This window comes from Lepidochelys kempii, chromosome 6, assembly GCF_965140265.1.
Source record: "Lepidochelys kempii isolate rLepKem1 chromosome 6, rLepKem1.hap2, whole genome shotgun sequence".
Classification (NCBI taxonomy): Eukaryota; Metazoa; Chordata; order Testudines; family Cheloniidae; genus Lepidochelys; species Lepidochelys kempii.
In genome coordinates, this window is record NC_133261.1 from 3641792 (window position 1) to 3713880 (window position 72089).

Here is a 72089-nt window from a genome sequence, read left to right on the forward strand (position 1 = left end):
ATCCAAGGGCTGCCCATTACCTTGTACATGTTGGTTTGATTAAAACATCTCTATCCATCATGCTGTCATCCTGACCTTATCCTTAAGATGGGACAGCGCGCTCCTGTTATCTCTGGGGCATGTGTTTGGTATCGAGGTGTTCTGGTACCGCCTTTCTGGAATGTGCTGGCGCATATATACTTGTGCCTAAGCACTACTTAAGCACGTGTGATTCTGCAATATCAGCCCTGTTCTTGCCAGATTCTGTGAACAAGGCCTGTCTCTTGCTCACAGCTTGGCTTTGCTTTAGATCTGCAAAGTTTTGGTTACTTTAGCTCAGGCTTTAGGCCTCACACCAGGACTCTGAAACATGGCCTTATGTTTCAGGCTGTCTTCTTAATACACCATCCTGAAGATCCACTGAAACCTTTCTGTACTTTTGCCTCTCACCTGACAGCTGTCACTACCTTCTACAGTACTCTGATTTTATGTATTTATGACCCAGTTCTGGCTACACCTTGGACCAAGACAACGTCATCTCTGTGTTCCCTATGCTGAACCCTCTGATCTACAGCCTTAGAAACATGGAGTGAAGGACGCCTTTAGAAGAATGATATACAAGAAGATATTTTGTCAATAAATGTAGTTACTGATTTTTTAAAAAAATCAATAGACAGCTGTCAGAGAGGTGGCAAGTTCTCTGGGTTACCATCCTGAATTTTCGGGTTGCACTGTTTCTTTGAATTGCACAAAAATAATTGTGCATCATGCAGGCTCATTAATATTGGCAATCCCAAGAGCAACATAGGACAGGAAGTGACCCCCCGAGGTCATTGAGTCCAGTCTACTGCTGTTGCAGGCAGCAATATGATATAATCCCATTCATAAACTTATTCAGCTCCACTTTAAATTGTTGTATAACTCCACTAATTCTAGTGGGAGGCTGTTCCTGAACCTCCCTCCTCTGATGGTTAGAAACTTTCTTCCACTTTCCAGACTAACTTTAGTCATAGACATTTTATACCCATAAACAATAAACAGGCCAGGGCTAGCTGACCCTGGTTTCAATCCACTGACCACTGGGTTATTATGGGAGTAGCACACTTCCAGCATTCTACTTAGAGGGCGTCTGCAGTTTGTTGTACTCAGTAAGGCTAGACCTCAAGAGATTCTGTTTGTAAATCACAGGCCTCTTATTCTTGATTTAAAGGTGAATTGCAGTTACCATTAGTGCTTTGGGTTGGATGCCCTCTGTAGATTAAAACTCAGGTAAAAGGATGCTGAAATCATACAAATACCTGAGCTGTTCTGAAATTGCATCTCACTAGAGGACGCTGTTAAATATACAGGTCCATCTCTTTTATATTCTCTTTTGTTAGACTGTGCTCAACTCCTGGTGTGCTAAGATCACACAATCTCAATTCTAGCACTACTGTGACAGAATTGTAAGGAGGCCAGGACTGCAGAGAACAGTACATGTCAATCCTGTGGGATCAGAGAGAGAACTCAGGGCCTGGTATGTGGAAAATATTTCCATCAAACTCATAGATCATGTGAAGTTCACTCTGATCCCAGTGCAGACTCAGATATGGACCTATACAAAGTCAGGGAGGGTTGTGGACAAAGCTGACAAAGCAGACGATTCTTAGGGAGAACAGATTAAGGCTAATGTAGTGCCAATCTTTAAAAAAGGGAAGAAGGAGGATCCTGGGAACTACAGGCCAGTCAGCCTCACCTCAGTCCCTGGAAAAATCATGGAGCAGGTCCTCAAAGAATCAATCCTGAAGCACTTGCATGAGAGGAAAGTGATCAGGAACAGCCAGCATGGATTCACCAAGGGAAGGTCATGCCTGACTAATCTAATCACCTTTTATGATGAGATTACTGGTTCTGTGGATGAAGGGAAAACAATGGATGTATTGTTTCTTCACTTTAGCAAAGCTTTTTACACGGTCTCCCACAGTATTCTTGTCAGCAAGTTAAGGAAGTATGGGCTGGATGAATGCACTATAAGGTGGGTAGAAAGCTGGCTAGATTGTCGGGCTCAACGGGTAGTGATCAATGGCTCCATGTCTAGTTGGCAGCCGGTATCAAGTGGAGTGCCCCAAGGGTCGGTCCTGGGGCCGGTTTTGTTCAATATCTTCATAAATGATCTGGAGGATAGTGTGGATTGCACTCTCAGCAAATTTGTGGATGATACTAAACTGGGAGGAGTGGTAGATACGCTGGAGGGGAGGGATAGGATACAGAAGGACCTAGACAAATTGGAGGATTGGGCCAAAAGAAATCTGATGAGGTTCAATAAGGATAAGTGCAGGGTCCTGCACTTAGGACGGAAGAACCCAATGCACAGCTACAGACTAGGGACCGAATGGCAGGGCAGCAGTTCTGCGGAAAAGGACCTAGGGGTGACAGTGGACGAGAAGCTGGATATGAGTCAGCAGTGTGCCCTTGTTGCCAAGAAGGCCAATGGCATTTTGGGATGTATAAGTAGGGGCATAGCGAGCAGATCGAGGGACGTGATCGTTCCCCTCTATTCGACATTGGTGAGACCTCATCTGGAGTACTGTGTCCAGTTTTGGGCCCCACACTACAAGAAGGATGTGGATCAATTGGAAAGAGTCCAGCGAAGGGCAACAAAAATGATTAGGGGTCTGGAACACATGAGTTATGAGGAGAGGCTGAGGGAGCTGGGATTGTTTAGCCTGCAGAAGAGAAGAATGAGGGGGGATTTGATAGCTGCTTTCAACTACCTGAAAGGGGGTTCCAAAGAGGATGGCTCTAGACTGTTCTCAATGGTAGCAGATGACAGAACGAGGAGTAATGGTCTCAAGTTGCAGTGGGGGAGGTTTAGATTGGATATTAGGAAAAACTTTTTCACTAAGAGGGTGGTGAAACACTGGAATGCGTTACCTAGGGAGGTGGTAGAATCTCCTTCCTTCGAGGTTTTTAAGGTCAGGCTTGACAAAGCCCTGGCTGGGATGATTTAACTGGGAATTGGTCCTGCTTCGAGCAGGGGGTTGGACTAGATGACCTTCAGGGGTCCCTTACAACCCTGATATTCTATGATTCTATGATTCTATGATTAAACAACGTCAGAATAACAACTGCATGGGCTTCTGACAAAATGCCAAGATGGAAACAGACCATCACCTAATATACCACTATTTTCATTCTCCAGTGACCTAATGTTGGGGGAAGATTATCCCATATCTGCCTAGTATGAGATTCTTCCACTTTCCTTAGAAGAATCTGGTATAAGCTACAGTCATAGACAGGCTATTGGACTAGATACACCTTGTGTCTGATCCTGTCTGGCAATCCCCATGTTTCTATGAGACCGAGGGGAACTGGTAGCTTCTACAGGTTAGTTCAGTCATGGAACAAGAGTGTGTCCCAGAACTTCCCCAAACTCTGCAGGGGTATGGTTAGGATTAAGGTTAATGTTGGGAAGCTATGAACATCAGACAATTCACACTTGTCCCTGTGGGTGGATAATTTGATGTGCATCTGTAACACCGACAGGCCCCAGTCTTCGGCGGTCAGGATTGAATTTGGGACCTCTGCAGCTTAGTACATGAGTCTCTACCACATGAGCTAAAAGCCACATGGCTCTTGACTAAGGATGTAGGGTAGACTCATTAAACTCTCTCTGAGTGGTCTCAGTGCCAGCAGATGGGACAGAGCACCACACCCAGGCGGTGTGTGGGTTACATATCTACACCAGGTTACAAGTTAAGGAGATGGTCTGCCAACTGGATAGAACAAGCCAGACTGCTGCCCCAATAAGGGGCTTTTGCCCATAAGTCATTTATGTGCCTTGGAAAATCCTATGGTCATAAGGGCCAGATCTTCTTCTTGTATAAATGTGTGTAGCTCCACTGACTTCAATGGAATGACACCAATTTTGACTAGTTATGGTTCTGGCCCAATGCGTTCAGTAGCGCTCCACCTATTTACTTTGGGGTCTCACGCATTAGCACCAATGGAGCTAATGCTGATTTTCACCTGCTGGGGATCTGGCCCCATTGATTGCAATGTAGTGACGCTAGCTTACACCAACTGGAGCTGGAGCGCCATTGGTTTCAGTCTGTATCTGTGAGTTTTTTGTTGAGGTTGGTGGATTTCCACTCACTTTAGCCATATGGAATTGATTTCAATGGGGCAAAGATGATTTACACCCACTGGCGATATAGCCACATTAATTTTAGTGGCACTCCATCAAGTTACATTACATTAGTTGGGCTTTCTGCCTCTTTGGCATCAATGTGGTGATGCTGATTTACACTAGCTTAGAATCTGGCCAAGTGTGTTTCACTTCACCATCAGTTTCAATACTGATTTGTATTAATGTTGCATTGACATAAAACACTCTGAGGATTGCACTGTTTCTTCCAGATTAAATAAGAGATTCTGCTTATTTCCCTAACATAGTTTCGTGGCTTTTTAATGGCAGATTTTTATGCCCTTACCCACACTTTTTCAGCAGGTGGAAGTCCATGAGACCACTCTCACAGTAAGGGGCTATTCAGTGTAAGGACAACAGAATCGAGCCTATAGTTTCGAGATGCCCTAACATGTTGTTATGTATGGGATAAAGCCCCTTCTTGTCTGTCTTGTGCACATTACAATTTTTAGCTTATTTGGAAGCTAAGCTGATCTTGCTTTACTTGCACTGAGTTGAACTTGATCTCATTGGGGCTCCTGCTATGAGTAAGTGCAAGTCAATGTGAGCAAGGATCATAAACTCACGTCTGCAGTGACCTGGTTTGATTTGTCATGGCTTTGGACACAATGGGCCAAATATAGCCCTGGCATAAAAGAATGATGCCAGAGATGAATTTGGCCCGACAGTGAAGATATTGAAAGGGGAAAAAAAGGGAAAGAGTAAATGCTATTGTCCAGCACTGGTTATGCCAGTAATGTTTATATTGACATAATTCTCCAAAGTTTGGAGAACTATGTAGATGGCATCCATTATTATGGATTATAATAAGCTGATGTGGGCCTCATTAAAACATTGTTTTTTGAGCAATTCTGTCATTATCTAATTAGGCATGAAAACCTATTGGGAATGGTTAGGAAAACAATATAAGACTCATGATACAGAAATAATGTCAATATTAACACTTGCTCTGCCAGAGTAATGAAGAAGTAAACCTATTTGTAGTGTAACTGAAGTTAAGACAATTTGCCAAGACAATTTGTACAGTGGCACCTTCTCCCAGAGAAAAGCTGTGTATAAAAAAAAATAGCTGCCCCTTCTCATTCAAATCAATCTGAAAAAACTATACCAGCCCCTTGTCATTCATTAAGGACCAGAGCCATTGACCATTGGGCTCAATGGAGTCTCTCCAGTGCACATTAGTTCAGCACCATAGGTCTCAGTCCTGGACATTTTTATGGGAGTGCTTCAATTTACTTCTTTATCTTCTCTCCAACCCATGAAAGAGTTTCTCTGGTGATCATGAAATTATGTCAAAGATCTGCTTTGTTTGGCTTTCTTTGAACTTTGTAAACCCTGAGACAGATTCATCCCAGAAGTAACTCCACTGACTTGCGAGTATGATGTGGGGACAGATAAAGGATACATGTAGTCCAATCAATTTATAAAGATGTACGATTGTGATGTACCAGTACCCGTTATGAAGTACTGGTGAGATGGCGCTATCAATATTCATAGCACTAGCAAGCTTGCTCACACACTGACATTTGTATATTCATCTGCTCTGGTTAGTCCAGGGAAGTTTTCTCTGAATCATCAATCACTTAAATCCACTTCTTGTGCTCCTAGGAATACTACTTATGATTTTTCCATATATGTGCAAAATGGAATGAAGCTATACTGCCATAACTAAAAAGACATCAGAGTTACTCTAATGATTAACATCATGATGTTCTTAAACTGGCAATATGTGTGTGGGCCAAACTCATTTGGCTGCCAATGCTATTTTCCTTTCAACACTTTAATACCGGTCCAGGTTTGGAAACCCCATAGTGCAATCAACAACTGCCTGTGAGCAAATGCACATTTTCAATGAGCAGTTAGACATCCAGTTCCCTGGACAACTCCCTGGAATGGGAGTTTGGTGCCTTTTGAATATCCCCACTTAAACTCCTGCAGACTGAGCCAAATATTGACTGAAGTCAATCGGAGTCTTTTCATTGGCTTCAATGAGCTTTGGATCTGTTCCTGGCTGGGGGTGGTTGAAAATTTTCCATCTAAACTTTCTGTTGATGCGGGCAGGAGGCAGGAGGGGGAAGCAGTGGTTGCCTGGTAGGGGTATCTGGCCATCCGCAGTGGCTGATCATGAGGTCACCTGACAGAGAGTAAGATGGTCATAAAAGGGCAAAAGCTGCTCAATTTGGGCTCTACCTGGCCATGTTTGACCAGCTCAAACTGAGAGGAGCTGCGTGTAGGAGCTCGATGAGGAGGGAGAGGAGCAGTCTTTCTGAACATAGATGAATACACAAGGGGACTCTCAAGAAAAGGATGAGCTAGTGAGGCCCATTGAAGTTAGGATGTGTGTCCTTTTCTAAATGAACTTGTGCTTTACTGGTGAAGTGTTCGCTCTGCCGTGTTAGATTCCTGTTCAGAGTGTCTCTCTCTGTGTGTTATATTCTTTACACATGCTGTGTGGCCCTATGGGAGAGTTCAGCTGTAATCTAGAAGGCTCACACTGTTTGGTGGCATTGTAGGACAAGGGTTGTTTAAGCTATGGCAGAGTCCGAAAAGTCATCCCTGAGCCCAGGGACTAGGCAGCTAGATAGCAGGTTCTAGCTCTCCAGAAAGGGCGCTAGGCAGAGGGCCTGCACCCTATTGTGTGCCTAGGAACCCCAAGACTGCAGCAGTGACTGGCTCCATTCAATCTCTGGCACCTTAAAACAACTGGGGATCCAAGATGGGATTCCCCTCAACACAAGTCGGTGCATATTCAGCAAAGGGAGTCAGAGCGGAACTGTGACAAATGCTCCCTTACAATAGTGCACAGACTCTCCCCGAGTTACGAAAATCCGAGATTACGGAAAAAGTTCCGTAAACTAGAAATAGGAGTTTCTTAGGGTTTTTTTTTTTGCGCGTAATGGTCAGAGATACGTTTCCGACTTATGCAAAACTCGAGGTACACGAGGCATTCTGGAACGGAATGCTTGCATAAGTCGGGGAGCGTCTGTATTCTTTGCAGCCTCGCAGTCATTCCTGAACATGGGAAACTGAATTTCCAAGATTAACAGTCTTGGATTCCTTTTTTTTTTTCGAACAAGCCACAGAATACAGTTAAAACAAAGAAATCAGAGCTATGACACAGAGAATTCACTATTAATTCATCACTTGTTTATTGATAAGCACAAATCCCAATAATTATATTAACTGAGAACAAACCTTCCTGTTTATCATCCTTCTAAAGGGGTCCTTCATCTCCTTGTTCCTCAAGCTGTAGATCAGGGGATTCAGCATGATAATTATGAGTATATAAAACACAGAGATGATCTTGTCTGGGTCTGTGGTGTAGTCGGAACTGGGTTGTAAATACATGAAGATCACAGTCCCGTAGAAAATTGTTACGGCCATCAGGTGGGAGGCACAGGTGGAGAAGGTTTTGCGTCTGCCCTTGGCAGAGTGGATCTTCAAGATGGCAATGAGGATGTACATGTAGGAGAATAATACAATGAGAATCCTAGTCATGACCAGTATAGTGGACAAGGTGAAATACACTGTGTTAGCGTTGTGGGTGTCGGAGCAGGACAGCTTAAGGATTGGGGGGATGTCACAGAAGAAATGGTGGATGACATTGGAGTCATAGAAGGACAGGGCAAATTATAAATGGAGTCTGAAGAACCGCGTTCACAAAGCCACATATGTAGGAAGCAACCGCTACTAACACACACAGTCTTTTTGACATGATGAGGCTCTAGAGCAAGGGGCTACCGAGGGCTAGGAAGTGATCAAATGCCATTACCGCCACCAGGCAAAGCTTCCTTGGTCAGAAAGTTACAGACAAAGGAAACCTGTGCTGTGCATGCGGCGAGAGAAATGGGTTTGCCCTGAACCCCAAAAGTCATCAGCAACCGAGGCATTACCGACGTCGGCAAGAGACAAACTGCTGAGGAAATAGTACCTGGAGGTGTGGAGTCCGGAGTTGAACCTGATCAAGACTATCATCCCTAGATTCCCCACCAGGGTGATAACATAGATCATTGGGAACAACATAAAGAGGGGGACCTGAAGCTCCGGAAGATCCATGAACCCCTGGAAAAGGAAGTCTGTAACCACGGTGTGATTTCCCTCCGCCATTTCTTCCACCCATGATCTCCTCCTTTACAGGGGAAAAGTGAAACGTACAATTAAACAGGAGCCAAGAAAGGACCAAGAGCGGATCCTTCACACGCATTCTGACTCCCCTCGGCCTGAGCCGCTGCAATGTACTTGTCATTCCCTATGCTCCCTAGCTGCAAGTTGGACATGGGCCCAGGCTCCCTCCTACCTGGAGCAACTCAGGCTGCCTGGTCCAATTAACTCCTCCTTGTACTAGCTGGGCAAGGTGACAGGAAACAAAATGTGAAGTGCCTGGCTGCTCTATGGCATCCTGGAAGGGGAAACCCCACACACAGAGCTCTGATTAAGATGAATGGGACTGTTAATACTTCTCAGAGCTATTGTTTTAGGCAGCCTGCAGACACAAGCAGATGGCACTGCATTGGCTATGCATTGAAGGTCAATTCCACAAAGGGCTGGACACCGGAGGCCTATTTAATGAAAGTGGAGATTCTGGGCCACCATTCTGGAAGCAACAGGGTGAATTCCATGGCAAACTTTGTGACCACAGACTCACACTAGTGCAGAAGGACTTGTACTAGCTGAAGATTTATTTAAAGTTTTTTTTTCTGATGTTAAGGTGTCAAGAAGGTAGACATTTATCAGCTGAGAAAGATAAAATCACCTTTGTACGGTAGCATTGATCCAATATTGTGCTCTGATATTTTTCATTGAAACTGTATTAATACAAGATAAAAAAGAACCCCCATGAATGAGGTTGGGTAGCGGGTCAACTCTTGAACCCTGGAGGAAGCTGCATCTGAGTGTTCTTCTGTGGTTTCTGTCCTCTCACTATTACTCACCATGGGCTAAACCCTATTATCCCTTGACTCAAGTCTACCTAGCAGAGCTTAAATGTAAGGCATTTCCACGGGGGTAGAAAGGATCCTAACGACAGCTGGGTAAAATTCTTTGGCTGAAACTTTTTTTCAGAGAAAAATGCAGATTCAGCTATACCAGAATGTTTGTAAAAATTGTATTGGGTTCTTCGGGATGGGAAAAACATCAAATAAATTCATTTCCCCACTGATAAACCTTGCTGTTCAGTGTCCCACCTCTGCATGGAGGGGCGAAAGGACAGCTCCAAATCAGTGTTGGTGAGAACAGGGGCTTGTCTGCACTGGGAAGTTATTCCTGAGCAAGGTAATAGGTGAATGTAAGGCACTAGAGCTATTCTGGAATAGCTCCTGGTATGGACCCTCTTAATCCACTGGATTAAACTAAACCGGAAAAAGAAAAGTGGCCACATAGGGAGTTACATTAGAGTCGGTTACTGCAGAGTCAGTTTCCCATGTTGACCAGCCCTAAAGCAGTAGAATTGTATCACTGGTGAGAATTTCAGAGTAACAGCCGTGTTAGTCTGTATTCGCAAAAAGAAAAGGAGTACTTGTGGCACCTTAGAGATTAACCAATTTATTTGAGCATGAGCTTTCGTGAGCTACAGCTCACTTCATCGGATGCATACCGTGGAAACTGCAGCAGATATTATATACACACAGAGATCATGGAACAATACCTCCTCCCACCCCACTGTCCTGCTGGTAATAGCTTATCTAAAGTGATCATCAAGTTGGGCCATTTCCAGCACAAAACCAGGTTTTCTCACCCTCCACCCCCCTACACACAAACTCACTCTCCTGCTGGTAATAGCCCATCCAAAGTGACAGCTCTCTTCCAATGTGCATGATAATCAAGGTGGGCCATTTCCAGCACAAATCTAGGTTCTCTCACCCCCCCACCCCCATATACACACAAACTCACTCTCCTGCTGATAATATCTCATCAGAGGTGATCACTCTCCCTACAATGTGCATGATAATCAAGGTGGGCCATGTCCAGCACAAATCCAGGCTCTCTCACCCTCCCCCCCACCTGGGGGACACACACACGGGACACACACACACACACACACACACAAACTCACTGACCTGCTGGCAATAGCTCATCCAAACTGACCACTCTCCAAGTTTAAATCCAAGTTTAACCAGAACGTCTGGGGGGGGGGGGTAGGAAAAAAACAAGGGGAAATAGGCTACCTTGCATAATGACTTAGCCACTCCCAGTCTCTATTTAAGCCTAAATTAATAGTATCCAATTTGCAAATGAATTCCAATTCAGCAGTTTCTCGCTGGAGTCTGGATTTGAAGTTTTTTTTGTTTTAAGATAGCGACCTTCATGTCTGTGATTGCGTGACCAGAGAGATTGAAGTGTTCTCCGACTGGTTTATGAATGTTATAATTCTTGACATCTGATTTGTGTCCATTTATTCTTTTACGTAGAGACTGTCCAGTTTGGCCAATGTACATGGCAGAGGGGCATTGCTGGCACATGATGGCATATATCACATTGGTGGATGTGCAGGTGAACGAGCCTCTGATAGTGTGGCTGATGTTATTAGGCCCTGTGATGGTGTCCCCTGAATAGATATGTGGGCACAATTGGCAACGGGCTTTGTTGCAAGGACAAGTTCCTGGGTTAGTGGTTCTGTTGTGTGGTATGTGGTTGTTGGTGAGTATTTGCTTCAGGTTGCGGGGCTGTCTGTAGGCAAGGACTGGCCTGTCTCCCAAGATTTGTGAGAGTGATGGGTCATCCTTCAGGATAGGTTGTAGATCCTTAATAATGTGTTGGAGGGGGTTTAGTTGGGGGCTGAAGGTGACATGGCCCACCTTGATTACCATGCACATTGTAGGGAGAGTGGTCACTTTGGATGAGCTATTACCAGCAGGAGAGTGAGTTTGTGTGTATATGGGGGTGGGGGGGGGGGTTGAGAAAACCTGGATTTGTGCTGGAAATGGCCCACTTTGATTATCATGCACATTGTAGGGAGAGTGGTCACTTTGGATGAGCTTTTAACAGCAGGAGAGTGAGTTTGTGTGTGTGGTTTTTGGAGGGGGGTGAGGGGGTGAGAGAACCTGGATTTGTGCAGGAAATGGCCCACCTTGATTATCATGCACATTGGAAGAGAGCTGTCACTTTGGATGGGCTATTACCAGCAGGAGAGTGAGTTTGTGTGTGGGGGGGTGGAGGGTGAGAAAACCTGGTTTTGTGCTGGAAATGGCCCAACTTGATGATCACTTTAGATAAGCTATTACCAGCAGGTCAGTGGGGTGGGAGGAGGTATTGTTTCATGATCTCTGTGTGTATATAATATCTGCTGCAGTTTCCACGGTATGCATCCGATGAAGTGAGCTGTAGCTCACGAAAGCTCATGCTCAAATAAATTGGTTAGTCTCTAAGGTGCCACAAGTACTCCTTTTCTTTTTACTGGTGAGAATAGGGCTAATCAGTAGATAGCAATGATGAGAAACAAAATGTATGATCAAAAGAGCTGTGTGAATACCTGACTTCTTGGTTTGCTGGCTCTTCTGAAACATAAATGAAAAAATTCGTTTCTGATTGAACCTAATTGATTTTTTTTCCAAGTTTTTGGCTGACTGACAAGTTGAATGAAATGTTGTGTTTGATCAGTTGCTGTTTTTCCAATTGTTATATTTTTTCATAAAATGAAAGTAAATTTTGAAACAGTCTTTTAAATGGGAAACTTAAACTATTTAGAGCTTTTTGATTTTTCTGAGGTTTCAGTTCAAAGCAAAATAATTCAGCTCATTTGATACAAATTCATAAAATATTTCAGCAAACCCAAACCTGCGTTGCTCAGAAAAACAAGTATTTTAGCCCAATTTCCCCTCACCCCCAGTTCTACTGAACAATATGTCATGTTGCTCAGAGTAAAACTGTCCCAATTCAATTTAGTCATGAGGCTCACATTTCCAACAGTGAGGGTGGTTAACCGCTGGAATGAACTACCATGGGAAGTGGTGGATTCTCCAGCTAGAGATGCTGTGAAATCAAGACCCGATGGCTCTCTGGAAGACACACTTAATAAAAGACAAGTTAATGGGCTTAATACAGAGGGTAACTGTATCAAAGTGTGACCTGAGTTATACAGTTGGACTAAATGATCTCATTGTCCCGTCTAGTCCTTAAAATATACGATCAATTTATAGCATTGCTGTTAGTAAACCTATAAAATCACTATATGGCAATGATAATGAGGAGTCCTGTGGCACCTTAAGGACTAACCAATTTATTTGGGCAGAAGGTATCATGAGCTGGAACCCAGAAGTGTGTTATAGCCCACGACAGCTTCTGCCCAAATAAGTTTGTTAGTCTTTAAGGTGCCACAGGACTCCTCATTGTCTTTGCTGAAACAGGCTAACCAGCTACCCCTCTGAAATATACGGCATTGGTGGTAGTAACATTACATGAGCATTATTATTGATAGTACTTAATTAATTCATTAGAATTAGGCTTAATCCCAACCCCCTTCTGTTAGGTGCTGTACAAACATATAACAAAAAGACAATCTCTGGCCAAAGGAGCTCGTAATGTAAGCTTAAAATAAGAGACAAGAGGTACAGATGGAGAACAGAATAAGGTGACAGAAAGATGATTGAGAATAAAGCTGTATAAAAAGTACAGAGAGCCTTGTTCAAAATTTTATTTTTTAAAATAATTTTTATAATTTTAATTGATAATATCAATGTTTATTTTGAAGTCTTTTTGTTTTAAATGTTCAAACCTTTACAGTCGCAAGAAATTATGGGAGATCAGGCAATGGGAGGTCAGACATAATTTTTTTAATGACAGCCAACACTGAGATTCAAAAAGTTAAAGCTTTATAACTGTTAAAACACAAATTGTCAACATCACATGTCAAAATAAATATCCTTAAATCAAACTCTAGAACATTCTCAAGCTGCAATTTTTCTTACTCTTGCCTAGCTGTACATTTCAATTATTGAAAGCAATATTTTTTTCATTGGTTTGTGTGCTTGTGGTGAAATCAACATTTACCAACATTTTTTTGAGAAAAGTCTATTCCTTCCAAGCCTAAGTATATATGATAGCACTGTTGAGAATAGATGTATATAGGACTAGTCTGAGTATAGATGTGATTAATATGAAGACAAGTGCAAAGTACTTCACTCTGGAAGGAAAAATCAAATGCACAAATACAATGTGGGGAATAACCGGCTAGGGAGAAGTGCAGCTGAGATGGATCTGAGAGTTCAAGTGGATTACAAGTTGAGTATCAGCCAACAATGAGATGCAGTTGTGAAAAAGGCTGTCTGGGGTGTATTACCACGAGTGTTGTATGTAAGACCAGGGCAGTAACTGTTTGCCTGTACTTGGCACTGGTGAGGCTGCAGTTGAAGTTCTGTGTCTAGGTTTGGGCGTCACGCTTTAGAAAAGATGTTGGCAAATAGGAGAGAGTCCAGAGGGGAAAAACAAAAATGACAAAAGGGGTTTGCAAAATCTGATTCATTAGGAAAGATTTAAAAAAAATTGGGCATGTCTTGTTTTGAGACAAGACGACTGAGAAGGGACCTAATAACAGTCTTCAACTACGTTAAGGGCTGTTATAAAGGGGATAGAGATTAATTGTGTCAGGCTCACAAAGCCCTTATGAGGCCCAGACACTAAAGAGAGCAAAAGTATTGAATTCTCATAGTGCAAGCTACATACTGAGTATTAATTAGAGCAACACATTAAGAAATTAAAGTTAGAAACAAGTTTTATTTTATTTTAAATCTCAGATAACCTTTCAGGGCAGCATTTCAAATAGATTAATGGTCAAGAAACAAGGAAGGGTGTCTGTTGGAACAACCACATAATGACAGGACATTAGGTAACATTGTTCCTCTCAAGCAATCGTAAAACGTAATTTCCACATGCTACATCAGTTCTTTGAGGTTCATTTAATTCCTGTACAACATTTGAGATACACAAATGAAGGCAGTGACACATAGCCAATACTCCTCTCCTTCTTCCAATTGTTCTTCTCAATTAACTGGAATTGTCATGGTGAACAAATTAGCTGAGAATGTTTTTCCAGTCTACCACCCTCTTAAGAGCATCCTTAATCTCCTTGTTCCTCAGGCTGTAAATAAGGGGGTTCAGCATGGGGACCACCAGGGTATAAAACACAGCAGAGATTTTCTCCTGTTCCAGCGAGTAGGTGGAACTGGGTTGTATGTGGCTTAAGCTCACAGGTACATAGAGCATGGTGACAGCTGTCAGATGAGAGGCACAGGTGGAGAAGGCTTTCCGCCTGCCCGCAGCGAAGCGGATCCTCAGGATAGAGAAGAAGATGTACAGATAAGAGATGATGATAATCAGGAGGGTGGACGTGGCAAGAGCCACAGAGAACATTATGAGCAAAATCTCATTGATGCGGTTATCAGAGCAGGCGAGCTTCAGCAATGGGTTAGTGTCACAAAAGTAATGATTGATGACGTTGGGCCCGCAGAATGACAACCTCAGCAAGCCACATGTGTGGGTCAGTGAGTTCACGAGCCCCCCTACATATGAGCCGGCCACTAGACGAAAACAGACTCTCTTAGACATAACAGCAGTGTAGAGCAGAGGGTTACAGATGGCTACATAGCGGTCGCATGCCATCACGGCCAGCAGAAACCCTTCTGTGGTCACAAAAACAGCGAAGGAGAAGTGTTGGGCAATACAGGCAGAGTAAGAAATGCTTTTACTCCCCACTAAGAAATTCACCAGCATCCTCGGAGTGAAGACTGAGGAATAGCAGAGGTCAATGACAGACAGGTTACTGAGGAAGAAGTACATGGGGGTATGGAGTCGGGGATCAACCCTGATCAACATGATCATCCCGAGATTCCCCACCAGCGTAAGAATATAGATCACCAGAAACACTGCAAAGAGGGGTATTTGCAGCTCCTCATTATCCGTCAACCCCAGGAGGATGAAGTGGGTCACCATGCTGTGATTGCCCTCAGCCATGTATACAGGGCTACATGAAACCATACCTGCCGGGATAACAAGAGTGAGCAGCATGGAAGAAGGAAATTTCATGGCATGAATTAAATCTGAATGACACCACTGGGCTTGAGAGTGGGTAGTGAATATCTTCTTGGAAACCAGCCACCGTGATGTCTGGGAAAAGTTGAGATGGACTTTTTGATTTACACTCCCTTTTCATGAGGACTGGGATTTTCAAAGCTGTCTAGGAGATTTTGACATCCCAGTCTCCATAAAATTGATTGGAATTAGACATCCAGTTCCCCTTGAGGAATTTCCAAATTCAAGCACATTCTTACAAATTTTCCCCAAGGAAATATACCTGCATGAGTTATGAGTTTACTTTATATTGTCTGCTCACTAAGGGTAAGTTAGAAAGCTCTCGTACTTGGGATCCTATTCTCTGGGTTCAGACTCCTCCCAGATAACCCTTTTAGATGACTACAGGATCTCAGTTGTGTCCCAGTCACTTGGTTACTGCTGCTTCATAACATATCCCCTGTTGCTAATCCCAAGCGTTTGAAAACCAGGAACCAGGCTTCCAAAAATCATGTGATTGGCTTAAAATCTTGAGATCTTTTTAAAATAATACAGAAAGGGTTTAGAATGGGTAGATCCATCTTTAGGAGATATGGGTTCCTAAGAAGTATTTTTAAACCCTGTGCCCAATGGCAGCCTGGGGGGGATGACGGTGATTTGTTTAGAGTTGTGATTTTATAATCTTCAGCAACATACTGATGAAATACTTTTAAAGCAGATTTTAAACATAGCTCCAGTAGACTAACATGTTCTGAGTAAATATTACATTGATGCACAACTGTTTTTGTCAGTAAATTCAGAAACTGACAGTACATACCCAGGAGCTGGCAAATGCCCATTAAATGGTTTCATTACTACTTTAATGGCTCTTTAAGAATTTCAAAGTTGTACTAATAGGTCTGGCAGGCTGGAGGCTTTTTCACCTTTAAGTTAACTAGATCCCTTCCAGAGGAAGGCTCACCAGGCTGCAGCAGCCACCAGCAACAGGGATAGGAAGAGGCGGGTAGGTGGATATTAAGACTCAGGGGTGGCCCAAATTTTCAGGTGCCCTACACAGCTGTGTTTGCTGCCTATGCCTAAGGGTGGTCTGGAGAGAGGGGCAGGGAAAGGTTTTGTTTGTGCAAGATTTTGTTATTTCAGAATTTATTAGGTTAGGACCAAACCCCCAGTATTTGAAAAGTCTCTGAAAAAGGGAATGGATCCCTGGAGCCATGAACCCTGGAAATTTTGGGTGTACCCAGCCCACAGGGCAATGGCATGTGTAGCAGCTCCAAGGCCGTGGACTCTGGTTGCTAGCAGATCACATGGCAAGTTGCCAAGGAGCTGGGCAGGTGAACTAGCAGAAACCAGGTAGGATTCTCATGTAGGCAGAGTTTCCCCAATTCCGTGGTGCTGCAGTGAAATTGGCCCATCTTCGAGAAATGTTTCAATTTCATTCAGTCAGCAAATTGCAATGAAACAATGTTTCTTGGCCCTGAAGGGGGTCACGTTTCCAAGCTTTTCTTAGCAACTCTGAGGGCTAGAAACATACTTTAAAAAATCTGAGATTCTTAAGTGATCATATGGCTGAAGGAGCTGGGGCTTTAAGAGAAGCACCAAATATCATGAGAATTGGCAACTGTGCCTTCGGTCTATGCTTTCCTTGCTCTAGGAGCTTTCTGGCCACTTGTCTCCAGTCCCAACTGCTTACACCTACTAGTGGTACACACTGCCAGGTCCTTCATCTCTCTGGGCCATTCGCCATGACACAGGAGTATGAGGTAGGCAGGAAACGGTGAAGGAATAATGTTGGCACGGAAGCGACGATGGGAAGCTGTGTGCAAGGCAAGGCTCTGAAGGAGGGAGGGAGGATGCTTGGAAAAGGTAGCATACAGGGAATGCCGGAAGCCACAGGTGAGAGAATAAGATAAACAGAGAAGTTGCTGTGTAGACAAGGAGTGTGAGAAGAATGGGGAGGAAGAGAGAAAGAAGGAAGAAAGAAGGCTGAAGAGACATGAAGCCAAAACTATGTAACACCTCAAAAGTGAGGCTTTCTCCATTTGCTTCCTTCTTCTGGCTCCCCCTTCCCCATTTCATCACACACAAACAGCTTGTTTTCAATCCAAGGCCCTTCGCAGGCTCTCAACACCTTGAGGATCCTCTGCTATTGCAATGTCATCTACCGCCTTTCCAATGCTACCCACTGGTCACATTTTTCAAACAAACACAAAGATGTCTGGAGCTGCCGCAGTGCAAATAATTATTGTTATTTCCCCCTTATGGTGAGAGATCGGCCACACCACAACCCATTGGATCCAAGTGTCTGTCCTCCCCCTCCCCCACCCCTACTCACATCCATACACAACACTGGATAATGGTCAGACTGGCGCTAGGGGCATTAGACTGAGATCGGCCTTTAGGTCCTAGCTCTGCTACAGAATACCTGTGTGATTTCGGACAAAGATTTCCTCTTTGCCTCAATTCCCTCTTTGTTAAATTTGGATAATAAACCTTCCTTTCACCCACTCTCTTCTGTCTTGTTTGTTAGCCTATAAGCTCTTGAGGGCAGGAACTGTCTCTTACTATGTGTTTTCGGTGAACCCAGTGCAGTGGGGGCACTGATCTCTAACTGATAACACAACGACAATAAATACAAGTTTTACAACCCTGACTTATCTCTATAATTGGCTGTAACCAAAGCCCAGAATCTGAAAATCATCAAAGGTTACAGAAGTTGGATCTGAATCTGATTCCAGATCTCTGAAGTGTGTAACTCAGATGCATCTCTATGTACAACACTGGATTCTTACCTAGTATCCATCTGGAACTTTCAGGCTCTTTTTCACGAACCATGTCCGTTTTCACTGTAATTTATCCTGAGACAGAAAAAATGAACAAACAAACAATGTCTGTCTCAAGTTGCCAAAATGTTGACTACACTAACATCACACATCTAAGTAAATGGAGAAAATGAAAAATTATGTCCAGGAATCAGAAGAGAAGAAAAATAGTTAACCCACCTTCACTGAAGGAAAGAGGTATTGAATCATAGCTGCTGGTGGATGAAAGTGTTCACTCACTCTTCATCCCTAAGGAACATGTTAAGGCACCACAAACCTTATATATTCATTTCTGTGGCATTTAGGGATCAAGTCTCTGAAGTAAGTTACACCTTCAATTATAGTCTCAAGCCAGGCATAGAGGGGCTCATTACAATGCCCTCCACGGTGGCCTATCTTACCTCCAAACGATGCACGTGCTAAGTAGGTTTCTTTATTAGTCTTTGCTTAATTTTACGGAAAGCTCTTGCTGTTTTCCTAAGCCACAAAAGAGGTCTCAGGGGCAGTGTAACTGAAAATGAATGGCTAAGTCTGTCTTTCCGTATGGAGGAGTCAGTGAATTCAGTGTCAAAGTTACGCTTAAAAGAAATCCAGACATGTTAAACTATGTTAAACTATGGAAAGAGCAGTTACAGCAATCAAACAACTTTAACTTTGTAACGCACTAATTGTAAGGCTTGGCATCTACACAGAGCAGAGTTTACCACTCCTCTTTGGGTAAAATTGATTTTTCATACATTTTAAGGCCAGAAGAGGACAATATGATCATCTAATCTGACCTTCCGCATAATTATTTTATTATTTTAGCTCTAACACATCATTTAGCTAGATATCCAGTTGGGAAGACTTCAAGTGACAGACAATCCACCATTAGCAGGAGTGTTGTAAGCAAGCCACAAGAAGTAATGCTTCCACTCTACAAAGCTCTGATAAGACCTCAAGTGGAGTATCATGTCCAGTTCTGGGCACCACATTTCAGGAAACATGGAGACAAATTGGAGAGAGTCCAGAGAAGAGCAACAAAAATTATTAAAGGTCAAGAAAACATGACCTATGAGGGAAGATAGAAAGAATTCGGTTTGTTTAGTCTGGAAAAGAGAAGACTGAGAGGGGACATGTTAACAGTTTTCAAAACCTTAAAAGGTTGTTACAAGGAGGAAGGAGAAGAAATTATTCTCCTTAACCTCTGATGGTAGGACAAGAAACAGTGGGTTTAAATTTCAGCAAGGGAGGTTTAGGTTGGATGTTAGAAAAAAATTCCTAACGGTCAGGGTGGTTAAGCCCTGGAATAAACTGCCTGGGGGGTTCTGGAATCTCCATCGTTGGAGATTTTTCAGAGCAGGTTAGACAAACACCTGTCAGGGAAGTTCTTGGTGGTGCTTACTCCTGCTATGAGCTCAGGGAGCTGGACTTGATGACATCTCAAGATCCCTTCCAATTCTGTGAGTCTATCATGGCCTGGGTGATGCTTTTTCTTAAGATGGCTGGTGCTGGTTGTTAGGATATAGATATTCAGGCCTGTCTGTAAAGGCCTAAACTCTAAGAATTTAGGTGTATTCTTATCACTTGGCTAGTGATAGAGGTATAAAAGAAAGAATCAAAACCACTGTCTGCCAGTGTAAGGGCCTTCTCCTACTGTGACAGTTTGTGGCCCTGTGCTTAGGCTCAGGCCTTTGGCTAAGCAGCAGAGGCAGCCATAAGCTGGGAAGCGACCGGTCACATCCTCACATTCCAAACTAGTCACATTGAAATAAGGTGCTATTGGGCTGTTAGGCACTATCAGGACAGGATTGTATTCCTATCACCTCCAGAGAAAGGGAAGTGCCTAGAAAATGTAAAAGGAAACTTAGTTTGATAGCATCCTGTCTGGCAAGAACTCACTTATCAATAGCTGGGATGCGAAATCCTCACTTCTGTATTGTTTTGCCATTATAGTTCCCACTTTGCTGTTGTTTGTCTGTATAATCTCTGTCTGGTTCTGTGATTGTTCCTGTCTGCTGTATAATTAATTTTGCTGGGTGTAAACTAATTGAGGTGGTGGGATATAATTGGTTACATAATCATGTTACAATATGTTAGGATTGGTTAGTTAAATTTCAGGAGAATGATTAGTTAAGGTATAGCTAAGCAGAACTCAAGTTTTACTATATAATCTGTAGTCAATGAGGAAGTGACTGGTGTGGGTGTGGGTGTGGGCATGTGAGATGGGAACAGGGAATGGGGGTAAGAAAATTGGAATCATGTTTTGCTAAAGGGGGAGATGGGAACAGGGAATGGGGATAAGAAAATTGGAATCATGTTTTGCTAAAGGGGGAGATGGGAACAGGGAATGGGAGTAAGGAAGTTGGAATCATGTTTGGCTAAGGGTAGGAATGGGAACAGGGACACAGGTGTAAGGCTCTGTGGTGTCAGAGCTGGGAAGGAGGATACTAAGGAAGGAAACTGGAATCATGCTTGCTCGAAGTTCACCCCAATAAACATCAAATTGTTTGCACCTTTGGACTTCGGGTATTGTTGCTCTCTGTTCATGTGAGAAGGACCAGGGAAGTAAGCGGGTGAAGGAATAAGCCCCCTAACACTGGTAGCTGGGGGTGGCTCTATCTTTTGCCCTCTTCCTCTGCCTGCACAGTTCTCAGCTCTAGGATACTGCTTCTTCTGTAGTCCACGCAGCTGGCTCCCCTGCCCTGGGTCTGAGCTGTACTGCGGCAAGAGAGCAAGATAAAATCTCCACTGTGTTTGGGTGAGGGCAGAAAAGGGGTAGCAGCAGCCAGAGGCAGAAGGAACAAATTGCATGAAAAAGAGGGGAAATGTTTGAGTATTCCAATCATGGATTTAGGGAAACCTAATTTAGGCTCCTCCCTGTGAAAGGGAAAGGAAAAGTGAAGTGCTTCAGGAAGATCAATATTTTCAGAATGAAATGGTTCAATTTATTTTTTGTTTCAAAACTACATTTGGCTTCAGAATTTTATTTCATTTTTTACATGATTGTGTCTTTTATGTTATGTGGCACACAAGCAGAGAAGTTAGAGAAAATATAAAATACTCTTGCTGGAAGTTCACAATGTCTTGCTAATTTGTTTCTCAGGAGCCAGAACAATAACATGTAAGAACCCAAAAATCAGAGAGAGAGAATGTAGGCTGCTGACTATAACAGAGAGGCACAACTCACTGGGTACCTGCTGACTGACTGCTACTACACCCTGATTGCGTGCTGCCCTACTGAGCTCCCTAACATGCAAGCAGGTCCAGGAACCATGCCCCAAATTTAAACTCACAATTTCAACACAATCACAAATACACCAGAGCATTAACATTTTCTGTTTTACGAGGTCTCTCCTTGTTTTGGAACACTGGTTTCTAAACATGCCACGGGGAATTTGAATCAAATTGCAGCTACTAATTAGCATGTGTGTGGAATCACCATTAATGTGTATTCTGTGTTGTTGGTTTCTTTAGGAAATCTGGGGAAACAGGAGCACTGGGAAAGCCTGTCCCCCCCTCCCCCCCCCCCCAGACACACACACACACACACTGCACATTTGCTGCCCACTGGTGCTGCCTGAGCAGTAGCATTGTGACATCAGAGATAATCCACCACTCAGCGCTCCCTGCCTCCAGCTCCTTGTCACACCTGGGGAGAATGACTAGCCCCTGGCTGCCACGGCAACAGCTACCTGTGACAACTGATTGCCCCCTTATGACCAGAACATCATCACAGAAAGGAAGTTTGTAATGAAACAGGACCAGATTTGGATAAGCAGGACAGCCGCCTGCTGGACTCATTTGGGTTTGTACTGTGGTACGGTACAGTGTTTCTTCTCAAAGGGAAATTGTTTGCTACTTTCCTTAGTAAAGGCTCAGTGAAAATAAGATGCAAAATTCCTGCTCTTTTACTTGGATATTGTTTATCTGCTTCTTACACATTCAGGGTTATAGCTTAGAACTTTCACTGAAACTCAAGCTGCATACAATGACTTTTGTTTTAATACAGTTTAATTTAATTACTTTCAATATTGTTTTCAGCACAGCACTGAGTGGTGAAAAGGGAGCTTCACAAAGATAAGAATGGCAATAAAATATATACTGAAAACAACAGATGAATAAGAGGTTCATTGTTTAAACAGAACTTATATAATAGTTTTTCTTTCTATTAAAAAAACTAAGGAAATTAACAAACCCAAACCCCTTCATTTAATGTTTCTTAGTTTAGCTTTCATCAATAAATTAAGCCGTCAAATAATTTGGATATACAAACTCAAGGTTTTAAAAAGGATTAAAAGATTACAACTTTTAGCATTCTTAGGTTAGCAAATGTCCAAATAAGTGTTGCCCTGGCACCCTTAATTCAGTTGTCTTGGTCCTTTGCGTGATGATGCAGATTTTAATTACATGATCCCATGATATTTTTTTCCCATCAGGAACATGCCTTATTCAGTGTACAAGATTTTCTGCTCTGGGGTTGTGTATTGAAGGAGTCTGTTGTCTGTAGGATCCCTGCCTCATTTATTGCAGAGTTAATGTTGAGTGGGCAACGCTCATTCTGGTATTTCCTAACTTGAAAGTGCTTGACTTTGAAACCTTTTAATCCTTTGTGTATTTTCTATTTTTTAAGGCTTACAACACTGATGAAACCAACCTTTATGACAAAGGGTATTTTTTTGTTTGTGACATATCTATTATTTGTCTGTTTAGTGTCAATAGTGTGTACTTTACAAGACAGAAAAATTAAAGGTACTCCCTAATATAAAGACCTAAGGAGGATGGACACATACAAAGAAACCAGCATGTGTAAGGACTGGGAATTTCTTTTTCTCTCTTTCTTTTGAAGTCATTTATACTTAATTAGGGTTTGCTACTTTACTTAGTAAGGGCTCACTGAAAATAAAAGCATAACTCCAGCTCTTTTTCTTGGATATTGTTTATCTGCTTCTTACAAATTGACGATTATAGCTTAGAATTTTCACTGAAACTGAAGTCATTTATACTTAATTAGGGTTTGCTACTTTACTGAATAAGGGCTCACTGAAAATAAGATGCAAAACTCCAGCTCTTTTTCTTGGATATTGTTTATCTGCTTCTTACAAATTGACGATTATAGCTTAGAATTTTCACTGAAACTGAAGTTGCATCAAATGAGGGTTTTTTTAATACAGTTTAATTTACTCACTTTCTATACTGTGATCAACACAGCATTGAGTGGTGAAACAGGGATTTTCACAAAGATAAGAATGGCAATAAAATATATACTGAAAACAACACTTGAGTAAGAGCTTCATTGTTTAAATAGCACATATATAAAATATTTTCTTTCTATTAAAAAAATTAACAAACAAAAACCCCTTCAATTAACGTTACTTAAGTTGGCTTTCATCAATAACTGAAACCATACATAATTAAGAAATACAAAGTCAGGGTTTTAAAAAGGATTAAAAGGTTACAAAGTTTAGCATGCTCAGGATAGCAAATATCCAAATAAATGTTGCCCTGGCACCCTTAATTTAGTCCTCTTGTGCCTTTGCATGATGATGCAGACTAATTACAAGATCCTATAATATTTTTTTCCCTCTGGACCCCTTCCTTATTCAGTACACATGATTTTTGGCTCTGGGGCTGTGTATTGAAGGAGTCTGTGGTCTGTAGGATCCCTGCCTCATTTATAGCAGAGTTAATGTTGCATGGGCAATGCTCATTCTGGTATTTCCTAACCTGAGTTTGCAGCTTTTTGGTTCTTTGTGCATTTCCTAATTTTTGTGGCTTACTTTACTGACAAGACCAACCTTTATGACAAAGGTTTTTTTTTTTTTTTTGGTGTGTGCATGATGTATCCATTATTTATCTGTCCAGTATCAACAGTGTGTGCTTTACAAGGCAGAAAAAGTAAGGACACTCCCTAATTCAAAGACCCTCTGGTCGAAGGAAGACTGAAAAATACAAAGAAAGCAGGGTATATAAGAACTAACAATTTCTTTTTCATTTGATGAATAATCATTAGTATTATTAAAGAAAGGGTGGTGCATTGGGGAACTTGCATGGTGAGGATGTTCCATGCAGAGGAAGCATTTTGAAAACACACAGGGAATGGAATGGGAAAAAGAAACACATGGTATTGGTGCTAGCTGGTAAAGCAGAGAGAGTGGGAGGTGATGTAGAAAAGACCTAGATTTTTTATTATGGCCTGTCCCTGTAAATAGCCCTGAACTGGGGTGGTTTGGCATTTTAAGGACTGGAGGCCTGAGCTCAGCCAACCCTAGCGGCTAAGAAGGCCCACCTGAACACGGATCAGTGGATTCTTTACTGATCAGCAGGAAGCACAAGAGAAAGTGTCTGAGAGAGCTGCAGGAGCTGCAGAGAAAGGAAGGAGCAGCAAGGAAGGCTAGAGACAGAGAGTTTAGCAATAACCTTGGAGGAAAGACCCCGAGAGCAGAGACTAAGGTCAGCAGCAAATTTGCCTTATGCTGTTCTTCTCCTTTTGGTTTGTTGTCTCTGGAAAATAAATAAAACCCAGCTGGAAGGGCCAGTGAGACTGATCTGTTGTGAGTGCAGCTGTGAAGCCTGGAGGAGGAAGAGATGGATGGCAGAGTTCTGCAGGACCACTCAGGCCACCAGGGGGTGCTTGGGAGGAGGTCATGAGCAGGGGAGGAGTGGGGTTTGGGAGGAGACTGCTCCACAACAGGGCTAAATGGGAACCCTGAATTTGTGCACCCACCAGTTTTCCTGATGTTTCAAGTTCTAGACTCCAACCCGTCGGAAGGTGACTGTTCAGAACCATCCATAAGACACATTTAATTGGGCTGTGAAGTTTCACAGACACAAGGTCATGTTCCCAGAGTTCAAATAAATTGGAAAACCAACATTGTACATTGCAAATGGCACCCTGGGCTGGCAAAGAGAATGGAACATGGCAGGTACCACTGTGGGAGAAGGGATGCTGCATGCCGGGGACCAAGTCATGCTCTCCGCCACACTCTTACAGCCCCTTGGGAATCAGTGATGAGAATGATGGGGTCTAAGTTAGCTGTTACCACTCAAGGAAGTGATCTCGGAGTCATTGTGGACAGTTCTCTGAAAACATCCACTCAATGTGAAGTGGCAGTACAAAAACAGGACAGACTGGTGGGAATAATTAAAAAAGGGATAGATAATAGGACAGAAAATATCATCTTGCCTCTCTATTAATCCATGGTACGCCCACATCTTGAATACTGTGTGCAGATGTGGTCGCCCCATCTCAAAAAAAGACATATTGGAATTGAAAAAGATGCAGAAAAAGGCAACAAAAATGATTAGGGGTATGGAACGGCTTCCATATGAAGAGAGATTAATAAGACTGGAGCTTTTCAGCTTGAAAAAGAGACAGCTAAGGGGAGAAATGATTGAGGTCTATAAAATCATGACTGGTGTAGAGAAAGTAGATAAAGAAGTGTTGTTTACTACTTCTCATAACACAAGAAGTAGGGGTCACCAAATGAAATGAATAGGCAGCAGGTTTAACACAAATAAAAGGAAGTATTTCTTCACACAATGCACAGTCAACCTGTGGAACTCCTTGCCAGAAGATATTGTGAAAGCCAAGACTATTATAGGGTTCAAAAAAGAACTAGATACATTCATGGAGGATTGGTCCATCAATGGCTATTAGCCAGGCTGGCCAGGGATGGTGTCCCTTGCCTCTGTTTGCCAGAAGCTGGGAATGAGCAACAAAGGACGGATCACTTGATCATTACCTTTTCCGTTCATTCCCTCTGGGCACGTGGCACTGGCTACTGTGGAAGACAGGACACTGGGCTAGATGGACTTTTAGTCTGACCCAGTATGTCCGTTCTTATGTTCTTATGTAATGATGTTAAATGTACTCAGGGCCATTACACCAGCACAGTATAGCCACAAAATACTGCAGTCTGGCCACACCCTGTCACAACTGGGCCCTGATTTTCTTCAAATGCTTTCACCTCTATCCACAGCTTTATTCCATAGCTTGTCTCTCTTTCTTTTAATGGTCATTTCTGAATCAGCTAGTGGATCATTTTCAAAGCATCTGGCCTATGGAATCTTTCATGTCTCAATCCAGAGTTTAGGATATTTGCCACAGAAGAGGAAAGGAAGGGGCAGGCCTTTGGGAATTCGTATGAAACAATTCTTTTACTAATTCAACTCCCCTCCCTTCTATCTCCTTTTCATGCAAAAATGCCCTGTGCTATGAATGTCAGGCGTGATATCTATCAGAAAGGACACACACACACCACACCAAAGGCGTCCCTATGGCTCGGTTATAGGAATGTTCTTATTGATAATGGTAACCATTTTCTACATCTGTCTGAGCCACATCACTGGACTCTTATTGAGGGGTGACATCTTATTCCTGCAGTAGTGAATGGGACAGCTCATGTGGATCAGCATTCCCCAACATAAGTAAGGTATTTGCAATGTGTTTAAAGGACATATATGGCTCCAGATACTGCAACGATTGAGTATCTCACAGCCTTCTCATGACTGTGTCCTCAGAACACCTCTGTGAAATAAGGAAGTGCTATTAACCCCATTTTACAGAATTTCAAATGAGGGGCTAAGTGACTTGTCCAAGGTCACACAGCAAATCTGTGGCAGAGATAGGAATTTAACTCGACTTCTAAATTCCAGGCTAGCACCCAGAGTGCTGGCCCTTCCTTCCTGTTTGGCCTTTTGCTCTCAGTATTGATCAAAGTATTCGTTCACCTGCTGCAACACTAGATATGCTCTTGGGTATAAACATAATGACGATAATCAACTATATTGGGAATATGTAAATACCAGCATCTGAAGACATACCTTGAACGTCAGTTGCAATGGGCATTGTTAGCAGACAAGTATAGTTTTGTGTCTGTAGAATTAAAGTTTATTCTTCTTAACCCTTTTGCTGCTGTTCTTTGGGAACTCTCTTTTCTTGCAGTTAGTGAGACTAAGAGAACCTTGCATTGTATTGGAGCATCTTGGCAAGACCCCCAGTTCCTGGTTCAGGATGGGAGGAGATATAGGCAGAGCTGACTCTTCCCAACAAGGAAGAGTTAAGTAGTGCATCAAATTCTATGCCTTGATCTGAAGTCAATGGAAAGCTGTCATTGAGTTCAGCACCTTTGGCTCAGGCGCTTATGCCATCGTTAAGCCAGTGAAATCTGTGAAGTTATTCCAGATTTATACGTGCCTTGTTAAGCCCAGGCTTTCGCTCAGTGTCTCCACTTCCACACTGCTATGGGATGTGCGAATAGCTGCTGAAAGAAATGTCATATTCTGAACAGAGATAACAGGGTTATTGTTCTGTATCATTATAGGTCAGAGATCAAGATGTGTTGGGAAGACATAAAGAGACTCAGATTCCTAGATTTGTTTAAAGTGACTTAAACATGCTGAAAGGAATAATATCTTCATCTAGTTGAATTTCCTTCATAACACAGGCACAAGTCCCTCACCCCTTAATTTATCCATCGAGCCCATGAATTCTCTTCGAGCTATAATATATGATTTAGAAAGATATATCGCCTTGATTTTAAGATGTTACATGATGGAACATCCACTGCAGTAATAAGTAATTTGTTTAAATAATTAATTACCCTCAGGAAGAAAAGGTGCACCTCATATCTTGACTGAGTTTATTTAGCTTCCGGCCACTGAATTTTATGCCTCTGTCTGCAGAATTGAAGATCCTTACCCGATTGGAAAGCTTTGTCCCACACAGGCACATATATAGCATGCTTAAGGCACTTCTTGACCTTCCCTTGGATAAACGAAGTAATAAAAATAAGATATATCAGTAGAACTCCTTATTTGCAGGGTCAGATCCTCATTTGCTGTCATTTGTGTAGCTCCTTTGACTTCAAGTGACTTCAATGAAAGTATATAACAACCTAGGGTCTGGAATTCAGTTCCTAAAACACAAGCCAATGTTTGAGGTGTATAAGAAGAATTTTAACTGTCAGCAGTAGAGCTCTGCAGAGGACAATGATTGCCAGGGGATGTTGTGAGGCCAAAAGTATAACTGGGTTTTTAAAAGAATTAGATAAGTTCTTGGAGGATCGGTCCATCAATAGCTATTAGCCAGGATGGTCAGGGATGCAATCCCATGCTATAGATGTCCCTAAACCTCTGACTGACAGAAGCTGGGAGTGGATGACAGGGGATGGATCACTGGATAATTGCCCTGTTCTGTTCATTCTCGCTGAAACATCTGGCATTGGCCATTGTGGAAGACAGGTCACTTGGCTAGATGGACCATTGGTCTGATGCCGTATGATTAGTTTTATGGTTCTGTGCGATGGGCTGGGTGATGCTTTCTGTTAAGATGGCTGGTGCTGGTAGCTGGGTGTGGCTCTGTTCTTTGCCCCCTTCCTCTGCCTGCACAGCTCTGGGATTCCGCTGCTTCTCTAGGCCATGCAGGAGGCTCCTCAGCCTTGAAAATTGCTCTGTCCCCTGCCCTGGGTCTGAGCTGTGTTTTGGGCTCAGATAAAACCAAACGGTGTATGGGTGAGGGCAGAAAGGGGGTGGCAGTAGACAGAGGCAGAAGAGAGCAAATTACAGGAAAAAGTGGGGAAATGTTTGACTGGGTCTGAAAGGCAGCAGGCCTAGGGGTTAGGCTGGGATTCCACAGATTAGTTCAATCTCTCCATTTCCTAAGGGGAGCTCTGCTACGTCATACGTATGAAATCAAAGAATCTTAGCAGGAGCCTGGCAGGTGGTTGAAACTTGCCCGTAGTTCAATGTTCTCACTTTTACAGTCGTGACTGGAGGTACAAACTGAGACCAGAGTCCCATTGTGCTGAACACACAGCCACACCACAGTGACTCACTAGCTCTCTGAGGACATGTCTACACTGCAATGTAAGCCCTGGGCTAGTAGGACTCACATTTGCAGAGCCTGAGTTTGTTAACCTCGGGTTTGAGAATCTACACTCATTTGTAACCCCAGGTTAGGGATTGTTGTACCCTGGATCCGAAACTGGGGCTCCAGCATCTACACGGCATTATGTGATCCCCATTTCAACCACCCAGATCCCAGAGTTGCTGGCACACTTCCAAAATGTGACCACTCTAGCTCTTTGTTCGTGGTGCAGTGTGGGAACACTTTATTGTCCAGAGGACAAAGAAACTCAGCCTTTGGGATACTTTTGGCTAACTCCCAGAGCAGGAGTCCAGAGGGGCTGCATCTACACTGCAAACCAATAAAAAATGTAACCCCTGGGTTTTAGCTTGACTCAGGCTTAGACCTTCTATCACTGTGGGGTCCTCGGACCCGGGCTTTGAACCCTTGGTTAGTGTAATTTATGTGGAGATGGAAGGGCGCTTGAGTTGACTTGAGCATGAGTTCAAATCCTGGGCATACATTGCAGTGTGGACATACCCTGAGGTGACTGGTGCTTTAGGTATTCACTGTTGTAATTCGCCATGCCCAAAAGTTTCAGATCTGGCCAGTGATTTTGGTGCCCAACTTCAGTCCCCTCGATCCCTCATTTCCAGAAATAAAAGATCCATCACTCCAGCTGAAGTCAAGGGGAGCTGCAAGTATTCAGCACTTAGGAAAATAGGGCCCAAGGTCTTTTACATTGAGATCTCAATAACTGTGGCATTCACCAACAATGACTATCCTTGAAAATGTGTCTGTATGTGTTTGTGAGTTTAGGAGTTGCAATTAAAGACCAGGTAATTTAGGTGACCAAAGAGTTATGTGCGTGTGTGGGGGGTGGGGGCGGGGGCGGGGGAGATTTTTGGTGTGAGTACTGACAAAATATTATATCTGAGTGAGCATTCATGACATTCTCCCTTTCAACAGACAAAGTTTTCAACATAATTACATGGACACAAGTGTCTCCAGGAAAACAGATGAGTTGGGCTGTGGATCTGATTGAAGCAAAATCACAACATTTATTTGAACAAATATCTGTCAATGTTTTTGGAGTATCAAACCAGCCCTGGTTATTGCTCATGACTCCATGGTTGCAGTGTGAACTTTTCCCTTTTATTCAGTAATTCTAAGCAATATCTGAATCACACTCTTACATCTTACACTGAAAAATCAATTTCAAAGTATTTTACTATCGGTACAGGGGAGCCAAACCATCATTTAATTACTGACATGGCCTTTTTATGCACATAAGGTGTCTGCTCAGAAAAGCATCTCTGTCTGAGGCAGCACTTAAATACATGTTTAACTTTAAACATATGGTTATGTCCCACTGAAGCCGAAGGGAGACATGCTTAAACATGTGCTTATGGACTTTCTGAATCAGAGCACATGGCCTAGTTTACACTAAGGGAACAGGTCAATCGAAGCTACATAATTTGAGTTGTGTTAGTAGTGACACTCAAATAGACGTAGCTTAGATCTACTTATTGCTGGGTCCACACTTCGCTGAGTCTACAGAAGAAACTCTCCTGTTGACTCCCCTTACTCATCTCATTCTGGTGGAGTACCAGAGTCAATGGGAGAGCAATCGGGGTCGATCCAGTGAGTCTTCACTAGAGCTGCTAAATTGTCCCCCAGTGCATCGATCGCTGCAGCATTGATCCACCCCATAGTGGAGCCAAGCCCTATGTGTGCAGAGCAGCCATTGAAGGATTTGGTTGTCCTATTATGACACCCTTTGGGGGAAAATGGGCCCTCAATTTTGTCTCTATTGCTCTCCTCAGGGCATCCATCACATCCTTGTTCCTCAAGCTGTAGACGAGGGGGTTCAGCATGGGGATCACCACCGTGTAGAACACGGAGGCCATTTTGTCTGTGTCCAGCACGTAGCTGGTGCTGGGTCGGAAGTACATGAAGAGAATTGTCCCGTGGAACATGGAGACAGCCGTCAGGTGGGAGGTGCAGGTGGAGAAGGCTTTGCACCTGCCGTCGGTTAAGCGGATCTGCAGAACAGTTGCAATAATTAAGATGTATGAGATGAGGATGGTCCCAATGCTAATCACCTCTATCAGACTGCCAAAGAGGAAAACAAGGAGCTCGTTGACATAGGTGCCAGAAGAGGAGAGCTTTAGAAGTGGGTTCATATCACAGAAAAAATGATTCAGGAGATTGGAGTGGCAGTAGGATAATCTTAGCAAACCGCTTGTGTGTATCACAGAGTTCAGGAAGGCCCATAGATATGAACCAGCTGCCAGCCGTAGGCAGTGCTTTGGAGACATGATGACTGTGTACAGCAGCGGGTTACAGATGGCTACATAACGGTCGTACGCCATTACTGCCAGCAGAAGGCACTCAGAGATGGCAAGCAATATGAAGCTAAAATATTGGATGATGCAAGCTGTGTAGGAAATAGCTTTCCTCTCTGCTAAGAAGCTCATCAGCATCTTGGGAGTGATGACTGTGGAGTAACAGACATCCACGACGGACAAATTCTTGAGGAAGAAGTATATGGGGGTGTGAAGTCAGGGATCGATCCTGATTATAACCATCATCCCCAGATTCCACACCAGGGTGATACCATAGATCACTAGGAACATCACGAAGAGGGGGACCTTCAGCTCCAGACGATCAGTCAGTCCTGTGAGAATGAACTCGGTCACTGCCATACAATTTCCTCCAGCCATTCATTCAGCCTTGGGTGCTCGCTGCGGGATCAACCATAAAGGAAGGCATTAGTTCTTATGTGAATGGTGTATGCTAATATAAAGAACTGTGGTCATATGCAGAGAGACCCTTTGAGTTATGGAATGGAACCTGTAACAACTGATGGGAAAACCCAGAACTCCTTCACTTCTTCTAAGGGAGAAAAAAAAATCCTTTATCTCTAGGAAAGTGCATTATCCTGCTATTTAGTCTGATTTACATTTTGACCCTGATTCAGCTCATATTTTAATTTCACTGATTAGTGTAGACTTAGGATCCGTGGATCTCCATTATGCCTGTGAACAATAACATGGGTAGGAGGAAGACACAGTTTGCATCACACTCTCTGGTTATTGGGTGACAGTTTCCAGCACCGAAATTTGCCTTCATGTTTTTAAATCATTGGCAACCAGGCAGTACACAGTATGTACATACATTCATTGAGGAAATAGTTCAAAAATGGAACTTCCAAATGTATCCCTTCTGGACACTACAGCCATGCTGACTAAATCCTGAAGCTTCTTGTTCTTTGGCTGCTGAAAAATTACCACACATACACTTCTAATGATCAGACTAAAAGTGTGTAGCCAGGGGCGAATATTTATGAGAAAATTAACCACAATGAACATATTTTCAGAAACATATATTTATAATGATAAGAAAAAAATATTGTCACAATAGATTTACCTTTTAACCTAACTTTATAGAGATAAGAATAATAATATTCTATTATGATTATTGAGTTGGGATCAAACTGCCTGTAAACCTGTTTCATCCTATGTGAATATCCTCACTGCATCTCTTTCCTCACCCCATGTCACAATAGTGATTGCCAAATCATATAATAGTTAAATGTATTTAGCTCATGTCGCACATTCCAGTTTGTGAAATTATGAGAATGTTGTGGTTCTCATTCATAACACCCCTGACAAGTTAAAAGGTAGAGAACATCGAGTGTGATCAGCAGGTATGTATGTGTGGTATGTTTATTGTGGCCAAAGACGAAGAAAAAGTGTGTACGTGTGTGTGTGTGTGTGTACATATTCATACACATGCCGTACATACACACACGTGTCATTTATTTCTTTACCCACTCTTTGGTTGTGGCCAAATAGCATGCCAGTCAGTCGGCATTCAGACAAATATTACAAATAAAATGATTATTCAACTTCAAAGGCAGCTTGGTTAATGTGCAGTTCTACAGAAGGTACCAAGGAAGAAGGACTTGACTTCTTTCATCAAATGTGTCCAAGCAAAGAACAATAGGTCATTTAGGGCTTCATCCTGCATGGATCTTGCCTCAGTCCAGCAGAACATTTAGGCAGCTGCATTATCTTTTCATACAATCATAGAAACGTAGGGCCTGAAGAGGTCATCTAGCCCATCCCCTACCGCTTCTAAACCTTTCATCATTTTTGTTGCTGTCCTCTGGGCTGTCTCCAATCTATCTCCATCTTTCCTGTAGTGGAGCACCCAGAATTTTAAACATATTGATTTCAATGAGGCTTCTTACATTCTTAAAGTTGCTTCAAGTTAAGCATGTGCTTATATGTTTCTTTGGATTGGGGGCAGCATGCTCAGTACCCCTTGCTGGTTTGAGCTTGTATTATGGGTGAGCTGAGAAGTTGGGAAATGTCTGTGGATCCTAGGAGTGCTGTTAAGCAGAACTACAAAGAAACTGGAGGGATTTGACAGCTTTATATAGCATAGTATATGGATCTGGATGCCTAAGGGATACTAACATTATGCTTCAGGGCTTAAATGAATCTCTAACTATTAGAGTTCAGGGCGAGATGCGGGGAAGGGCTTATTATTCCACATCTGACTATTAAAGGTCATTAAACCTTCTTTTGAAACATCTAGTAGTAGCCACTATCAGAGACAAGACACTAGATGGAGCTCAGGTCTGATCCAATCTGGCAATTACTGTGTGTTTATTCAGTGTTTCATAAAAAGACCGGTGAAGCCAAATGCCCCTGCAGACCAAATTCCTTCTCAAGAGAGACTCTGAACCAGAGATCAGATAGCTTAATAGAAATTTGCTATAATGTAACTATTTCCTACCCCCACTTTTAAAGGAAGAGCAGGATTGATGCTAAAAGAGCTCTTCTGTCTGTTCATACAGCTCAGATCTATCTATCTATCTGCAAGCAAAAAGTTCTCTCAAAAGAGGCTGTTGAATTCCCCTTTATATAATTCAAGGAAAGATGGAGTTAAAAACATCAGAGAAAAGAGGAATGTAAACACATTCTACATAATGCTCAGTAGAGCAACTGAGCTGGCCATATCACTGAAAGCCCATTCAATTCACGGAAATGATTTATTTTCATTGGACTCAGCTCACCACAATCAAACCTCCACACAGCAGTCAGAGAAAGAGCTGAGCCTTACACTGTGCCTTGAAAACGCAGAGTTTTGACCTGTGTACCCAGGGAAATGACCTCCAGGTTTAGAAGAGTCCCCAGTGAGAATGATCAACCATCACTCCCCACATATTTAATCTTGGCCTCACTGAAGTTTATGGCAAAATTCCCATTAGTTTCAATGACCCAGTTTTTTTTTTCTTAGGTGTAATATCCCCTGCAATTTAGTGGATAGCTGCATTGGGCAATATCTGTGCTTGGGCTGAGTTTCTCATGACAGAGAACATGACAATAATCCACTCAGAAAGTCACCCAAGGTATGGACTACGAGAGAGAAGTCATGTGAAAGACTCAGAGCAATCTCCTTTCTGTTCCCACATCTTCTGATGTCTTCACAAGAGAGGAGTGCCCTGTCAAGACTATAATTTTATCCTGAAAGAAAAATATGGCTGCATTTCAGATTCAAATAATCAACAAGTTGACTTCTGGACATTTCTGTCTTGGGCAAGGTGACCTGAAAAGAGTTATTTCCTGATGTAAAAACAAAAGGAGATTTCACTTCTATTGTAAAGGTAATAATGTTCACTCCTACCTTCTGAGAGATGTTGTCTTTCTTGATTTCAAAGTATAGGATGGAAGTATGTTTTAATGTTTGGCATAGCATCGTTTTGAGAGAGAATCCCTGTTGCACTTTTTAGCTCTGATCATCAAGACAAGCATGGGCAGACTCATTAAAATATACCATATTTCTCTTGGGGACAGAGGATAATCACATGTAGATGCATTATCTTTGAAAATTTTGCAAAGGTTTCTGCCACTGAGGAGATATGGGCTCTGTGGCTGATGTAGAACCCATCCCCTGGCTCCCTGACCCAGCACCTGTCATACGAGGCAGGTTGGAGCTATCCAGGGGAAGGTCAAGGTATGGCCAGCCTTGCATTATTATGTGGTTATACTGTGCTGGTCCTGAGTAGGTTTAACATCATTCTCATCATTGATTCCCAAGGGGCTGTAACAGTGTGGCGGAGAGCATGACTTGTTCCCCGGCATGCAGCAAGCCTGCTCCAGCAATGGTACCTGCCATGTTCCATCCTGTTTGCCGGCCCAGGGTGCTACATGCAACGTATGGTGCTGGTTTTCCAATTTATTTGAACTCTGGGAGCATGACCTTGTGCCTGTGAAACTTTGCCACCCAATTAAATGTGACTTATGAATGGTTCTGAACAACCGCCTTCTGACCAGGTTGGAGTTTAGAACTTGAAACATCAGGAAAGAAGGTGGGTGCACAAATTCAGGGTTCCCGTTTGGCCCTGTTGTAGAGCAGTCTCCTCCCAAACCCCACTCCTCCCCTGCTCATGACCTTCTCCCAAGCATCCCCTGGTGGTCTGTAGCACCCTGCAATCCATCTCTCCCTCCTCCAGACTCCACAGCTGCACTCACAACAGATCAGTCTCACTGGCCCTTCCAGCTGGGTTTTATTTATTTTCCAAGAGACAACTAACCAAAAGGAGAAGAACAGCATAAGGCAATTTTGCTGCTGGCCTTAGTCTCTGCTCTCGGGGTCTTTCCTCCAAGGTTATTGCCAGAGTCTGTCTCTAGCCCTCCTTGCTGCTCCTTCCTTTCTCTGCAGCTCCTGCAATTCTCTCAGTCACTTCCTCTTCTGCTCCCAGATGATCAGTAAAGAATCCGCTGATCCGTGTTCAGGTGGGCCTTCTTAGCTGCTAGGGTTGGCTGAGCTCAGGCCTCCAGTCCTTAAAATACCAAACCACCCCAGTACAGGGCTATTTACAGAGACAGGCCATAATCAGCAATCTTGTCCTTTTCTACATCGCCTCCCTCTCTTTCTGCTTTACCAGTACAGTTAGCACCAATACCATGGGTATTTCTTTCTCCCATTCCATTCTTCGTGTGTTTCCATATTGTTCCCTCTGCGTGGAACATCCTCACCACACAACTTCCCCAATGCACCACCCTTTCTTTACTAATAAATAATAATAATTAAGTACAAATGACTTCAAAAGAAAGAGATAAAAAGAAATTCCCAGTCCTTACACATGCTGGTTTCTTTGTATGTGTCCATCTTCCTTAGGTCTTTGTATTAGGGAGTACCTTTAATTTTTCTGTCTTGTAAAGTACACACTATTGACACTAAACAGACAAATAATAGATATGTCACAAACAAAAAAATACCCTTTGGCATAAAGGTTGGTTTCATCAGTGTTGTAAGCCTTAAAAAATAGAAAATACACAAAGGATTAAAAGGTTTCAAAGTCAAGCACTTTCAAGTTAGGAAATACCAGAATGAGCATTGCCCACGCAACATTAACTCTGCAATAAATGAGGCAGGGATCCTACAGACAACAGACTCCTTCAATACACAGCCCCAGAGCAGAAAATCTTGTACACTGAATAAGGCAGGGTCCTGACGGGAAAAAAATATCATGGGATCATGTAATTAAAATCTGCATCATCACGCAAAGGACCAAGACAACTGAATTAAGGGTGCCAGGGCAACACTTATTTGGACATTTGCTAACCTGAGAATGCTAAAGGTTGTAATCTTTTAATCCTTTTTAAAAGCTTGACTTTGTATATCCAAATTATTTGACAGCTTAATTTATTGATGAAAGCTAAACTAAGAAACATTAAATGAAGGGGTTTTGGTTTGTTAATTTCCTTAGTTTTTTTAATAGAAAGAAAAACTATTATATAAGTGCTGTTTAAACAATGAACCTCTTAATCATCTGTTGTTTTCAGTATATATTTTATTGCTATTCTTATCTTTGTGAAGCTCCCTTTTCACCACTCAGTGCTGTGCTGACCACAGTATTGAAAGTAATTAAATTAAACTGTATTAAAACAAAAGTCATTTTATGCAACTTGAGTTTCAGTGAAAGTTCTAAGCTATAACCCTGAATGTGTAAGAACCAGATAAACAATATCCAAGTAAAAGAGCAGGAATTTTGCATCTTATTTTCACCTAGCCCTTACTAAGGAAAGTAGCAAACACTGGCCCTTTGAGAAGAAACAGTGTACCGTACCACAGTACAAACCCAAATGAGCCCAGCAGGCGGCTGTCCTGCTTATCCAAATCTGGTCCTGTTTCATTACAAACTTCCTTTCTGTGATGATGTTCTGGTAATAAGGGGGCAAGCAGTTGTCACAGGTAGCTGTTGCCCTGGCAGCCGGGGGCTAGTCATTCTCCCCAGGTGTGACAAGGAGCTGGAGGCAGGGAGCCCTGAGTGGTGGATTATCTCTGATGTCACAATGCTCCTGCTCAGGCAGCACCAGTGGGCAGCAAATGTGCAGTGTGTGTGTGTGTGGGGGGGGGTGGAAATAGGCTATCCCAGTGCTCCTGTTTCCCCAAATTTCCTAAAGAAACCAACAACATAACACCGAATTCACACCAGTGATTGTTCCAAACACATACTAATTAGTAGCTGAAATTTGATTTAAATTCCCCATGGTGTGTTTAGAACTCAGTGTTCCAAAACAAGGAGAGACCTTGTAAAACAGAAAATTTGGAGGCTCTGGTGTATTTGTGGTTGTGTTAAAATTGAATACTGCAACTTTACATTTTGGGCATGGTTCCTGGACCTACTTGCATGCTAGACAGCTCAGTGGGGGCTTAGCAGCAGTCAGTCAGCAGGTACCCAGAGACTTGTGCCTCTCTGTTATAGGCAGTAGCTTACATTCTCTCCCTCTGATTTTGGGGCTCTTGTGTGTTATTGTTCTTGCTGGAAGTTTGCAATGTCTTGCAAACTTCTCTACGTGTGTGCCACAAAACCTAAAAGACACACTCTAATTAAAAAATGAAATAAAATTCTGCAGCCAAAAGTCCTAACTTCCCCCATACTAATTTTCCCCTACTCTTACTCACACCTTCTTATCAACTGTTTGAAATGGGCCACCCACATTATCACAACAAAAGTGTTTTTTCCTTCCTTGGTATCCTACTCTTAATTCAATTGTCTCGTTAGACTGACCTCCCACTTGGTAAGGCAATGCCCATCCTTTCATGTGCTGTGTATTTATACCTGCTACTGTATTTTTCACTCCATGCATGTGATGAAGTGGGTTCTAGTCCACGAAAGCTTATGCCCAAATAAACTTGTTAGTCTCTAAGGTGCCACAAGGACTCCTCATTGTTTTTGCTGATACAGACTAACATGGCCACCGCTCTGAAAAAAATTGAAAATTTTCCAGGAGAAGATTTTTTTCAGCTGGGAAATGTTGATTCCTTGAAATTGACACATTCCTTGGGAACACGTCCATCTCAATGACATTTCGTTTGGTGGGGGTCCCGACCAAAATGGGATCGTGGGGGAGTTCAGAGGTTGTTCTAGGAGGGGGTCACAGCATTGCCACACTCACTTCCGTGCTGCCTTCAGACCTGGGCTCTGAGGGCAGCAGACAAGAATCTTTATGAAGTTAGAGGAGGTTCTAAGATGTGCGGGTGGGTCCCTGCGTCTGAGAGCACCTCAACTGGGGGATCCTACCTACTAGTCCCCTGGCAATTTAACTCAAGGGTCAATTTGGCGGCATCCAGAAAAATGGAGCCCTGAGCCCCAGAAGGAAGTGCAAGGGAAGCCCTGAGCCCCAGCTGCAGATGCCAGGCAGAAGCCCCAAGCCCAGGCACCCAGAGTGTGAGCAGGAGTGGGTAGGGGCATGAAAGTCCTGAGTTCAGCATCCCAGCCCTGGCTGCAACCACGGGGGTCAGAAGCCCTGAGCCCAGGCACACAGAGATGTGGCTGGAGCAGAAGTTACGAAGGCCAAACCCCTGAGCCCAACGCAGGGCTCATGCAGTGCACTCTCTTCTGCATGCCTCTGGTGTGTCTGATATCCCCAGCCCAGCAGACAAACAGCTAGAAGGACCCTACTGGCTGGGGGGATTCCATCAGGATGGGAAAATTGGATTTCACGGGTCAGGGCTACTTCGATCTAGCCAAGAAAGGCACAACAGGAACCAATGGCTGTCAGTTGAAGTCAAAGAAATTCAAATGAGACGTAAGGCACACATTTTTGACAGTGAGGGAGACTAACCCCTGGAACAAATTACCCAAAGAAGAGGTGGATTCTCTGTTTCCTGGTATCCTCACATCACAACTGGTTATCATTCTGGAAGGTGCCTTGGCACCTTTTCATGAATTACAAGCAATTGGGCTTAATATGGTGGTAAGTGTGTGAAATTTCATAGCCAGTGAAATAGAGGATGGATTAGGAGATCAAATAGTTTCACAATGTATATCTGTATGGAAAACCCAGTGTAGGATGAGGAATAGACTCTGCTGTTCTACTGGGTGGCCTGCTTGCTCCCCAGAATCAATCATGAGCAAGTGGGGAGATCCAGGGTGCAGCTCAAACATCCATCCGGGCAGGCCAGGGGCAGACATCAGGCCTGCAAGGGAAAGGTGAGTGTGGCAGTGACTTCACAAAGGCCTTTGGCAGGAACTCAGCCTATTGGGCAAAGATGATGAGGCGGGTGTGACCCCACAGAGCTCCCTTGACAACAGCCCAGCAGGACAGGGGTGCGGGGCAGGGGGAACCTCGGAGACCCCTGTAGCCTTGCTGCAGCAAGCTTCCATCTCGCGGTCTCTCGGTGAGGACCAAGAGACGGTTGGTGTGGAGGAGTTTCTCCAGGATTGTTTTCATTACTGTGTTGATTGTGTGGAAAGAAATCGTCATCTGTGTAGAAGGTAAGAAAAAATATAGGCTCTAAGTAGAAGATGGGGGACTCTATCCTCGCAAATTCAAAGGCATCACCATCCTCCAAGTAAAAAAGTTTTTCCTAATATCCAAGCCTTCTACACTGCAACTTGAGATCATTGCTCCCTGTTCTGTCATCTGCCAGCTCTACGAATTTCATGAGCATCAATCTTTCATTAGGAAAATAATTCAAAAATACAAATACAAAAGCTTGGAGTGAAATCAGTCCATCCTGATCTTTAGTATCTCGGGGTGTGCGCCTCGGAGGCCAGACTGAGACCCTTATTGGCTAGGGAAACCCAGGAAGCCCGCAAAAAATTCCAGTCCTCTTAGCAACCAAGCCTCCATAATCCAAGGAACACCTGAGGGCTGCGGGAGACAGAGGGGTGCTGAGAATGTCTAACTCATGATTGTAGATACAGAGATGTGTTATTGGCTTTGGATGGGGGACAAGTGTCAAATCTGTTGGGATTCTTGCCCCAAACAACCATTGCTTATTGTCCTTTCGAGCACAAGGGTTCTAACATGCCTGACGTGCTTAAATCTCTAGCCTGCTAGGACTTAGAGAATTTTTGCCAACCCCATGACACAGAGGGAGAGTGAAAAGGAGTGACCTCTCTTTGGTCACGCACCAAGGTCATGCTACAGCTAGAAAGAGAAGCATAAGAAAAAAGTTGAATCAAAATGTTTTGCATTTAACACTGATTTCTTAAACAAAGGAAATTTGAAGGGTGGTTAGTGAATTGAAATGATACGTTCTGGTCTCCACATGATTCTAGATTTAGGAACTCGTAGATCCATCCCCTGGCACCTAGTTTTTATCCATAGATTGAGGGAAGAAAAGAAGTTTGTCTGTTTTGTGAACTCCCAATGGCTTTCTTGACTTTCAATGAACCAGCCATTGAACTGAACTCTTTGAATAAACTGAAAGGAAGACAATAGTTTCTGCACCTTCCAAGGAAGCTATTGCTGTCCAAAGCTGGGTTAGTGTTTCAGCTAACTTTGCTTGCAGGGCCTTAGCTATCATGTCAGTGGTGTGACTGTCTTTAAAACTTGGCAGTGAACATGTTCCACTTCATGTTATTTTTTCCTCTTTTATTTAAATTATCTAAGAGATTCTCATAAATTTCTCCCTTAATTTAAAATAGATGATTTTTTTTGTGTGTGTGTGTCAAGCTGGGCCTTACAAATCTCTAAGGATGAAGATTCCACCACCTCCATAGGTCACACTCAGGGCCAGGGAGGCTGGGAGTAGAAGAAAATCACCAATGAAAACCAGGAGTCCAGACTCCCAACCCCCTGCCTCAGTCACGACAACAGGTCACACTCAGAGCCAGGGAGACTGGGAATCGAGTCCCGCTGGCACTTCCCAGCTCTGGAAGGGAGTGTTCCTCTAGTGGTTAGTGCGAGAGCCTGGACAAAGGCTCCATCCCCGGCTCCATCCCTGACTCTGTTTGCGACCCTGAGGCAGTGGCTTCTCCTGACAAGACCTTTGTTTCCATCAGTGGGGCTGGAGACACTCCTCTATAGCCCTTGGGTCGTCACGCTTCAGGAATGTGCATGAGGTATGAGGAGACCTGGAGATGGGAGGTGTGCGGCTGGTTGTAGGTCAGTGTTGTGAACCCCGGCTTGCTAGCCTGGGTGTATCCATCCCCTGGCAATAAAACATCATCTTGTTTTCACAGCCACTTTTGATCTCCAGGCTTATACCCCCTGCTCTGCTGGCAGGGCATTGGACAGCACCCTTTCCAGCCCACCTGGATGTGGGAGATCGAGGAGGAGGGCAAGAGACTAGGCATCGGTGAGTATCTGCCACCCAGCGCTTTCCCTTCTAGAGCAGGTGAGTGGAGTTCTCCAGAGCCATCCCCAGTGTGCTGGGAATGGCCCAGCAAGAGGACCCCCAGCCTTTCCCTTGCAGGAGACTGTTCCCTGTGTCAAGAGTATTTGGAGAGGACAGAACCTGCCAGGTGCTGAACACCCCTACCCCGAATCAGTGAAATCAGTGGGAACTGAGGGCGATACCTGCCTCATAGGATTGGCACCTTGTAAACTGTCGCTGGGGACAATCCGGGTGCTGCTCTTTCCCTGGCCTGGGAGGGAGCGGGACCTTCTGGGGTGGAGGGAGCTGCTTGTCCAAACTAACGGAGAGCCCCACTGCTCTGAAAGGACGAGACTCCCCTGGTGTCACAGGGCCCCAGGGCTGAGGGGGAGCGTTGAGAGCAGCCTGTGCTGTGAGCTGCTGCCAGTGGGTGAGGACGGCAGCCCCCGTGCCCTGGGGTGGGGTGTGTGGTGAGGAGAAATTGCCTCAGCGGAGGGGAGGTGGATGGAGGAACAGGCAGGCACATTAATGAGAGGCTGCCTTGAACCCAGACTCATGGCTGCTCCCCACTCATTCCCAGGATGCAGCGGCTGAGGCGGATGCTGAGGAGGAAGGCCGGGCAGGTGGCTCCAAAGCCGGTAGGGAGCAGCAGCTGGCTTGCCCAGGAGGAGAGCGGCCCCTCTGTCCCCGTGGGCAGGGAAGAGGCCAGTGGCCAGTGGCCAGGCGAGGAGGAGGAGCTCCCTGGCCTTGTGGAGGAGGAGGAAGACACCAGCTCCCTTACCATACCCTGAGGCACCTTCTGGCCCCAAATGGAGGTGGCCCAGGGTGATGCTCTGTAGGAGGGACCCAGGAGCAGGCAGCAGCCGGGCAAGGCAGTTCTGCGGCTTCCTTTACAGGAAGCAGAGGAGCCAGGAGCCGCTCCCCAGTGCCCAACTGGAGCCATCCACCTGCCTGGCCACTGAGGAGCCCCCAGCCAGCCCAGAGCAGGAGCTGGGCGACTCTGGCACGGGGACCAGCAGCTCCTCCTTCTCCCGAGGGGCCAGCAGCCCTCCGTGGGGTCTGACAGCCCTGAGGCTCAAGGTTCCCTCTTTGCAGGTGAGGGGAGACCCAGGGGACACGGGGGAGGACAGGGGCATTGGGGAGTAGTACCAGTGTGTGCCCTTTGGCTCACCAAGGCACCGGGACTGAGCAACAGGAGCCCCACTGACACCAGTGGGAGTGGCCCAGCCACACCCTGTGGCAGGGGATGCTGGACAGAGTTGGGGGAGCTCCAGCCTCCCCTGATGATGTTGGGATGGGGGGCTGATGGCCACAGGGCCCTGAGGCTGATGGGGCTGAAGGCGTCTCTGAGAGGAGCAGGGTGGGGCCCTCAATGCCGTGGGGTTTCTTGAAGAGGAGGGGGGACATTGAGCCATTTTTCTACCTTGCATTCCCACAGCATCAGCACAGATGACCCTTTCTCATTCTCTCCCTGGTGCAGAGACCCTCAGTGCCCAGCTGGAGGAGGTGGAGATGAGGAGGAGGAGGATGTGTCCCCTGAACAAGACACCATCAGGGTCATCCAGCAGCACCTCCAGGGCAGAGCTGAGGTACAAAAATCTTCCAGCTGCGCTGCCCCCGAGTCTGTCCTGCCCCTTGTTCCATCCCCACCCACACTGGGGGGTCTTGTCCCAGAGAATCCACCCCCAATAGCGGGCACTTCTCCCATGTTACCTGGCACCCCAAAGTGGGGACATTCGTCTCACGCAGGCCAAGGTGTCCGCTCCCCGCAGACACTGTCCCAGTTACAACCCCGTCTGTGCAGGGCGACACTGGTTTGGGGAAGCAGGGCGGCTTTCCCTGTCCAACTCCATGGGGTTCCTGAGCCCGGGAGCTGGTGTAGGTGGGGTGGGGAGGTCCCTACCTAACCATCTCTCTCTCTCTCCACCAATCCCACTCTTAGTGGGTGGAGGACAGGGCCAAACAGCTCCGCTTCCTCCATGCTATCCCACGTCTGTGCTTCTCGGCACAGAAGCAGGGGCGGGACACTCTGGAGCCACAGTTCTCCAAAGCTGCCCTTGTGGAGAGCATTGCGGTGAGTGGGACCCTGTGCCTGGCCCCTGGGGTGAGGAAGCCAGACATGGGAGGAAGAGTTAGTGGGGCTGGAGGGGTAAGGAGAGGAGGAGGGGTTCCTGGGGATGAGGGCAGGGGAGCAGGGAAGGGGAAATTCTGACACTGATGGGGAGCTGGCATTCAGGAAATTGTAAGGCCAGAGGGACAGCTGAGGGGAGGGAGGAATTGGGTGGGAGAGGGGGAAGGAAGGAGTAAGTTTGATGGATGGGAGGAATGGGGGGCCTAGCTGGTTGGGGTGACACTGGCTGTTTCTGCAGAGCATTTTGGCCTCCTCCCTGGGAAGCGCCTGAGGGTCTGCAGGCCCTGAATCTCACATGAGATTTTATCTCCTTGGGGTCTCTCAGAAGCTGATTGAAAATCTGCCCATGGAGTCTGTGCCGAGCTCCATCCTCTCCAGCTCCATGGCCGCGGTTTGCAACCTAGAGGTACCAGGACCCTCCCATCCAGCTGCCCTAACCCTGGTGCAGATCCTCTCAGGCCTAGATTAACTCCAGCCATGGCTGTTTGCATCCCCCAGCAGAGGAGGTGGGAACATCCCCTCTTTCCTGGCTGGGGGGTGATTTCACTCCCGTAACGTTACAGTGGCCATAGCGAGGGGATCACTGCAGGGGAGGAGGGTCATGTGCATAACACGGTCTCCTCTTTCCCTCCAGCAAACTGAAGCCTCCACTTGTCCTGGAGCTGGAGTCACGCCTCCTGCGGGCTCTACTCTACACCATCTTCACCATGGGCACTGGGCAGACACCACCCACTTCCAGGTATGTCATGATCCTACTTCTCTGTCCCAGGAGCAGGAGCGGCCTCTGGTCCCTGCTCCCTTGATTTGATGGAGCTGCGGAGAATAGGGGAGGGGTGAGCAGAGCTGGGAACAGGCCCGGGCAGGGAGGGGTTGGGGGGAACAACACAAACTGTCAGGGAGGACCCCTTCCCTCCAGAGGGGATTGCGTTACCCCTCTGTGGCTGATCCCAGCCTTCCCTCTTCTCCTCACTCTCTGCTCCGCTGCCTGGACTCTCCCGGGGATCCTACCTCCCACCCATTGCAGTTTGGCTGTTCCATACTCTGCTGGGTACCAGGCCCTGCACAGAGAACTGCTAAGGGCAAGGATTGAAGAGCCAGCAAGCATCCAGCCATGAACTCCTGCTAAGTGTCCCTGGAGTGATGTGAATGGCAGAGGCCAGGATGTACCTTTTGGGTCTGGCCAGGGCTCCCCAGAGAATCCTCCAGATCCCCTGACTAGGGTAGCCCCATGTACGATGACTGACGGGTGCTCCCTCTTCTTTCAGGCTCTGCACAACACCTATTTAGAGAGCCTTGGACACCATGCTCAGTGACCTGCTCACCGAGACCCCCACCACAGACAAGCTGCAGCACCTCTTGGAGGTGAGCAGAATGGGAGGGTCTGGGTGGGGGGGAATTTCCCATAAACCCTGTGGGAGGGCTGCAAAGGAGAGACTAGAAGAACCATGTTTCTATTGTGTCCTCCCAGCTTGTACCCAGGTGGACACAGTTTCCCAGAGCCCTCAATCCAGTGCAATGTTGGGGCCCTTCCGCCATCCGGGGTGGCGATGAATGGGAAGGGGGGACAGAGGGAAGGAGCTGGGACTGTCAGCCAGAGCTCTGCACAGTTCCATTGAGCACTAACAGTGAGCTCCAGGCCTGGCTGGGGACTGACAGACTGAAATCCGTGTGTCATCTGGGACACAGGCCTCTGAGAAAAATTACTGGCTCCTTTCTAGGGAGACCCTGAGATACAGGAGGAGCTTCAGGGAATCAGCTCTTCTGTCCTAGAGACACGGCAGTTCCCGGAGGGATTGTCCTCACGACCCCTCTATCCATCGTACCAAGGCCTCTGGAGCTGGGGTCTGGGGGCCCAGGGCATGTGCCTCGATCCTGATGGGCTGTTGATGGATCAGGGGTTCAGAGCAAATAGACCAGCCCCAAGGCCAAGCTTTGTCCCAGGCTGGAGAGACAGTGGCAGCTTGTGCCCAGCAAGACGTGGGCAGTGTCATGAACCCCCACATGAGGAGTCAGATGTTCCACGCTGAGGACGAGGTCTCAGCCCCATGTGGAGTGGGAGAGGCTCATTTGTAGAGCATGTATGCCTGACCGCTGACCCTCCCCTGCCTTCTTCTCCCACAGCATGTCTATTTCTGGCTCGACTCTAGGAACACCAAGGAGAGATCTTGGGCCATACGAAGCAGCACTGCCCTGCTCCGATTTGCCACCTCCCTCTCCGGATTTGACGTAAGTGACCATTGACCCCAGCATCCTGCAGAGCCAGGGCTTGAGTCAAATTCCTCATCCCTTGGTTAAGTGGTCCCCCCTGGCTCCCTAAAGGACTGTGATGTTCCATAGGCCACTGGCTGGCAGGGACGTGCCTGGCCTCACTGCCCTTGTTACTCCAGAGAAGCCTGGCAGTGAGTGCTCATAGAGGGCCCATGCCCTGGTCCCTTTAGTCCAAGCTCCCTTGGGGGCAGAGAGAAAGGGGGCTCTAGTTCCTCTCCCCTAGCGCCTCCTACATATGGATGGGAGCAGAGCTCTGTCCCAGGGGAACTGGGGAGCTGAAGGCAGAATGTTGATGGATTCCCCCCTTCTCCTCCTCCACCAGACCTCCTCCGATTTCCCCAAGGCGGGCAACTTTGTGCTGCGGCTGGGTCTCTACATCTCAGACCCAGCCAACGACATCAGTGGGCAAGCCAGGTATGGGGTCTATTGGCTGCAGAGGCTCCTGCTGCAGAGGAGGGGTAAGAAACCCAGCTGGGCAATGGGACCCCGTAGAAGTGAGTCCCTTGGAGACTAGCTCCAGCTGGCCATTGGGACACCAATAGAACGAAGGCCTCTGCTCTTAGACCAACTGCAGCAGGGCATAGGGACCCCGATGGAAAGAAGGCCTCTGTTTTGGGCCCCCACTTGCTGGCCAAGGGACCTTACAGAAAGAAGCCTCCTCCTCTGAGACTGACCCCAGCTTAGATGATGACTCACACTCATCTCCCTAATTCAGGGAGAGAGGAAGGGGACGAACATGCTAGGGAAATTGGTTGCTTTACCTCAGAGCCTGGCTCTGTCCACCAGTGGAGGGAAATCAGTCCACCCAGGGGGCTGCCAGCTGGTGAGGGGACAGGAATGGAGTTCTTTAGACACGTGGAGGGAACTAGCCCATCATGAGGGCAGGGGCAGGACTACAGGGGATGGACGCAAAGCTTGTAGGATGTCACCAGTTCGGTAGCTAGGGTCAGATCTTTATGTCAGTGGGTGTGGGGGGTTCTCAGTATTAGACGCCACCATTAACAGGCACCAACTCCCAGAGCACAGTGACCGTAAGGGTCACATGATTACTGTGATGAATGAGACAAATCCTGCTTGAGGTACTAAACCACCTGGTGGGGACCCTGCCAGTCCATTGGGCCACGGATGCCACGAGGACCCCGGCCAGTGTTCACCCAGCAAAGGGAACAGAAGGAAACAGGCACTAAAGCCGGATACCAAACCTCCCCAATGGGTGTGTCTTTCTCCCCCAGGGCTGAACATCAGAGAGGAGAGCGATCTGTGGTGTCGGGAGGGGCTCCAAGACACCGAGCGCCTGGCATACAGGAACATGGCCAGGGTGGGGGAGGTAAGGACTCTCCGCCAGTGCATTTCAGCAGCTCAGGTGTGGAGCTGTCTCCCCCTGCAGTGAGTGTGTTATGGAGGGGGAGGGATAGCTCAGTGGTTTGAGCATTGGCCTGCTAAACCTAGGGTTATGAGTTCAATCCTTGAGGGGACTATTTAGGGAGCTGGAACAAAAATCTGTTGGATCATTTAGTTGGGGATTGGTCCTGCTTTGAGCAGGGGGTTGGAATAGATGAACTCCTGAGGTCCCTTCCAACCCTGATATTCTCGGATACTTATTTCCAGCAGAGAGTGTTCAGCTGCAAGAGGCCGAGGACCCTGGGTTGGAGCCTTGCTAATGGTCCAGGCTTGTGTGTGTTTTATGGATCGTGGCAGAAAAGGGATCCCATCAGGGGTTGAGTTAATGGAGGATTGTATCCCCAGGGATCTGGCTCTGCTCACTGTCTCCCTGGCTGACACCCTGGTGTCTGAGAGGGGAGACCTTGGCTCAATGAGTTGGGAAGCTCACACCAGCCATTGCTGGACCAGATCCTCGCTGGTTTCCCTGCACCTGTGGAAGCACAGACAGGGTGTGGGATTTTTCCAGCACCATGGCCAGTCAGGGAGCAGAACCTGACCTGCCCCTGCCCTGGGCATTGGGTGAGGGACACTGAGATCCTTTCCTGGGCTGAGTCACTGCACCATGTGTGACGCTCGTGGGATTGTTGGTGGGGTGGGGAACAGGAACAGAAGCAGATCGAAAAGGCCCCTAACCTCTAGCAGGTGAGATGCAGGAAATAGCGCTGCTGGGAGCAGTAAGGGGTCTTTGTTGTCTTTGTGAGCTGGGTTCCAGACTGCGCAGACATGTTCCCAGCCTGTCATGGCACCTGTGGCGAATCCTGCACCAGAAAGAGCTATTCCTCAGTGCCTGCTACCTCTTACTGAAGGGGGGCGTTCCATGGTCCATGGGACCCCAAAGGTTGGCTGCCCCAGGACTCTTATCCACCTTGTGAGATGCTAGAGGGATTTGGAGCCTGGTTCTGGGCAATTGACAAGGGCTCTGGTACTGTTGGTTTTAGGTCTTTGGAGAGATCTTCACGGAAGGCCAGAAAAGATCTTTCCTCCAGGTGGTGCTTCTGGCCATCCACGACCCCCAGCTCCGTGTCAGCCAGGTTGGGCTTGTGCTAACATATTCCATCCTGGGGGAAGTCGGCCAGCTGATAGGGAATGAGGTAACCAAAGAAGGATCAGTTGGGGAGGGACCTCCAGGCCATTTACAGTCACTCCCATCCCATCCCCATGTACTGACCTGGGAGCCAGGAGAGGATGAACCCGGGCAGGTGCCATTGATAGGAGCCAGCTTGTCCCCTGAGCAGCTCAAAGCAGAGCAGACCCAGCTTGGGTATTTCCTAACAGGCATCACATCAACATGACACGCTCCTATTGCTCATGCTAGGGGCTGCCAACTCTCCCTGTGAGCCTTTCATACGCCTGCGGGCCTCAGACTGGTTCCTAGGGCCCTAGGATCATGTTATCCCAGCCACCACCTGCTCTGGCAGAACTGGAGGAGTCAGTCAGCAGAGGCTGCTGAAGTGCCCCATTCTCCAGAGCTACTGTCCATGGCATCACCTTAACAACAAGGGGGTCCCTTGGGAAAGTTGTCCACATCCTCTCACCCCACAGCACTACTGCCCAGAGCCTTCCAGCCCCTAAGCTGTATGGGGAGAGGGTGGCTGAGGGGATTCTGGGGAGCGGAGTTTAATCCCTGGCTGGGTTGGGAGGTAGAAGAGCTCTCACGGAGGGACTGAGAGGAAGGGGGCAGGAGTTCATTCCACAATGGTGGGAGTGGGGTTGGAGATCACTAGAGAGGAGACAAGATTTCATCGCAGGGGATGGGTGGGGGAATCCATCCCTCAGACGTGGGGAGATTTGGGGTGGAAATTTTGGTGGTTCGCATTGCCGTTAATGCCCTTCGTTGCCATGATTGTCGGAGTCTCTGACTGATTCTTGTTCCCTTGCAGCAGTAGGAGGTTACAGCGACGATAATGGCCCACCTCTTCTATATCCGGTGCTTGCATCAGGTTCCCAAGGAGCTGAAGGGGCTGTGCTGAGTGGGACAGCCTTGAAGGGGCCCCCTTCCCATGCCCAGAAGCTCCCAGTCCCTGCCGCAGGTACTGCTATTTCTCATTGGGCCTGGGGGAGAAGGGCTCGGGGGAGTGGACATAAACCCCACAGCACTGAGAGAAACCCAGGCCGAGCACCTCACTCCCACCACCATGTCCCAACCCGGCTCCTGGAGCTCAGGCCAGGCCAGATAAGGTCCCTTCCCATATGCCCAGAGACCAGTTTCGGAAGCATCAAGCTGTCAGGGCCATGGGGCTGGCCCAGAAATGAGAGCATCCTCAGAGCCAGGGGTTATCCTCAGTAACCATTGCAGTCTGGGAGGGGTGGCCTGATGTGGAGCCCCTCCCCTGTCATCACTGCTCAGACCTCCCCATGGCCCATGTCACCCCGTCGCTGTGAATGTCTGACCATCCCCCACCTGGGTCCCAAGCCACACACATGGTATCTGAACCCTTCCCATCCACAAATGAAACCCTCCCCTTAGCACCCTGGGACAAGGAAGGATCCTCCCCATCTGGCAGGTGGGGTCTGAGACACAGAGGAAGGGCTGCGATCCTGGTCACACACTACTGGGGGTAGATCTGGGAACTGGACTGGGTCCCAGGCGAGTCCCTTTCCCCCAGGGGCATCTTTATTTTCTGTCCCTTTCCCCGAGGGGCACCTTCACTTTCTACCCTTTATTCTCCTCTCCTGCTCGGGGGGTCTCTGAGTGCAAAATGAACAGGGATGGTGATGGGATCCTGGCTCATAGCCTGGATGGGAGCTCCCCTTGGCTTGGACCCCAGGGTCAGAGACAGCTTTGTCAGCTTGCTCTCCTTCTTTTATTCCCAGGAAGGGAGACCCCTGATGGGGGGTCTCTAGGTATCCAGGTGGGCAGTGCCTAGGAGAACCTGTAAGTCATCCTGGTTCCCATCTGCATGCACCACCCTGTCCTGCCCTGCTCTCCAGTTCCTCGTTTTTGAATCTTGCTTGACTCTTGGCTCCGCTCTCTGGCTATGACTTTGGCATGACCCTTGGCTCCAGATTTTGGTTACCAACCCTGGCTCAGTATTCTCCTTGCCCTTCTCTAGCCTCGCTCCAGGCCCTCCACCCACCCGCACCCGCACTGCCTCCTCCTCCTGATCTTCCTCAAGCCCTCAGATTTTGACTACCCGTCTTTGACCCTCGGCCTGTATCTGGACTCTGGCTTGACATGGCCTTGGCTGATCTTTGGTCTCTGGCCACCCGGCTTCGACCTCTGGACTGGACTTGGACTCTGGCTCTGGTTCTGCTTCTGTTTTGTTGTTGGACTCTGATCTCGGTTTTGACTCTGGTGTGTCCCTCGTCCTTGATTCTAGCACCACTCTTAGCCTAGGCACAACCCTGCACCTCTCTGCGACCTGCGCTCCAACCACTGGGCCTAATTATCACATGCAGCATGTGACATAAGGTGGTTCAACTTTTTGCAGAAAAGCAGTGGCCCATATGCAAGAGGGACACTCCACACCAGGTGTGAACTATGCCCTCACTACATGAGCCTGGCTCAGGGATACCCCTACTGGAGTTGTTGAATGGAAATGACTGAAAATGTTGGGGTTCCTTGAACCAGCTTCCACCCCTGGACCTACTCCACCATTCTTGACTTGGACACCCGGCATTCCTGATAAATACCTGGATTACATGGATACCTTTAAAAGAAATGTGGACTCGTTGCCTCTGCACCAGGACTATGACTGCCCTATTGACCTACAACCTTGGTTGAAAGTTACCTTTGGCTGTATTTACACATTGTTGGAACCAGAATTTTTGGCTCTCCCAGCGTACAGTCATGAAAACTGGTCCAAAGGGTTTATTAGCTACTCTGCATTTCCCACGGGTTTCCAGGACCTTTTGGGGAAGAAGAAATGTGGGACTCTACTATGCTTCTGTTTAGACAATTGGCCCCTGAAGAAAGTGATTGTTTGGAACCATAACCCCCTGCTGTGAATCCCACAATTGTTGGCTCACAGGAAATTTGCAAAGGTTTTTATCAAACTACATCTGTGAGGATTTGCAATCTAACACTCATTTGGGCAGGGGACAAATGGAAGACAGATTTCAAAACACACTATGGACATTTTAACTCTCTGGTATGCTATTTGGGCTCAATAACAGTCCCCTGCCCTTGCAACACTTCATCAGTGACGTATCTGGGGACATTGCGGATCCATAGAGTGTCATCTATTCAGGCGACAGACTTCTCTTTTTGGAGAACCCAGAGCAGCACACCCACAACAGCCAAAACTTTCTACCATTCCTCTTCCCTAATGCTTAATGCGATGACTTCCCCCCAGGAAGGGGAATAACTCACTGCGTGTGGGTGTGCCTTAGGCATGGCCTACACCAGAAAATTAGGTTGTCATCAATCCAAATCCCTGAGCGATGTAGTTAAGCCAACCTAAGTGCCTATGTAGGCAGTGCTAAATCAAAGGAAGAATTCTTCCGTCAACCTAGCTCCTGCCTGTCGGGGAGGGGGATTGCCTACGCCAACAGGAGACTCCCTCCCATCAGTGAAGGTCGCGTTTACGCTGTAGTGTTTTAAGGGTAAACCAGCCCTTACATTAAGTGGACCTAGCCTTAAGCCACACAGGCTATTTCTATACTGCTGCTGGGAGCTCGCCTCCCAGCCCGGGTAGGCAGACTCACTTTAGCTCCTCTAGATCTAGTGTGCTAAAACTTGCCATTTAGACATTGCAGCACAGACAGTGACTGGGTAGCTGCATGAGTTTGGACCCAGGGGTCGCGCAGGCTTGGAGACGGCCAGCTGGTTTGAGCTGCCACGGGTGCTGCAATGTCCACGTTACTACTTGTAGCATGTTAGCTTGCGTGCACTCTCTGAGGCGCAGTACAGACATACCCACAGTTGCTGTAACAACGGGCTGCTTGGAATTTCTCTTGGTTCAACAGAGACCTAGCACAGAAAATAGAATCCAAAGAAGCAATCAGATGTTTAAGCATATAGGAGAGAGGACTTTTAACCAAAAAGTGCTGCTCAATATTAATTGTAATATATCATTATAAAAATGGTCCCTTCTGGCCTTAAAAACTGAAAATCTATCTTATCCCTTATGCAGTCTGACGTTTTGGTTTTGCTTTCCTGGCTCGTGCTGTATATAGGAACACAGTCCCCGATCCTCAACGGTATTTAGACACCTAACTCCCAAGGATTTGGGCCATAAGAAATTATTTTACTGGTTCAGATTACAGTGGTGCCCAACCTTATTACACAGGAGGGCCATGTAAACCAAACAGTGGGGGCAACCAATTTCTACACATTTTAATAAGCTTTAAAGTCGCCGATATTGATTTATATTTTAAGATCAGCTTGTTTCCTGTGTCTTTGGGTTGTTTCTATGTACAGGATTATCTATTTGCACACATGTGTAAACTAAAATGATGTAAACATCGCACCAAAACACTAATGAATTGGCCCATGGGTGCTGGACCTAGGGGGGCTTCTGCACCCCCTGGCTTTAAGTTGTTTCCATCATATACAGGGTTTAATGTTTGGTTCAGTGGCTTTAAGCAGCCCCACTATAAAAATTGTTCCAGCGCCCCTGAATTGGCCATCAGTAGATTGTGTTCAAGTGGCCTGCAGACTTTACAAAATGCTCTGGTCGTACATATATGGACTGCAGGCCATAGGATGGGCACCCCGGTATCAGAAGAGTGGGAGATATAATCCTGCTAGACACCCCAGCTGTTTGAGGACAACTGCCACACAAGACACCCAAACAATAAGTCCCCTAAGGCAGCAGGGAAACTTTTCCAAAGAGACATTTTTGGTTTTCAGTCAAAAGTTTTAGGCTGAACATTTCTGGGGTTTAATATTTTCTGTAAAAAAAAAAAACAAAACAAAAAAAAAACAACAACAGCAGCAAATTTCCTGTTTAAAAACTCCCCTGTTTTGTGACAAGCATGAGTATTTCCATTGTTCAGTTCTGAATTTGCCAAGTTTCCATTTCAATGGGGAGTAGTTGTCACTCAGCTCTTCATGGGAACCCCAGAGAATGTTTCACTGGCGGTTACTGAACTTAGAACACAGAACTGTGCATGAGATGTTCAAATCCTTTGTCAACAGTTAATGTCACCTGCCACTGAGCTGCCCATTCACACAACTTCCAGCTCGGTCCCTCTGAAGTTTTCACTCTCATTCCCCAGCCTGGACTCACCAAAACAATTCCATGTCGTCTGCAAATTTTGCCATCTTACTGCTCGCTCCTTGTACCAGATCATAATAAATATTTGAAACACCACCAGTCCTAATGCAGAACATTGTGTCCACCCATATTTTTCCCTGTTGCTGTGTTGAAATTGACCTTTTATTCTACTCTTTGGCCCAGATGCTCAAAGATAGGTAGACTCCTAACTTCCACTGAAATCAACGGACGTTAGGTGTCTAGATGTCTCTGATGACATGTGCACTTGTTTCCTGTTGTGTAACCAGTTTCTCATTCATGGCAGCATTTTGCCTCTTATTCCATGACTACCTAACTTCCTTAATAGCCTCATGTGAGGGACTTTGTCAAAGAAAGTCCAAGTATATTATGTCAGATGGTTCCCCACATATTCACTCTTTTGTCAACAAAATAAAAGAATTATAGCAGATCGATGAGGAATGATTTTCCATAGTAGAATCACAAGTTGTTAGTCTCTATCATGACATGCTCATCCTGGTATTTTTTAATTCCATTTCATCTTCACTATTAGAGACACACACACATTATTGCTGATATAGGGTGAGATATGTCCCAGGCCATGCCCTTCATCCCATTACTCTTGGCATCACTCTAGGCTACTGCAGCCCTTTCTGAATCCCTGAGTCTGCCAGTGCCCCTCAGTCCTGATCTCCAGCCATTTTTTCCACTCCAATCCCAGGCTCTTAGACATCTCTTGGGGGGAAAGAAGCATCTTAATCCTCATCCATTGCATTCTACGTGGTAACTGCTTATAAAGTTTTCTATTTCTGGGCTCTCAAAAAAACAGTGTTATGAAAGACTCCATTCTTATTTTCTTTGCAATTAGAAAATAATTAAATAAATGTAATGGAAAATGCATTTTCAATAAACTTTCCCACATTTACTCCTGACTGGAAGTAATTCTTCTCGGGGGAGGTTCAGATTTATAGAATGCATAAAACAGGGGAAAGGGATGGAGAGCAGCATCAATACTTCAAAGAACTTGAACAAAGTTAGAAGCCAACAGATTGGCATCCCACTATCTACTGCTCCCATGTGACCTAAAAGGCATTTTAATGATGCCTTTTGTGCCAGACCTGAGATTAATGGCTCTGAGGGATTCTGTCTCCAAATACCAGCAGACCAAATAAATACGCCCTGCCGCTAATTACACCTTTTGAATCCATGAAAGAGAGAGGTCTCCCTTGCAACAGGCAGCTTTAATATTACAGGACAAAGACTATTGTGAGTAAAAGAAATGTTTTCTTTTCTTCACCTACCTGGTAAATACACCCAGATCAATTCTTTTTACTGAGAAACAGCATTGTTGTTTTTTCTGTTCTCAAAATGGAAACACTTTTGCCACAAAAATGTTGTCTTGATGATCTCTCATTGTATAATTTGCAGTAAAATGGGATAAAAAAGCCTAAAATACCCTGAATGCATCTTTTTTTTTGGGGGGTGTCATATATGGGGCTAGAGACCCTCAGCTGTTGTTGCAATAGAGCTGTGATGAGTTACACCAACTACGGATCTGGCCCAATGTGCTTTAATGAGCTAAGTTATTGTATACGCTCCCCAAAGTAAAAAAAAGGAAAAGGTAAGATAAAAATAGCCCTTGTTTGCCAGGAATCAAGTTGCAAGGGTTTTTTTTCCCCTGTAAATGCAGTTCATGCTTTTGAACAACAAATGCTTTCATTTTAAACATCTTAGAGCAGGTTTTCTGCTGGTGAAATTTTGGAGATTGGCAGCCCTAGAAAGAGATGGTCTTTCTCTGTAGAAAGAAGGTCCTGTACAGAATGGGCAGCACTGGCTTTCCCCAACACACCAGTCTCTGTGCTGATGGAAGGTCTTGCGGGTTCAGGGCGGATACACAGAGATAATGGAATGAAAATAAAAAGCTCATGTATATTTCAGATTTTCTCATTAGCTTGAAGTGGAAGAACAAACACATTTGGACCCACCTGGACTCTAAGGAAACGTCTCCCTGGACACTGTCTGACCAACACTCCCTGCTACTGGGGCATCTCATTGTGGACTTCTTGGTGACTATTGGGTGCGTATTCACTATGAAGCTGCTTAATGTCTCTGCTTTCAGAATATCTTCTGAGAAAGAAAGGATGGTCCTCCCACCATCTCCATGCACGCTGGGTACATGAGAGAGATTAACAGAGCTCCAAAGTATGTCTACACTGCAGAACGGAAAAGTAACCCATGGCAGAGAGTCTTCAAGGTCAGGTCAATTGATTCTGCCTTGTGTGGCTTGCGCTACAGGGCAAAAAATAGCTGTGTAGACATTCAGACCCACACTGGAGCCTGGCCTCTGACACCAGACGAGGAGGGAGGGTGATCAGATATTGCCACATATCTCACATAGATATGCTCACATGGACGGGGGGGGAGAGGGGGGTATTTGTATCACTGTTCAGAAGATTGTTTTTCTCTTGAATGGTGATCTTTACCAAACCCACTCGTGTTGCTTCTGATTTCCCGCTGACTTAGACCAGTTCCATGCTAGTGCCAGGGGCCAGAATGGGTGTGAGAGCTTCTTTCAACCATGCTTTAACTACAGCCTCCCTTTGTTGAACTCTGCTGTTCATTCATACCTCCTTTAGTTATGTGAACACCCCCCTTTGTGAATATTAACTTAGTTTTATCCAAAATAATTGTCTTTGTTGAATTTACTCTGGAACTTTATTCCAAATGTGAGGTTTTGGCTGACTTGTCATAAATATATACTGGTTCCTAACTGATGATTTAATTATGGAAGGATGCTGCTGCTGCAATATAAGGCTGGTTTTCAAACACCTCATCCACGTTTCTGCTCTATATTAGATTGTTGCAGAGTTCAGAGAATCATAGAACCATAGGGTTAGAAGGGACCACATGGGTCGTGTTCTAGCTGAACCCCCAGCCAAGATGCAGGAATTGTTTCTGACCAACCCAAGACTGATGGCGATCCAGCCTCCTTTCGAAAACCTCCAGTGAAGGAGCTTCCAAAACCTCCCTTGGCAGATCTGTTCCATAGCCCTACTGTTCTGACCGTTAGGAAGCTTTTCCTGAGGTTTAATTAAAATCATCTGTGCTGTAGTTTGAACCCATTGCCTCTTGTCCTACCCTCTGTGGCAAGACAGAGCAACTTTTCTGAAACTTTTTTATGGCAGCCTTTCAAGTATTTGGAAAAGAGGAGATTAAGGAGGGATATGATAGCCATCTTCAAACTAAACATACCCAGTTCCTTCAGCCTTTGCTCACATGGCTTGCATTCCATCACTTTGATCACCTTTGTCACTCCTCTCTGGATCCTTTCTAGTTTCTCTACATCCTTTCAAATCATGCCTAGCCATATAATACCATGAAGAGATATTAGCAAATGCCAATGCCTGCTTGGGATGCAGACTTAGAAAGATCACTTCAGAATTTTCAATTTTATTTTATTTTATCATCTCTTTTCTTTAAAAGGAGTAAAATCTTGGCAATTATACAGACGCACATGAAATTATTTTAAGTTTTCAAATGTTACAAAAAATAAGTTATGCTGTTCTGGCTGTGTATCTTGGCTTTCTACTGTATTTCACAATGGTGGTGTCCACCAACCAGCCCCATACGGTTAATTTTGAATCATAAGCTTTATCTTGGCTGTGTTTCTTTCTTCTACCCCAACAGCTTTGATCTCATCTGGAATACATGGCGCATGGCAATCACACTGGAGTGTCCGTGTTCATCCTTCTAGGATTCAAAGGCAGCCGATCACTGCAAGCTGTCCTCTTTGGGATGTTTTTGCTTATCTACACCATGAGTCTTGCGGGGAATCTGAGCATGATCTCTTTAATCAGGATTGAGAGGCGGCTACACACCCCCATGTATTTTTTCCTCAGCAACTTGTCCCTTGTAGACATCACTTACTCCTCCATTATTGCCCCTAAGGCACTGGTGAACTTCTTAGCAGAGAGTAAAGTCATTTCCTTTGCTGGGTGTGCCACGCAATTTTTCTTTCACTCCTTCTCCGTGAACTCTGAGGGTTTACTTCTGGCTGTGATGGCGTATGATCGATTCATAGCTATATGCGAGCCACTGATGTACACACTCATTATGTCCAGGAAAGTCTGTGTACAGCTGGTAGCTGCATCATACTTCTATGCCTCCATTAATGCCACTGTGCATACAGGCTCTTTGTTCAGCCTGTCCTTCTGTGGTCCCAATATCATTGATCACTTTTTCTGTGACCTCCCTCCACTCCAGAAACTCTCCTGCTCTGACACTCGCATGGATGAGACAGTGCATTTCCTCTTTGCTTCTGTAGCTGCATTAAGCACGATCCTGGTCATCCTCGTTTCCTATGTTTCTATCATGGTGGCCATCTTGCGGATTCGCTCCAACGAGGGCAGACGTAAAGCCTTCTCCACCTGCGCCTCCCACCTGATGGCCGTGTCCATACTGTATGGGGCTCTGTTCTTTATGTACTTACGACCCACATCCAGCAACTCATCAGAGTACGACAAAGTGGTGTCCGTGTTCTATACCCTTGTGATCCCCATGTTGAACCCCCTGATCTACAGCCTGAGGAACAAGGAGGTGAAGAACACCCTGAGGAAGACAATATGCCAGAAAGTTATTCCTCACTGAATCTAACTGAGAGGATGAGTTTCATGATTTAATAATAAATAGAAGTGAGAGGAGCTGGCCTGAAAATGGAATTTCTCTCCTATGGAAAATGTTGAGATTTCAAAAAAAGAACCATCCTAACTCAGGACAAAAAGTTAACATCTCAAAATACTTTGTGGGACAGAAATTCTGAAACATTTCATTTTGGGAAAACCAAAATGGATTTTTTTGGCTGTCTGGCCACCCGCCAAGCAGGCTCTTCCCAATTTCACTTTCTATCTGTCGGTAGAAGACGAGATTGGCACTCGCTTCCCAAGAGGATAGCCAGGAAGCTGTCCTTTTGACTTCTCCAATGGCAAATAAAAATTTCCTCCCTAAAATGTTGTGAGAAAGGTTTGTTCTACCAGAACATCATCCCAATGGAAAACTCCCAACTGGCTCTAGGAATGTGGCAGAAGTGAGATCTTACCATTGTTACCCCTGTCACTGGGCCTTGCATGGTGAGAAAGAAGGCAGGAGCAACATAAGAGGGAGATGCCTTTTGGCTCCAACCCAGAGAAGTGGATCCAATGGCCGGAGAGGGCCGAAGGGAGGGGGATCAGCAGAGAGGCTTACATGCTTGTTAGGATATAGATATTCAGGCCTGTCTGTAAAGGCCTATACTCTAAGAATTTAGGTGTATTCTTATCACTTGGCTAGTGATAAGATAAAGATAAAGATAAAAGAAAGAATCAAAACCACTGTCTGCCAGTGTAAGGGCCTTCTCTTACTGTGACAGTTTGTGGCCCTGTGCTTAGGCTCAGGCCTTTGGCTAAGCAGCAGAGGCAGCCATAAGCTGGGAAGCGAACGGTCACATCCTCACATTCCAAACTAGTCACATTGAAATAAGGTGCTATTGGGCTGTCAGGCACTATCAGGACAGGATTGTATTCCTATCACCTCCAGAGAAAGGGAAGTGCCTAGAAAATGTAAAAGGAAACTTAGTTTGATAACATCCTGTCTGGCAAGAACTCACTTATCAATAGCTGGGATGTGAAATCCTCACTTCTGTATTGTTTTGTCATTATAGTTCCCACTTTGCTGTTGTTTGTCTGTATAATCTCTGTCTGGTTCTGTGATTGTTCCTGTCTGCTGTATAATTAATTTTGCTGGGTGTAAACTAATTGAGGTGGTGGGATATAATTGGTTACATAATCATGTTACAATATGTTAGGATTGGTTAGTTAAATTTCAGGAAAATGATTGGTTAAGGTATAGCTAAGCAGAACTCAAGTTTTACTATATAATCTGTAGTCAATGAGGAAGTGACGGGGTGTGGGTGGGGGTGGGCATGTGGGTGTGTGAGATGGGAACAGGGAATGGGGGTAAGAAAATTGGAATCATGTTTTGCTAAAGGGGGAGATGGGAACAGGGAATGGGGGTAAGAAAATTGGAATCATGTTTTGCTAAAGGGGGAAATGGGAACAGGGAATGGGAGTAAGGAAGTTGGAATCATGTTTGGCTAAGGGCAGGAATGGGAACAGGGACACAGGTGTAAGGCTTTGTGGTGTCAGAGCTGGGAAGGAGGATACTAAGGAAGGAAACTGGAATCATGCTTGCTGGAAGTTCACCCCAATAAACATTGAATTGTTTGCACCTTTGGACTTCGGGTATTGTTGCTCTCTGTTCATGCGAGAAGGACCAGGGAAGTAAGTGGGTGAAGGAATAAGCCCCCTAACATATTGGTGCCGTGACTCGGATGCATCACATTGGATAGGTGAGTGGCAGCCTGTAAGTCCCCCTCCCCAACAGTCCGCGCAGCTGCTTGGAGGGGGTATCGCGAACTCTCGTGATGGTAGTTGCGGGTTCTGGCAAGCCAGGGTAAAGGATTTTTTGGATAAATGGATAAGGGAGGACCAGGGCCCATACCAGGTACAGGGGTCAACCTGGGATAAGATTAAAAAGGAAATGGAGGAATTGTTAGGGGACCCAGAGGTATGGGGGGTGGCTGAGGAGCCCACCCTCCTTGGTATATGGGTAGGGGAAGAAGGTCCCTGCCCATGGGGACTGAATGCCTCCCAGGGAAAAGAAGGCACTTCAGTCTGCTTGAGAGGTTTGAAGTAAGGGCAGCATTATGGGAAGCTGCCAGTAATCTTTCAAGTTTGGTGCTGCTTCAGCAAGGGCTGCTGAAGGGTTGTAAATTAGTTAGGGGTAGTTAAAGATGATTTGGCACAAAAGGGTTTAAGGTCAAAAGCAGAGTTAACAGACCACCTTTAGAGACTGGATCTGAGACTTGGTCCTAGGGGAGTGGAGGAAAAAAAAAAAAAAGTTTCAAAGTGCAACCTGCCTTTCCACACTCTTTTGTTTTTCTGAAGTTTTAATGGAGGGTACTTTGGATACTTATGTGAGATGTCAAGAAGGAAGTTTTGTTTAATGATAAAACCCAGTTATATAAATGTAACTGTATGTGCAACTCTGTGCAGTCACATTGGATGGAAGCTTGGTCATTAAATTTTCCAAGGGGGTCAGGTAGAGTGGCTACTATCACCACTACGCTTCTGTCCCCAGAAGCCTTTATGGCTATTCTGAGGGAAAATGGGCCCTTTTCCCACAGAAATGGTCTATAGGGGACTGCTGCAGGCAGCAGGCAGAGAGAGAATCCGAGCAAAATTATTTGACTATTGGGTAATGTAATCAAAATCACTAAAGGATGGAAGAGGTTTCTTTTGGAACTTAACTTGGCTGCCCCTAGTTGTGTCTAGTTGTACAAGATGGAAGTGTAATCGGGGTACAGTTGTGTAAAAAAGAGTAATCACAGTGCAAGGGATGTTAGGCAAAACAGAATTTTGTGTGTGCGCGCACAGGTAAAAGAAAAGGAAAAGGGGAGGAATGATGGGAACACTGAGCCTTGGGATGGCTCTGGGGGATCAGATTGTTGCTTTGGTGGGTTCTGCATGAAAACTCTGTAGGCATGGGGGAGGCAGTTATACCTTGTGTAAAATTAATTTGGCTAATATGATGTTATGGAGGTTAAACTATATGGAAGGAATTTGCATTTTCCCAGGACATGTGCAGTGTATATTGGAAAAGGAGTAAAAGAAATGCAAATAAAACATGGTACTTCATTAAAATCCTAATAGGGCTCCAAAAGGAGCCACAATAGGTCGTGTTTTCTTTTCCAGATCGCTGTGTTTTGGAGCAGGAGATGAAAGTGGAAAGTGATCAGAACTCTGGTGGAAGTAAAATGCTTCCCTTTTAAGACAGTGTCTGAGCTGCTAACAGCTTTGGATCCAAAAGCAAGCTAGTAAGCCTCTGTGTGTAAATGCAAATTACCTAGCTGATGGGCACAAAGGAGCTGCAAATAACTGAATACATCTGGTCAGCAAACAAGCTACTAGAAGACTCAGATTATGGCCCTTCAGGAAAGGGAGGTGAAAAAAACAAGTTAAGCCTGAAAATAAGGGGGACAGGTTAACCTTAAGGGGGGTGTGTGTGTGTACAGTGCTAAAATCTGAAGCTGTGTCTCAGCTATTACCTGAGAATAAACTTAAAGCTTGGTACAGCAGAGAAACTATTGCAAACTTGGTCTGTTGTACAAGAGGGGAAACTGAGGTACACCATCTCATGAATTTCATAAATGACCAGTGAGTGAGGTAATTCACTAGCCTGACTATAGAACAAAATAAGGACAGTCTGGAGGTAATTCTTCTGTTTTTTCCTGCAAGTAGCAAGGACATTTGTAAAAGAAAGTGGTGTTATTATTAAGCAATAATCTGTCCCCACCATGGGGAAGGAAATTGTTTCTTTTGTTTTTCAGACACTCTACAAGCAAGCTGGCGCCAGCGGGAAAAATAACCCAGAATACCATGGATCTATGTTTTATGTTGTTTGTCTGTGGTGTTTGTCTTGTTGCTAGCATTGTTGTGTTTTAATGAACAGAAAACCTCATGATGTGGGTGGGGGATGGCTTCCAAAGGCTGGCCTTGGGGGGGAAGATGTGTATGGGAATGCAAATTCTCAACTAGGAGGCCAGCACCTGTGTAATAGCTACCGTGGTACCTGGAAATGGAATGGCAACTAAGGTGGCCCCCACAAGCCCTATGGAAATAATGAAAAGGGGAGGAGCTCACTGGGAAATCAATGGGGGTGTGTGTAAAATAGTGTAAATTAATAGAAGATGTTTGGATGTGCCCCTCTGCTATGACTAGAGGAGCGGGATCAATGGCCTATGCAAGGGGTGGACAATTGGGTGTACTGTGTATAAGGTGTTCTGCTGGGAATGTACATATTACTGGGGGCACAATTACACCAGCCCATAACCAAACTACACCCATCTACATGCTGCTATATGGACTTTGGTGCACAAATGGATCTGTGAATCTTATTGCTGTGAATAAGCCAGGGCTTACTGCCTGATTCCATACCAAGTGGTCAAGCTGGTTTGGATAATATCCCATTTCTCTGTGAACATTCAATGGACTTGTGATATGGACAAAAGCATACAAAACTTGAAGGAGCAGCTTGTTGCAACTGCCAGCAACTGGACACAAGATCGTGATCCCATCGAAGGAGGAGAGGCAGTATTTTGGGGGTGTCTCGGATGTTGGACCATACTGCAGTGGTCAGGACTCGGTGTTGCTGTGGATTTTGTATTGTTAACTGTACTTGTGTTACGTTGCATAGGGAGATAACCTATTAGGAATGTAATAAGCCCTCCAAACCCTGCAGTGTACTAGACAACCCGGACCCAACCTTCTCAGGCCCACTCTAATGGGAAGTCTGGAACACTAATTGGAATAGGTGTGGTATGCCCGTACGAGAGAAGGTGCAGGGCACAATACTACACAAGGGGCAGTGGGACAAATGGAATATCGACACCTTCCACCTTGATGCCTGGCCCTATCAGGAAATGTGTCGCCATATGTCCTATGCTTTTCCAGGGATACCTGGGCAGGAGGATCCCAAAAGAAAAAGCAAAAAAAAAGGGGTGGAGTGTTAGGATATAGATATTCAGGCCTGTCTATAAAGGCCTGTACTCTAAGAATTTAGGTGTATTCTTATCACTTGGCTAGTGATAGAGGTATAAAAGAAAGAATCAAAACCACTGTCTGCCAGTGTAAGGGCCTTCTCTTACTGCGACAGTCTGAGGCCCTGTTCTTAGGCTAAGGCCTTTGGCTAAGCAGCAGAGGCAGCCATAAGCTGGGAAGCGACCGGTCACATCCTCACATTCCAAACTAGTCACATTGAAATAAGGTGCTATTGGGCTGTTAGGCACTATCAGGACAGGATTGTATTCCTATCACCTCCAGAGAAAGGGAAGTGCCTAGAAAATGTAAAAGGAAACTTAGTTTGATAGCATCCTGTCTGGCAAGAACTCACTTATCAATAGCTGGGATGTGAAATCCTCACTTCTGTATTGTTTTGTCATTATAGTTCCCACTTTGCTGTTGTTTGTCTGTATAATCTCTGTCTGGTTCTGTGATTGTTCCTGTCTGCTGTATAATTAATTTTGCTGGGTGTAAACTAATTGAGGTGGTGGGATATAATTGGTTACATAATCATGTTACAATATGTTAGGATTGGTTAGTTAAATTTCAGGAGAATGATTGGTTAAGGTATAGCTAAGCAGAACTCAAGTTTTACTATATAATCTGTAGTCAATGAGGAAGTGACGGGGTGTGGGTGGGGGTGGGCATGTGGGTGTGTGAGATGGGAACAGGGAATGGGGGTAAGAAAATTGGAATCATGTTTTGCTAAAGGGGGAGATGGGAACAGGGAATGGGGGTAAGAAAATTGGAATCATGTTTTGCTAAAGGGGGAAATGGGAACAGGGAATGGGAGTAAGGAAGTTGGAATCATGTTTGGCTAAGGGCAGGAATGGGAACAGGGACACAGGTGTAAGGCTTTGTGGTGTCAGAGCTGGGAAGGAGGATACTAAGGAAGGAAACTGGAATCATGCTTGCTGGAAGTTCACCCCAATAAACATCGAATTGTTTGCACCTTTGGACTTCGGGTATTGTTGCTCTCTGTTCATGCGAGAAGGACCAGGGAAGTAAGTGGGTGAAGGAATAAGCCCCCTAACAATGCTGATGTCTCCTTGCAGAACAGCTGGATCCTAATGGACAGTGAGAAGGGCCAGGGGAGCAAGGGATGCTCCGTGGCAAGGATGTGGGAGTGCCCACTGGGAAGTGGGGGGTTGCACCAGAGAAAGAAGGGCTGGAAGGTGGGGGGAGGGAGGCTGGGGGGCCTGTTCTGGCACAGGGATGGAAGAGGACAGCTAAGGAGCTGAGCTGTGGTGGAGGACACTGGGGTATGGGGAGAACAAGGACTGTATGCATTGAGATGGTATGGAGTACTTCCCTGGAAGTCAGGGAGATCCCAGATCCTGGGTGTGCAGGCAGTCACTCCTCCCCCTCCTCCCACAGCACACCAGACAGGCAGCCTGGGTAACTGGCCCCCAGGATGACTACTGTTTGAGTAAGAGTGTGAAATGAAGAGCTTGGAGTTACCCAGAAGGGAAACTGAGATGGGGGGCCACTTGCAGGGTTGCCTCAAAGCCACAAAGAGACATTTGGGAGGAGGCCACACATTTACAGACTGAATTAAAATGTACCACAGGAAGCCTGGTCTTCTTGCCTGGTCTCCTACCAGGCCACGTGCATGTTTGCTGGCTGATGGGTGGGTAGGCAAGCCGCCCGGCTCCTCCAAGCTCTCAGGCTCCCCAGCCTACCTGGTCCCCCATTTTCCTGGGCGGCCAGTTGCCCAGGCTGCCTGCTTGATGTGCTGGTGGACTGGAGAATTTCCTGCATCCCCAGAATCTGAGACTTCCCTGTCTTCCAGGATGCCCAGATTGTCCGCTTCCCTAATCATTGTTTTTTCCATCTTTAACCCACTTTAATTAGTTGGCTTTTTTTAATAGTTTCTCTCTGAAGGGCTTTATATATTTGAAGCTCTTCTTCATGAGGTGCAGACAGGCTGAAATCATTCTGATTCAGTGTGATTTTCACACAGAATTAGGTATTTGAGTGAAATATAATAGTTGATCCTCTCTTCAGTAGTCACTGTGATCAGGTATAAATGATAGCACAAGAAGCGAGGCAGGAGAGAATCAGAGTCAATAACGGCAACTTTTCCCCCATGCTGGCTGAGCAACAGGGAAGGAATATAGCCACTGCAGGCAATGGCATTCCCCCGTTCAACGTCCAGTCAGCCGAGCACTCCATAAACATTAGTAGAGCTGTGTTAGAAATAGAACTGGTCAGAAACTGCGATCCCTCTTCCTCAGAAAATTCCCACATTTCATTCCGAATTGTAACAGAGAGCCAATATTTTGACATTTCCCACAAAAACCACAATTCAGAGCAATTTCAGTTTGGGACCATGAAGAAGTTTCATTCTGATAATGTCTAAACATGTCATTTTAATAATCTTGAAACTTTTTGTTTTAAGAAAGTAAAAATGTATTATTTCAATAAGGAAAAATCTTTTGGTTCAACCTTATCATTTCCTTTTTTTAAAAATGTTTATATTATATTAAAATATTAAATATAATATATTATACACTTAGAGCATAAAACCTGGCAAGTCAAGTGTGAAAGTCTAATTAGGCAGGTGAAAAAATAATTTGAAGAGCAACTAGCAAAAGACTCAAAAACTAACAGCATTTGTTTTAGGTACATCAGAAGCAGGAAGCCTGACAAAGAATGGGGGTGGGGGGCACTAGATGTTTGAGGTGCTAAAGGAGCCCTCAAGGAAGACAAGGCCATTGCAGAGAAGCTAAATGAATTCTTTGCATTGGTCTTCATTGTAGAGTATATGAGGGAGATTCCCACACCTGAGCCATTCTTTTAAGGTGACATATCTGAGGAACCATCCCAGACTGAGGACTCATACAACTATCCCCATAAAATGATGGGGTCTAGATTAGCGAAATCAAGAGAAAGATCTTGGAGTCATTGTGGCCAGTTTTCTGAAAACATCCAGGCTAGCTGCAGTAGCAGTCAAAAAGCTAACAGAATGATAAGAACCCTAAGGTAAGGGAGAGATAATAAGACAGTAAATATCGTAAGACCACTATATAAATCCATGGTACACTCACATCTTAAATACTGCATGCAGTTTTGGTTGGCCCATCTCAAAAATAGATATTAGCAGTGGAAAAGATACAGGGAAAGGTAACAAAAATGATCAAGATTATGTAACAGCTTCCATATGAGGAAAGATTAAAAGGACTGGGACAGTTCAGTTCGGAAAAGAGACAACTACGGGGGGATATGATCGAGGTCAATAAAATCATTAACGATATGGAGAAAGTGAATAAGGCAGGTTATTTACCCCAGGAAATGCTATTTCCCCCTACACAAAGGACAAGAATCAGAGATCAGCCAAATAAATTAATAGGAAGCAGCTAATGACTCCTGCTGTGTTTACGGGCAGGTTACTTCTACAAGAGATATTTTGTTGCCTTCATGATAGTTTCCGAACAGTCCAGCTTAATCAATGTATGTATTACATCATCCAAGAACCCCGTGTAACTAGTCCGATTCAATCTCACTATCCATGTCATATACAGTAGCTATAAATGATTACGGACGAACCCTCCCAAACTTCACATTGCAACAGGACTAAGAAATGGTGCCCAGATCCTTGCCTCCAGCCCTCGATTATGGTGCGTCTATACTTAAAATACTCCCACAGCACAGGGCCAGTGCTGCAACCGTAGCACTTCGGTGGAGACGCTCACGACAGGGATAGGAGGTACGCCCATCTCTGTCATTAATCCCCCTTCCCGAGAGGCGGTAGCTAGGTTGACAGAAGGATTTTTCCATGGACCTAGCACTGTGTATGCCAGGGGTTATGTTGGCATGGATACATCTCTCGGAGGGTGTGTGTGGATTGTTCACACTCTGGAGAGACGTAGCTACACTGATGTTAGTATTCAGTGTAGATCAGCCCTTATACAGGTGGAAATAGAGTGAAAGGATATGAAACAGTTAAAATCAAATCTCTAGAGAGGGTGGGAGCAGTTGTCAGGTGCTGTTTGTGAGGCTCAGGCTGACATAGCCAAGGGCCCTGCAGAAGGGCCTTCCTAATCTACCCGGGGTTCTGAAGCCCTAGGTGAGACACTCGTGCACACAGACTGGTTTACTGTCTGAAAATCCTTTTGCTCCCATGCTGCGTTGTGTTTTTGTTGTTAAGATGAAACACAGATGTTGGTTGTTGGGGTTTTTTTTAAGAAAGCTGGTCACTGTGTTAATTATTCATCACAGCTCCCAAAGGAAAGACTTGCGGGCTCCATGCCCAGATGGACCAGATGAGAAGTCACTGTAGATACACAGGAGGCAGTAACCTAGGAGTGGGAGAGTCCGGGGATTCCATCCCAGGACAGGTGAAGGCAAGAGCCCAAACATGTGAGGGAGTGCACAAAATACTGTGAATACATGGAAGAGCCAGTTCCAAAGAACACTGTGATGGCCACCAGGCGGAAGATGCAGGTGGAGGAGGCTTTGCACCAGTCCTCCATGGATTTGGCCAAAGAGGGTTCAAAGACCGTTAACTCTTGACGCGTTTCACCTTGGCTACATTGCATTAGCCCAGAACAGCCTCACCACAGTGGCAACTGTGATAACGCAGTGGGGAAAATATTGTGCATGACTCCTGTGACATCCTCGGAGATCCTTCAGTGGATGAAATGTGCCAGACAAATACATGGAAACCATAGCTATCACTGCCAAAATGGACCTTCCTAAGGGACAGATCAGCATTTAAGTAGATCCATCTTCCCATCACATGACATTTTAAAGCATCACTTTGAATAGTTTCCAAGGTATAAACCGAGGAACTATTAATGGCACAGATACCATCCAAAAATGGGACACGTAATGTCATGTTACCGAGAGAGGAAATTTCATTTTGCTGCATTTACTGGCCCAAGCTGAATTTAGCTCTTCAGATATTTGTGCAAGATGGGTAAATAAAAATCATTTGGAAAATGGAGAAGCTCAGAGAATTCCCTGTCCCCACCCTCTTTAAGGGCTTGATTTGCATCAGTGAAATCAGAGGAAGTTGTGCAATTGGCTTTTAAGGCACACTGGATCCAGCCCTAAATCATTGCCACGTGTTACAGGTTCGACTGAATTCAATAATACCAAATGGCTAGGCTTAATCAATCTTTATGAAGAAAAGATTATTAGTAACAGATAAATACAGCATAACAAAGAAAGGAGGACTACATATATTACCAACCCATCTGGACGGTAATAGTGCAGAGGTCAGATTGCCTTAAAATCTGAGCTTCACTCTGCCTCTGTATATACACTAGAGTTGAGGGTTTTTTTAATCTCTTATCTTTGACATGTTTTTGAATGTTTTTGCTAGGCTGGCACAGACTCGAAAGTAAACAGGACAACATGTATAACTACCTTAATATCTATGGTCTGACCACTATATTTGAGAAGTTGGCAAAACCTTAGAAGCATCCTCTACCAGTAAAAACTTGTTATAAAGCCAACGTTAGTGAGGCTTTAGCAAAATTATTTGTTTTATCCTTGTTCTCTGAGATTACCATAGTTCACATCTCCCCTTGGCTAAATAGCATAACGTAAGTAAAAATCGTTTGGGAAGATCTTAAAATGAATACAGTTCATATTTGTATAAACATACCTACTATTATATATAATATTGTATATGATATTGGCAAACACTATAAAACTTTTACATAGGTCGGTAGATATGCAAGACAGAAGGTTGCAGAAGCCAAGCATAGGAGAATACCTAAATGCTGTCAGGTTGAAAGTATTTCTCTAGCCATGTTGAATTCTCCTACTGTATACAGAGCAAGGGTCATGCAAAGGTTACATCATCTAACAGTACAGTTTCAGCATGAATATAATGCATTCTAAATATAATGTACTTTACCTATTCACTACTTTCTTATTGTGGTTACACCACTTCTCCTTTTTAATTGCACTTATAGCTGCAACAACAAACACATCCCATGATTTCATTAATATATTTTGCCTGTGTGAGTTAAATGCATCTATTTTCTATGGGTTAGCAAAAGGCAATTTGGATTTGCATTGCTGGTTCATGATTCTCTTTGTTAGACAGGTTTTCCTAATATATTTTTGTGTTATAAGAGCCAGCTGCACAAACCTTGACAAAATCCCCCATTTCTTCTCTGATAACTGTCACTGCCGCATTTAGCAATGTAAGAACTTTGCGAGATGGGTTTTCCCATTTGTGCCTCTGACCTGGCTGGACACACAATGGGGCCTGGACTTAATCCAGTCAACACGTCTCTTGGAAATGATCATTTGCCATTTGACATGGATTCCGCTAGAGTAATTACTGATCAGGCCTGATCCAAGGCTGCTGTTGTTGTGAGTCTTTCTTTAAGTTTTAGGATTAAATCCTTCTAATGTTTGGTTGTGGGATTTTTTGTTTGTTTGTTTTTAAGTTTCTGCTCCCATCTTAGTCAACTATTTCTATTCTGGAAATCATTTAAGAGTGTGCTTAAATCGCCGGGAATTCAATGGGATTTAATCACGTGATCAATATCAAGCATATGCTTAATGGATTCACTAGACAGAGAGGGGTGGGAGCACATGCTTAAGGGCTTTCCAGAACCGGGACCTATGTTTGTAAGGGCTCTATTCTGATAAAATGGGAAAGCTTTCCAAACTGGCAATATACCTCAAAAGAGGAGAAAACTTTGAGTGAACATTTCGGGACAGACAGTACAACGTGTCTAGCAGCACCTACAATTGGAGGCAGATTTTCAGAGGTGCTGCTCTCTCCATTAGACACCTCAGTTAGGAAGCCCGAGTTATAGCAGCGGTCAGCACCCAACACTGGGATAAATAGTGCAGGTCCCAAATGAATAATTTAAGTCCCCAAGTGGGAAAAGAGACCTTTGGCAAATCTACTCACTTGTTTGAGTGCTGAAACGTTAGCTGTTGAATACAGAGCTTTTTGGAAAAATCTGGCCATTTGTTTGTTTTTAATGAAAGACGAACACATCTGGTTATTCATATAAAGATAATGACACAGAAAACTCACTCCTCCATCTCGCTCCCATTTATTGATTAACCGCCAAGTCTAACATTTACATACACCAAGGAAAACCCTTTTTTTCCCCCTATTACCCTCCTAAAGACCTCTTTCACCTCCTTTCAGAGAGGTAGCCGGTAGTCTGTTTCAGCAAAAACAACAGGGAGTCCTGTGGCACCTTAAAGATTAACAAGTTTATTTGGGCATAAGCTTTCATTGCCTGGAATCCACTTTGTCAGCTTATGCCCAAATAAATTTGTTAGTCTCTAAGGTGATATCAGGACTCCTCATTGTTTTTGCTGACACAGACTTAAACGGCTACCCCTCTGAAACCAAGATCAAACAGCTTCCAAAAGAAAGTCGCATCGAAGAGCATTATGGTTTTAGGAGTTAAATATCCAACTAAAAACAATAGGGAGTGGGCGCTTTTTATTTAGGCAGTTCCAAAATTCCACACGCAATATTTAGCTGCAAATTTGGCCTAAATTCAATTCCCAAACCTTTGTTAATGCAGAGTTAAGTTTGCCCATTCGTGTCTTGTGCCATTCAGGTATGCAGACAGAAATGAAGAGTTAAGATATTTTCCATGCCTGAAACGCAATGTTATCTTTTCTCACTTTAGCTGGCAACAACAACTGGCAATGGTGCATTACAAAGAAAACATAACAATAAAAGGGTCTAAAAAATGCTCATTTGGCTTACCAAGGCCCAACCACCATCCACATGGAGATCTGGCAGGTTAAAGTCTTAAAATCCCTCCAGGTAGGTTTTGTGCCCTTGATTAATGGCCCGTGCCAGTTTGCTGGATCAAAACAAGGGCCCCTCTTAATTTCAATTCAGCCTTTGTACCCAAAAGGCTTTCTTTGTGTTTCAGGCCTCCTGAAACAGGTAAAACCAATCACTGCTACTTATCCCAAAGGACAAAGCTTTATAGGCTAGGTTTTGCATAACTCACCCCGAGTGACTCCAGATTCCGTGGGAAACCCACTGTGATGGTGCACCCCATCGTGCCATATGGGGAGATGCTTATAAATGTATATGTGATAGAACTGGAATATGTTTTGTGCGACATGTGCCACGTAGCATGTCTCTGTAGAGGCTGTGATCTGCTGAATCTATTCCTCCTATTTGTACGCATGTATCATTTTTGTGTTCGAGGTTATGAATGTTGGCTGTGAACTTGCTTGATTTCTGGGTAGCCTTGGTAAAAGTATTTCATCAGATTTCTAAGAGAAGACTATTCTCAGGAAGTGCCCAATCAAGAACCACTTAAGCCAACAATGAATTTGGAGACGCCAATCCACATCTGAGCTTTCCCAGGAATGTGGCTTGACTGGTAAGGAACTCAGTCTTGCAGGGACATGTGACTTGCCCATGTGACTCCAAAACTCCATCTTGTAACTGGATTCTACACAGGGAGAGAGAGGGGTGTCCACCCAGAGGACAAAGTCTATACAAATCCCTGGGAGACCCCTCCATTTTGTCTTCAGCTGGCTCAAGGGATAGCCTCTCCACCCCCAAGGATACCTGAAAGAAACTGGAACAGAGGACAGTGACTACAGGGGGGTGAGAGTGATTTCTGGACCCAGAGTAGGGGGAGTCTAGTCTGTAAAAGGAAGCTCATGGAAACTTTGCTGAGGGTGAGGCTTTTATCTGTATTCAGTTTTATTACTGTATTAGAGATAGATCAGCGTGTTTTATTTTATTTTACTTGGGAATTCACTTTGTTCTGTCTGTTACTACTTGGAACCACTTAAATCCTACTTTCTGTACTTAAAATCACTTTTTACTCATTAATTAACCTGGAGTACGTATTAGTATCTGTGGGAGGGGTGAAAACAGCTGTGCATCTCTCTCTATCAGTGCTAGAGAGGGCGAACAATCTATGAGTTTACCTTGTATAAGCTTCATACAGGGAAAACAGATTTATTTAGGATTTGGACCCCATTGGGAGTTGAGCATCTGAGTGCTAAAGACAGGAACACTT

The 72089-nt window shown here is 45.1% G+C and overlaps 2 protein-coding genes and 2 pseudogenes across 2 annotated transcripts; 1 reads left to right on the forward strand and 3 right to left on the reverse strand.

Moving 5' to 3' along the window:
• Positions 1–7339: 7339 nt before the first annotated feature.
• On the reverse strand, positions 7340–8272 carry LOC140912583 (olfactory receptor 5AR1-like; annotated as a pseudogene).
• A 5898-nt stretch (positions 8273–14170) lies between these two features.
• LOC140913743 (olfactory receptor 5J3-like) lies at positions 14171–15109 on the reverse strand. The gene has a single exon (XM_073350541.1). It carries the CDS (start codon positions 15107–15109, stop codon positions 14171–14173), a length of 939 nt encoding a protein of 312 aa, XP_073206642.1.
• Positions 15110–30540: 15431 nt separating this feature from the next.
• Positions 30541–53496, reverse strand: LOC140912590 (olfactory receptor-like protein COR4; annotated as a pseudogene).
• A 3658-nt stretch (positions 53497–57154) lies between these two features.
• LOC140913744 (olfactory receptor 5AP2-like) lies at positions 57155–58093 on the forward strand. The gene has a single exon (XM_073350542.1). The coding sequence runs from the start codon at positions 57155–57157 to the stop codon at positions 58091–58093; it is 939 nt and encodes a 312-aa protein (XP_073206643.1).
• The last annotated feature ends 13996 nt before the right edge of the window (positions 58094–72089 follow it).

Bases quoted from the DNA above. Each gene is read 5' to 3' on its own strand.
- LOC140913743 (XM_073350541.1), bottom strand. From the start codon at position 15,109: ATGGCTGAGGGCAATCACAGCATGGTGACCCACTTCATCCTCCTGGGG.
- LOC140913744 (XM_073350542.1), top strand. From the start codon at position 57,155: ATGGCGCATGGCAATCACACTGGAGTGTCCGTGTTCATCCTTCTAGGA.